This window comes from Sylvia atricapilla, chromosome Z (assembly GCF_009819655.1).
Source record: "Sylvia atricapilla isolate bSylAtr1 chromosome Z, bSylAtr1.pri, whole genome shotgun sequence".
NCBI classification, from domain to species: domain Eukaryota; kingdom Metazoa; phylum Chordata; class Aves; order Passeriformes; family Sylviidae; genus Sylvia; species Sylvia atricapilla.
In genome coordinates this window covers 35,406,814-35,477,761 of record NC_089174.1, presented here as the reverse complement: position 1 = coordinate 35,477,761, position 70,948 = coordinate 35,406,814, and the positions used below count along the sequence as shown (strand labels likewise).

The 70,948-nt window shown below is 43.2% G+C and overlaps 2 protein-coding genes and 1 long non-coding RNA gene across 8 annotated transcripts; 2 read left to right on the top strand and 1 right to left on the bottom strand.

The window, feature by feature from the left end:
- Positions 1–19,283: 19,283 nt before the first annotated feature.
- Positions 19,284–53,704, top strand: UBQLN1 (ubiquilin 1). Of its 6 annotated transcripts, XM_066338838.1 has the most exons (12): positions 19,285–19,476; positions 34,288–34,439; positions 38,338–38,453; positions 39,822–40,084; positions 40,824–40,982; positions 41,595–41,838; positions 42,334–42,476; positions 43,336–43,419; positions 45,722–45,837; positions 46,152–46,320; positions 53,172–53,280; positions 53,521–53,704. In XM_066338838.1, exons 1-12 carry the CDS (start codon positions 19,321–19,323, stop codon positions 53,682–53,684), a joined length of 1,875 nt encoding a protein of 624 aa, XP_066194935.1. In that variant the 5' UTR covers positions 19,285–19,320; the 3' UTR covers positions 53,685–53,704. The 6 variants fall into 6 exon arrangements, with proteins under 6 accessions (XP_066194936.1, XP_066194935.1, XP_066194939.1 ...); XM_066338839.1 differs by lacking the exon at positions 43,336–43,419 and having other exon boundaries at positions 19,284–19,476; XM_066338843.1 differs by lacking the exon at positions 53,172–53,280 and having other exon boundaries at positions 19,287–19,476.
- A 743-nt stretch (positions 53,705–54,447) lies between these two features.
- On the top strand, positions 54,448–55,417 carry LOC136373832 (uncharacterized). Its single transcript, XR_010745749.1, has 2 exons — positions 54,448–54,495; positions 55,084–55,417. It is a non-coding gene; the product is annotated as an uncharacterized lncRNA (long non-coding RNA).
- Positions 55,418–55,926: 509 nt separating this feature from the next.
- IDNK (IDNK gluconokinase) lies at positions 55,927–64,206 on the bottom strand. Its single transcript, XM_066338844.1, has 5 exons — positions 64,133–64,206; positions 63,792–63,822; positions 63,250–63,336; positions 58,813–58,856; positions 55,927–56,892 (listed from the first exon to the last, which is right to left on the bottom strand). Exons 1-5 carry the CDS (start codon positions 64,171–64,173, stop codon positions 56,532–56,534), a joined length of 564 nt encoding a protein of 187 aa, XP_066194941.1. The 5' UTR covers positions 64,174–64,206; the 3' UTR covers positions 55,927–56,531.
- Between the last annotated feature and the right edge of the window lie 6,742 nt (positions 64,207–70,948).

The window sequence follows — 70,948 nt, the reverse complement described above, 5'->3', positions numbered from 1 at the left end:
TCTGCCTGACGTACAGGAGAGAAAAGGAGTGCTGGCTAAGGGGTAGTGGCTGAGGCCCTAAGGGCGGGTCACCAGGCTACCTGTGGAGCATTCCGAGCACTGGCGGGGGTAGTGCCCAAACCCTAAGAAGAGGGTCCCTGGGGCTACTTACGAATGTTCAAAAAGTGAGTGAGAATTAAAATTTGAGTTGCCCGTCTTTAGATTTGTGTGTGTGTAGGGGCACCTTAAGGAAGTTTAGTTAAAACAAGGCCAGATAATTTTACTTTGTGTTGCCCTGAAGTAAAGTTTCCGTTAGGGTAAGAGCACCATAGTTTTTATTTGAAACCCAGTGAAAATGGGGGTGTACGTAAGTAAGCTGGTGCCAGTTGAGGAGAAAAGAGAAAAAAAGATAAGAAATATTCCACCAGACAGTCCACCAGGACAAATGTTGGAACTATGGGAAGTTGATGAAGCCATTAAAAGCTTGGACAGAGTCAAGATGATCCATTATTGCATAGAGGCTTGGCCTAACCTAGATTTACCTGAAAAATGGCCATGGCGTGGAACTAGAGACCCCTGAATGTGTTCACAATTAACTCAATACTTTAAAGCCCGAGGAGATTCAAATACTCTATGCTGCCTGTTGGCAGAAACAAGTAGTCAAAAATGAGACAGCAAAAATATGTAAGCTACAGCAAGGGAAACAAAGGAATGAAAAGCAGAAGGGGAACCAAGAGGAAGCTAGCCATAATTAGGACCCCTTAGAACATTTGCCTCCTCCTCCAGTTTATCCTGAAGTACCACAAACTATCCCTACTAATCCTCCAACCTCACCTGAAAATCATATCCCACCTTCCCAAACTGTGATCCCTGTTCCTTCGCTAGCTTGCCCCCCTCCAGCTTATAACCCCTCTTACCCTCTGCCATTTCCTAACACTGGTCTGGCCTCCTCTCCTTCACCATCCACAATCCCTGCACCTCCTCATAGCAGGGAGCTGGGTCTGGCACCTAACAATGCATCCTGCCAGGCAATAAAAAACCCAGAAGGAGCTTACAGTAACACCAGGTTAAAAACCAAACTCTTTCCCCTAAGGGAGGTCCCGATGGGTGGGGCTATTGGAGGAATAGGGTTTGTCAATGCACCTTTAACAGCGTCAGAAGTCAGAAGTTTTAAGAAAGAGCTGGGGAATCTAGTTGAAAACCCAGTGGGAATTGCCAACCAGATTGACCAGTTTTTGGGCCCAAATATTTATACATGGGGGGAACTAAACTCCATCCTAAATATACTCTTCAATCCAGACGAAGTTCAGCTGGTTAGGACAGCGGGGATGCACATCTGGGAAAGAGAAAACCGAATGGGCCCTCCCGGTGACCAGAAGTTGCCAGTAGCTGACCCAGGGTGGGACTCAAACAGAGGAGAAGGGAGGAGAAATATGGAAGATTATAGAAACCTAATAATAAGAGGCATTAAAGAATCAGTTCCCCAGAGTAGTAACACCAAATTAGCCTTTGACAGAGCCCAAGAGAAAGATGAAACCCCAGCAGCCTGGCTGAGCAGGCTCAGACAAAATTTCCAGTAATATTCTAGTTTGGATCCAGATAGCCCAGAGGGACAGATATTATTAAAATTGCAGTTTGTCACAAAATCCTGGCCGGATATCAGGAGAAAACTTGAAAAGATGGAAGAATGGCAAAACCGAGAAATAAATGAGTTATTAAGGGAAGCCCTAAGAGTAAACCTTAGGAGGGAAGAAGAAAAAACAAAGGCAAAAACCAGGATTATGGTAGCCGTGGCCAGGGAGAGTGTAACGGATCTCAAGGAGGATACAAAGGGTGAAGGAAACACAAAATCTTTACCAGGAAAGGGAAGAGGAAAGAAACCACCACCTTGGGGTACTCCTCAGAAACGAGGAGGGACCCGAGCCTGTTATTATTGTGGAGAAATAGGACATTTTAAGAAACATTGCAGAAAAGTATCATTTGATGAGGCTGTCATGAGAGAGCAGGAGACATTAAAAAAATTATTGAAGGGAGAAGTCAAGGAGGATTAGGGGTGTCATGGGCTCTATGCGTTAGGGGACCCCATGAAACATCAGGAAGGGCCCATAGTAAATTTTGAAGTAGGTCCCCAACATGAAAAGTTTGAATTTTTAGTAGATACTGGTGCAGATAAATCATGTATCAACCAACTTCCAGTTGGAATTGCGATTGGAAGAAAAACATCTGAGGTCCTAGGAGCAGAAGGGGAGCCTTTCAGAGCTTCAGTTATAGAAAATGTGGAAATTACAGGAAATTCCAGAAGATGTGTCACTGATTTAATATATCTACCCAAAGTAGACAATAACCTGCTGGGAAGAGGCCTGCAAGTTCAGTTGGGAGTAGGGATTCTTCCTAGAGAAGGAAGAATGGTGGTACAAATGATGAGGCTGACTATTGGAGACTTGAGAGAAATCAAGCCAGAAGTCTGGGCCGAGGAGGGAAAATATGGATATTTAGATATCCCGCCTGTTGGAGTCCAGGACATCCCCTTGGATGGCCTAGGACCTGAGGAAAGGAGTTTGAGCCCTGGACAGGGGGGTGTGGAGACGGTCCAGGGGGCTCGGAGACCTTGGCACAGAGCCCAGGAAGACACCGGGTTTGATTTTAATCCATGGAAAAAGCTTTCAACATTGCAGAAGTAATTACAAACCTCCAGGATGTGAAAATTGTAATTTAGCACAGTAGATGATGTAGAATTTAATAGTTTTAGAATTTTTAGAATAGAATTAAATGGGGACAAGATGGTGGAATTTGGGTGGTACCTTATGTACTTCTCCTTCTTCCTCGTCCTCCATTTTTTGGGGTGGTGATGGCATAAAGTAATTAGAGTGGATTGGATTGAAGTAGAATGTCACTTCTGGTGTGGGCACTGGGCATTGGCACAAAATAGTAAATAACTAGTACGTAATTATCTGTATGTATGTTAGGGGACATCCCATCCCATCCCATAGGCAATATCCTATCTCTCTAGAAGAAAAAAAAGGACTAGCCCCAATTGTAACACATCTACTAACAGAAGGAATATTGGAACCTTGTATGTCACCTCACAACACCCCTATTCTGGCTGTAAAAAAGGCAGAAAATAAGTTTAGATTAGTGCAAGACCTAAGAGAAGTAAACAAAAAGACAATTACCAGGCACCCGGTGGTACAAAACCCCTACTCGCTCCTGAGCAGGATCCCTAGAGAACATTCCTAGTTTACTGTAGTAGATCTAAAAGATGCTTTTTGGGCCTGTCCTCTGGCAGAGGGAAGGCGAGATTGGTTTGCTTTTGAGTGGGAGTGCCCTGAAAGTAAGAGAAAGCAGCAACTGAGATAGACTCACCTTCCTCAAGGATTCACTGAAAGCCCAAACCTCTTTGGGCAAGCCCTAGAAGAGTTACTAAGACAGTTTATCCCTAAAAACAATATGCAAATCCTGCAGTATGTAGATGACCTCCTAGTATCAGGGAGAAAGCAGGATGAAGTAAGAAGAACCAGTATTGATCTCCTAAATTTCCTAGGGGAAAAGGGCCTCAAGGTGTCAAAGAACAAACTGCAGTTTGTAGAATCACAAGTCACCTACCTCGGACACCTCATTGGGGAAGGGTGTAAGAAATTAAGCCTGAAAGAATCTCAGGTATACTCACAATCCCAGCTCCAACCACAAAAAGAGATATAAGAAAATTATTAGGACTATTTGGTTATTGCAAGTTGTGGATAGAGAAATATTCCCAAAGTGTTAAATTTTTATATGAGAAATTAGTCCAACCTGAACCTATGAAATGGACCGATACAGATGAAAAACAGTTGAGAGACCTAAAGACTAAATTATCCTCAGCCCCTGTCCTGAGTCTCCCAGACCTTAAGAAAAGGTTTGACCTATTCATCAACACCGAAGGGGGAATAGCTTATGGGGTATTAACCCAAGAATGAGGAGGACACAAAAAGCCTGTCGCATATCTTTCCAAACATCTGGATCCAGTTGCAAGAGGGTGGCCGGCTTGCCTCCAGGCTGTAGCAGCCACAGCTGTTCTTGTGGAGGAAGCACAAAAACTGACACTGCAGAGAAAAATCATTGCACACACACCCCATGATCTCAGGACAGTGTTGAGCCAAAAGGCTCAACAATGGCTGACTGACTCTAGAATTTTAAAATATGAAGTGATTTTAACCGGCACCAGTGATTTGGAGCTAACCACATCAAAAAGTCTAAATCCTGCCCAGTTCCTCTCAGGGGAACCCACACCAAACTTAGAGCACAATTGCCTGGAAATCATAGATTTACAAACAAAAGTAAGAGAGGATCTTGAAGATACACCTCTACCATATGGGAGGGTGCTATTTATTGATGGATCATCTAGGGTGACAGAAGGAAAAAGGATATCAGACTATGCAATAGTCGAAGGTACAAAAAGAGACAATTTGAAGGTTTTAGAAAAAGAAAAACTACCCCCAAACTGGTCTGCCCAGTTGTGGTGGTGTGTTTTGGGTTATGTATGTTTTCATTACTTGAAGTTATTTATAATGGTTTGTTCCATGTACCCCTTTGGTTATTCCCCGCTTGGTTTACCCCAGTCACTGTTTTCTGTCAATCCTTTGTTATGTAACCCAGGGGCCCTGCCTGTCACCTCGAGGCCTCTCCTTACCTCTGGAAAGTTCTAGGGGGAGCCTCGAGTGATAGGACAGGATTCCTGATTTCCCCTCCTACCCCACCTTGGTTTGTTCCCCTGTGTGTCTATTGTGTCTTGAGCCACGCCTGAGTTACCTCTGATTGGACCCACACAGAACCCATCCCTCTGTACCACCCCCGGGATAAAAGCTATTGCACAAAGGGTGACTCGGAGTCTGTCGAGGCAGACGCCCTGGGCAAATAAACCCAGTTTGGTTGACCCTCGACAGTGTCCCCTCTTTCTCTCTCGCGCCATCACTGCCTCCAGCCAAGGGCCAGCCAGGACCCACAGGATCTCTAAGGTGACCTGGTCACTGGAGAGTACCTTTCCTGCTGCGGTGTCAGGGTTAGCCAGGGCAGGAACAGCCGCGACAACGCAACAGCTGGCGCCCATCACGTGGAGCCCTCTTGAGGCCGCTGACCACGAGGCAGTAGCGTGGTGACCGACGCGGTTGGCCCGAGGACATCTCCGGACCCCGTGGATTGCATCCCTGGACCGCTGGAATTTATTCCTGCGGAGCTGCAGGGGCTTTCGGCACGCCACGCACCTACCAGTCGTAGCAGCCCTTCGTGGGTGCGCTCCTGGTAGGAGGGGAAGGTAGCTTCTCCTGCACCCGGAGAAGTCTTCCCCAGGCGGAGAGAACCAACACCGCCGGCTTTGAAGATCCCATCCCGGAGCGGTAAGTGGTCAGCCCCTGACGGGGCGCACTTGGGAAGGCTTCGAGCCTGGAGGCTTTACGCCTCATCTGGGAAAGCAGCTCCGTTTGAGCCTGCTTTGGACTGCGCAGTCCCGGGGGGGGGGAAAGGTTGTTTCTGCCCTCTCCCGAGAAAAAACTCTGGGAAAATTTGTGTTCGTTTTAGTTTGATACTTGCTTTTGATTTTATGGGTCAGTAGCCTTTCCAGCAAGTGGCTGGTTTGTGGTTTTGCTGCTGACTCTCTTTTTGTTTGTGCGCGGCACCCCGGGGGTGTGGATTTCTGGGTGTCCCCTCCGGTTTTAAGTGTGTCTTGGGGCGCTGGTTTTTGATTTTAATTTTTCGTTGTCCGGTTGTGTTGGTGAGCGGTGAAATTACATCGAGCCATAATGGGTGCCAGGCTCTCCACCGCCCAGAAAGAGGTTTTTTATACAGTTTCTGGTGTTTTGTCTGTTTCTAATGTTAAATTCTCGAAGGGTGAGCTGAAGCGGTTTGTCAGACGGCTTTTCCTCCACTTCCCGCAGACATCTCCTGAGATTGTCACTGAAGTCCAATATTGGGACTCAGTGATTGAAAAATTTGATCAATTGGCGCGATCGGGAGATGTTCAAATTGTAAAAATGATGTTTTGGCCGACGCAGATCCGATCTGCGCTTTTGGGGATTAAGGGAGTGGAGAAAAGGCAGCCCTCTCGAGAGAGTGTTGTTTCCCCCAGTTCAGTTTCTTCTCACCCCAGTCCCAAATCCCTCTACCCCAAAGCAGGTATTCTTAAGGGAGCGGCAGGAAGGCAGAAGCCTTCTCCCGCCAACCCTGGCTCCCCTAGAATACCGGAGTCCCCCCGCTCGGGTAGTCTTGGCCGGACTGCTCGGGATTCCTGCGGCAGCCCTGGCCAGGCTGCTCAGGATTTTTCCCTTCCCCGTTCTTTCCCCAGTGAAAAAACCCGTGTTCGGTTCAGTTTGGCGGGGGGGGAGATGCCGCAAAATGGCGGCGACCGCATGGCGCGGTCGTACTCTTTGCCTGGTTCGCGTAATGGCGGCGACCACATGGCACGGTCATCCTCCTTGCATTCTTTTCCCGCCTTTACCCCTTCTCCTTCCCAGAACCCCTTTCGTTCCCCGACTAACCCCTTCCTTTCCGGAACCCCTCCCTCTCCCCGAGCTCCTCCTCCTTGGCAGTCTCCTCCCTCGCGCTCCTCCCATAGACCTGCCCCTCGGGTGACATCATCAGGGTGTCAGACCACTCCCCCTGAGTGCCCGAGGCCACGCCCACCTCCTGGTTCCCACGCTCCCCCTCCCAGTTCCCACGCCCTCTCTTCCGGTTCCCACGGTTGGAGCTCGGACGAGGATGAGCCGGAACTGGAAGGCCCGGGCCAGGACTTAATCCCTTCGCTTGCTCCGGTTACATACCGGCGGTCAAGAGGAGGGAATAGTACCACTCCATCCTGGCAACCGTTGTCGCCAAAGGTAGTACAGGATCTGTGCAAGGCCCTCAAAGAATACGGGCGGGATAGTCCGTATTTTAGAGGAGTGTTAAATGCCCAATTGACCGGGAGTGTAGTAGTCCCATACGACCTAAAGTACCTTTTCCGGTCTCTCTTGAACGCTACAGAGTATAAGGTTTGGGAGAGATCGTGGAAGCGTATTTTACAGGACTCCCTCCTGAGTCTGTTACAAGATCCTACTACAGCGACAGATGAGAAAGGGCTCGACCTCACCCTTAACCACCTAAGCGGTGAGGGCCGGTGGGCAGATGCGAGGGTGCAGGCTTCTGACATCCCACCCCCCGTCCTAGAACAAGTCACAGAGGCCGCGGAAAGGGCATTTTTAAAAATGCAGCCTGCGGGTCCCCTCCCGCATCATTCAAAGATTTTTCAGGGTCCATCTGAGCCGTTTATTCACTTTGTCGAGCGTCTCACCAAGGCTGTCGAAGTCCAGGTTCGGCGAGAGGCGACTCGAGAGGAGGTGTTGGAGCAGTTGGCATTCGCGAATGCCAACGAGAAGTGCAAAGCTGCAATCCTTACATTGCCGCTGCATCCTCCTCCTACACTAGAAGATATGCTCGAGGTCTGCGAGCAAAGAGTTCCGCTCATTGGGCCCTCAGGAGATCAACGGAAGGGGAGACCTCCTGCTGCTGCTGCCGCTGTTGCTAATGATGCCCGACCATCGACTGTTCCGCCGGCTACCCGCACCCCGGCTCAGAGGAAGCGCTCCTTTCGGGGAGCCGCTGATAGGCCTTGTGCATTGTGCGGGAAAGGGGGACATTGGTGTCAGCAATGCCCCTTAAAGAAAGAATTTGACCAGTTCAGGGACGGGAAGGGAAAGGGGGGGGGTTGTAGCTGCCCGACAAGGCTTCAAAAAAAACTAGAGGGAGAGCGCGGGACCACCCAGCGCGATGACAAAAATCGGGTGGCCCGAGCTAAAAAGGGGGGGGGAAGGGACAAATCCTCTGGACTGACTGACACACATGACACTAAACTGACTTTTTCCACAGATCCTCTTCAGGATCCACCGGACCGGACAGCACGCCTGATCTTGCCTCCCCCATCGGTCACACTGACAACTGACTCCCGGTACGAGCCGTTTCGCCTGAGTCTCGTTGAGCCGCTCCACCTTCGAAATCGCGATTGGCACACTGCTGTAGTGGCCAAAGAACGAGGTACGTGGCATCGTATCGAGGGAAAGTTTGTCGTCGTTGGGGACTGTAAATACACACCTCAGGAGATAGAGGTTGCTCCGGGGTTGATAACATCTGACCCTGAGCGATTTGTCCTTTGGCTGCACTGTCTAAACCCACCAACCTTCCTTCCCAAGGGGCAAGTCATTGCCCAGGTAATTCCAGCTGACACAGACGCCACCCCGCAGGTGAACGCGGTAAGGGCGATTGGGAAGGACAAACCTAAAGAGACATGTAAACTCACGGTGGGTGGGGAGACCACCACGGTAGAAGGTCTCCTAGACACTGGGGCAGATGTGACGATTATACCACAAAAGATGTGGCCATCACATTGGGCTTTGCAAAGCGTGGCTGGACACGTTAAAGGTGTAGGGGGCATGCAATTGGCCAGACAATCAAAGAGCGTGGTACAAATTGAGGGGCCGAAAGGACAATTGGCTACCCTTCGTCCTTTCGTTTTAGACTATGAGGCACCCCTGTGGGGAAGAGACCTGATGGCCCAGTGGGGGGTCAAAATTGACATACCCGACCCTCCAAAGGATTTTTGGGCGGCGGTCACTGAGAAGCGCCCCATCCAAAAACTGAATTGGAAAACGAATGACCCAGTATGGGTGGAACAGTGGCCGCTATCAAAACAGAAATTAAAGGCGCTCAATGAGCTCGTGGAGGAGCAGCTAAAGAAGGGCAACATCGAGGAAACCACGTCTCCATGGAACTCCCCGGTGTTTTGCATTCAGAAATCAGATAAGACCAGGTGGCGCCTCCTCCACGACCTCCGAAAAATTAATGAATGCATTGAGGATATGGGTTCTCTTCAACCAGGAATGCCCTCCCCAACCATGCTCCCCCGAAATTGGAATTTGGCTGTCATTGATATTAAAGATTGTTTCTTTCAGATTCCTCTGCACCCTGATGATGCCCCACGCTTTGCCTTCTCGGTTCCTACCATCAACCGGGAGGCCCCTCGGAAGAGGTACCATTGGAAAGTTTTGCCACAGGGCATGAAGAACAGCCCAGTCATATGCCAGTGGTATGTCTCTTCCCTGCTGTCCCCAGTCCGTGCAGCCGCACACGAGACCATTATTCATCACTATATGGATGATGTGCTCGTGTGCGCCCCAACTGACGACCTGTTGACCCACGCACTTGACCTGACAGTGACTGCACTGGTTGATGCAGGGTTCGAGCTGCAGGAGTCAAAAATTCAGAAGATGCCGCCCTGGAGGTACTTAGGGCTTGAAATCGGTAAGCGGACCATTGTTCCGCAAAAATTGGCTATTAAAACCAATATTGCGACTCTTGCGGATGTCCATCAACTGTGTGGAGCTTTGAACTGGGTGAGGCCTTGGCTGGGTCTATCCACCGAAGACCTAGCCCCTCTTTTCAATTTATTGAAAGGGGGAGAGGGGCTGAGTTCCCCTAGGTCACTCACCCCAGAGGCAAAGAAAGCCCTGGAAAGGGTCCAAACAGCAATGTCCACAAGACAGGCCAGCAGGTGTGACCCTGACCTGCCATTTAAATTCATCATTTTAGGACAGTTGCCACACCTCCACGGGGTGATATTTCAATGGGACGGGAAAGTTGCCACCATTCCCAAAAGGGACCGAGGCGGAGAAGATCCTCTTTTGATTATAGAGTGGGTCTTTCTCAGCCACCAGAGGTCCAAGAGAATGACACGGCCGCAGGAGCTGATGGCAGATCTAATCCGGAAAGCCAGAGTCCGGCTTAGAGAACTGGCTGGTTGCGACTTTGAATGCATTCACGTACCGATTAGGCTAAAATCGGGCCAAATTACAAAAGCAATGCTGGAACACCTGCTTCAGGAAAATGAAGCGCTGCAGTTCGCGCTGGATAATTACTCGGGACAAATTTCTATCCATCGGCCTGCCCATAAAATTTTTAATCAGGACGCTCAATTTAAATTGGCACTGGAAAGCGTTCAGAGCAAAAGGCCTCTTGATGCCTTGACCATTTTTACAGACGCGTCCGGGAGGTCCCATAAGTCAGTGATGACTTGGAAAGACCCTAAAACTCAGCAGTGGGAAACAGATGTTGCTGAGGTAGAGGGATCACCTCAAGTTGCTGAGTTGGCTGCAGTTGTCAGGGCTTTCGAGAGGTTCTCTGAACCATTCAATTTAGTAACTGATTCGGCCTATGTCGCTGGAGTAGTGTCCAGAGCAGAAAAGTCTATTCTGCAGGAGGTGTCCAACATCGTGCTGTTCGAGTTGCTCTCGAAATTAGTTAAGCTGATTTCCCACCGAGAGCACTCATTTTACGTGATGCATACCAGGTCGCACACGGATCTGCCAGGGTTCATTGCAGAGGGAAACAGGAGAGCTGATGCTCTTGCTGCTCCTGCTGAAATGGCCCCACTGCCGAATATTTTCGAGCAAGCCAAGATCAGTCACCAGCTCTTCCACCAGAATGCGCCAGGTCTGGTCCGGCGTTTCCACCTTACTCGGGATCAGGCCAAGGCGATCGTGGCCGGATGTCCCAATTGTCAGCAACATGCCCTCCCCACCATGAGTGCGGGAGTGAATCCCCGGGGACTTAACAGCTGCGAGGTGTGGCAGACAGACGTCACACACTTCCCTCAGTTTGGGAAGCAGAAGTATGTGCACGTCTCAGTGGACACCTTCTCAGGAGCTGTCTATGCCTCTGCCCACACAGGGGAGAAATCTGCAGATGCTATCAAGCATCTAATTCAGGCTTTCTCCTGCCTGGGCATCCCAAAGTCCATAAAAACTGACAATGGCCCTGCGTACAAGTCCAGGGAGTTCTGCAGTTTCCTGCAGCAATGGGGTGTGGAACATAAAACAGGCATCCCCCACTCCCCGACAGGCCAGGTGATCGTGGAAAGGACTCATTCAAATCTGAAGAGAGTCCTGTGTCAACAGCAACAGGTTCTTAAGATCGAGCCTCCCTCGGTACGGCTTGCCCGGGCTTTGTTCACACTAAATTTCTTAAATTGCTCCTTTGAAGCACTTAATCCACCGATTATAAAACATTTCGGGGGGAGCGGACAACTGGCTCTGCGGGAGAGACCGAAGGTCCTTGTGAAGGACCCGGAGACCTTGGGAACGGAGGGACCTCATGACTTAGTCACTTGGGGGCGCGGGTACGCCTGCGTTTCCACGCCTGCCGGTTTGCGGTGGGTCCCCTCCAAGTGGGTGAGGCCCTACGTCCCCAAGGCCTCTGGAAAAAAGGCAAGTCAGGTAACGGTGGCTTCCTGGAGAAGGAAGAAGAAGTCAGTCAGTCCAGAGTGAAGTCCTATCCCCATTTGACTCAGGTGTGGCTCTTTATTTAATTATGTTATACCTTAAGTTTCCTCAGGTTGAGCAATGGAAACAGCCCTGAGGAAGACACCCATGGCAGCCCACCTCCTGAGAGCTGCGACTGTCGCCAGTCTCCTGCTGCTGACCGGATTCTGGGAAACTGGGGTGTCTCCAGATGGGCTGGATCTATTATAAAGACTGGACTTTTGGTTTTATTTATTATAATAATTATTTCTGTGGCGTTTGGACTTATGAAGAGACTTATTTATAGACTACTTTCTGTTTCCACCACACTCCCCAATGCAAATCACCTCACCATCCCTACTGCACCGGAAGAAGAGGTGCCAGAAGGACAAGACGACGAGGAGAACTACATTCCCGAAGAAGAGGGACAGTGGCCGGTTCCTTTCGAGGACTGGCCTACGAACCAGCAATGGTTTGGGGACTTATATCCTGACTCTGAGCATCTAGCCCCTCAGCCACAGTTCTCCTCGTTCTAATAAAAAGAAAAGGGGGAGATGTGGTGGTGTGTTTTGGGTTATGTATGTTTTCATTACTTGAAGTTATTTATAATGGTTTGTTCCATGTACCCCTTTGGTTATTCCCCGCTTGGTTTACCCCAGTCACTGTTTTCTGTCAATCCTTTGTTATGTAACCCAGGGGCCCTGCCTGTCACCTCGAGGCCTCTCCTTACCTCTGGAAAGTTCTAGGGGGAGCCTCGAGTGATAGGACAGGATTCCTGATTTCCCCTCCTACCCCACCTTGGTTTGTTCCCCTGTGTGTCTATTGTGTCTTGAGCCACGCCTGAGTTACCTCTGATTGGACCCACACAGAACCCATCCCTCTGTACCACCCCCGGGATAAAAGCTATTGCACAAAGGGTGACTCGGAGTCTGTCGAGGCAGACGCCCTGGGCAAATAAACCCAGTTTGGTTGACCCTCGACAGTGTCCCCTCTTTCTCTCTCGCGCCATCACTGCCTCCAGCCAAGGGCCAGCCAGGACCCACAGGATCTCTAAGGTGACCTGGTCACTGGAGAGTACCTTTCCTGCTGCGGTGTCAGGGTTAGCCAGGGCAGGAACAGCCGCGACAACGCAACACCCAGTGTTGTGAAGTCTATGCCCTCAAGAGGGGATTAGATTTATTGGAACAAGACCGAGGTACAATCTACACAGACTCGCGATATGCATTTGGAATAGTACACACATTTGGAAAGATCTGGGAAGAAAGAGGTTACCTAAATTCAAAAGGGAAAGATCTGATACATAAAGAATTAATTAAATTGGTATTAGAATCTCTTATGAAGCCCCAAGAAATAGCAATTGTACATGTCAAGGGACATCAAAAAAAAAGGGGACACATTTGAAGGAAGGGGCAACCAAGTAGCTGATCAAGCAGCCAAACTAGCAGCTCAAAAGCTGGGGGAACCAATAAAAATTCTTACCTTGAATGATATACCAGCTGACAAAGTTAGTGAACCAATATATGATAAAAATAAATTAAAAGAAATAAAGAAGTTAAGTTTACACCAAGGGAAGCAAGGAGAATGGCTGACCTCAGATGGAAGGAAATTCCTAAATAAGGCAATAGCTCAAAAAATGCTGGCAGAAATACACAACTTAACTCACTGGGGCACCCAAGGGTTGTGTGATCATTTCCTGAGAGAACACCTATGTGTTGGAGTCTATAACCTGGCTAAAGCAGTTACTGAAGGATGCCTAATTTGTCAGAAAGTAAATCAAAAAGTAATGAAAAAGCCCACACCAGGGGAAGACAAATAGCATTAAGACCCTTTCAAAGTATACAAACAGACTTCACAGAAATGCCTCCAGTACAGGGATATAAGCATCTTTTGGTTATAGTTAATCACTTAATGCATTGGGTGGAAGCCTTCCCTACAAAAAGGGAAACAGCACAAGTAGTAATAAAAATACTATTAGAACACATCATCCCCCGGTATGGACTGGTAAATAATATCGATTCAGACAGAGGCCCCCACTTTGTAGCACAAGTTCTGCATGATGTTGTTAAAGCCTTGGGAATTAGATGGCGGTTACATACGCCCTGGCATCCCCAAAGCTCAGGGAGAGTTGAGAGGATGAATAAAACCCTCAAAAGTGTATTAACTAAATTAATAACAGAAACTGGAATGAATTGGCTAAAATGTCTGCCCCTAGCACTCTTGAGAATCCGAGTCTGACCGAGGTCTGACATAGGGGCTTCCCCATATGAAATGATGTTTGGACTCCCTTTCTTACTAACTCCTTACAGCACTGGAGAGTATTTAGAAGGGGAGGCAGCCACTCAAGAATATATAAAAACAATTGGAAAAACATTGGCTGATCTTAAAAAAAGAGGGTATCTTCCTCAAACCTTCCCCATGGACACAGATGTACACCAAATAAAGCCAGGAGACTGGGTCCTGATTAAATCTTGGAACACCACTCCACTAACCCCCAAATTTGAAGGTCCATTTCAAGTCCTGCTCATAACCCACACTGCAGTGAGAACCTAAGAAAAGGGCTGGACACACATATCCCGAGTAAAAGGACCATTGCCACTTCCCAGTGACTCTGTTACCCCAGCAAGGACTCCCTCCAAATGGACTACCATTAGAGACCCGTACGTACTTAAAATAACCTTCAAGAGACAACCAAAGCCCAATTAGAAACTAAAGAAAACCCATTGTTTAAAAATCTTTCCAAGTTGTTATCAAAAGTTGTCATAAAAAATGTTCTCTGTAAGTTGTTGTTCTAAGTTATCATGAAGTGTTAAATTGTTTTAAAGAGTTGTGATAACAATATCATTACAGATCTCTCATAGGGCACGCCACAGAAAGGCTAATCAAAAAAGAAGTGGGAACACACTGAAAGGAACTCCATAAGGCCAGCTAGATAACTTCCCCAACCCAAGAGGCAAGACCAGGTGAGATCAAGACAGTGGTTCATACTGGACTCTTGGGAGGACTAATCATAGTCCCATTAATGAGCAAACACACTGAAGGAGCATGCTCTAGGAGCTACTATCTCATCTATGATGAGGAGAATCTGCAGTCCCTTATAAGAGTTCACACTCATGTGAATCCCACGTATTTTAATATAACCCAGGTATCCACTTGCCAGAAGGATGAAAAGCAATATTGGATTGCAAGAAACGCTGCAACATTTATGCAGCGCCTAACTGGAGAGTGCCCTATAAGAGAATGGTTTTACCTTAAAAAGTTGGACAATCCAAAGGGAGTTGCAAATTTAATAAAAGAAAAACCACTAATCATAAAAAAGAATGAAATAGATGAGCCCCTCGATAAAAACTTACTTATTGACTTAATGAAAAAAATAGTATTTATTGTAATAAGTACCCTTGCCAGCCTTCTACTCCTTCCCTGCATACTCCCCCGTTTAATTCGAACAATAACTGCAACCGTTCAAGCAAGCCTCAAACCTACTGAAATAAACGTCCCAAGGCCCACAAATATAAGATTAGAAGCCCAAACTGAAGAACTAAGTGAAGCCAAAAGAATATATAACCAGTACCAAAAATTAAGAAAGATATACTCCCATGAATCAGAAACTGCCAATTGATGCGGGCAAAGGCCCAATCAAAAAAATAGAGGGGGGACTAAAATGGATAAACACAGTCTGTGATTTGTTAGGAAAGTTATGCTGTTTAAAATGTTATGCCAGTTGTACCCTGCCTGTTAAGAAAGTTATGCTGTTTCTACCAAAATTTGTACCCTCAAAACCTTATTCCAAGTTGTACACCCCCCCTAAAACCCCGGGTTCCCTTCCCCTTCCGTCGGGCTAGGCTGTCACCATTCCCGCCGGCTCCTCGAACTGCCGGCCCCGCCTAATAGGAAAATCCAAGGACTTCCATGGTGCACTGCTCCAAAACCGAAGTGCAATTGCCGGCAAATGGACCCAAAAGCCGCGACCCAGCACAAAATCCAGATAAAAGGGAGACACTACAACACCGAGAGGACCCTCAGGTACCTAAGGACTGATTCTGCTTCTGCCGCCTCGCCATGACCACAAAGAGACTGAGAAAAGGTGACACCCCTAGACCACACGAGCCCAGTTGAGTTCCTGGGGATTCCCGCGAGGCTGGAACTCCCGACTCTGCGGCGAGAGCAGCAGATTCGACTGGCACCTCCTCAGCGGTGGCCCGAGCGGGAGTGGCAACAGGAGCGAGAACAACGACAGGAGCGGCGACGGTGCAGGCGACCCCTCGAGTTCCCCCTTGAAAGAGCTGACTAATAAAGGCTTTTCAAAGGAGCAGGTCTCCTGGCCCATTTTTAACAGGAGGGACTTCAGGAATGCAGATTTCCGGGCGGCTGCTATTCGTGAGAATTGAAGCTACAAGAGAACTGTTTTCTTATGGAGAAGTTCCCATGACATGAAAAAAGAGACTCCCCTCCCCTAAAAGAACTGATCAAAGACTATTTTAGAAGTGGTCAGCTGACCTAAATCCTAAAGTTTTGTTTCTGTATGTTGTCAGTAGGAAAGAAAATAAGGTTGTGGGAGGAGGAGGAGTGTTTTGAAAGCCTTTCATCTTTTCAATGCCATATTTGAATAGGAGTCTATACTCTTCCCTTTTACATTAAAAATAGATCACTGGTATTTATATTATGCTTTGGTTTGAATATTCAGAAATACAAGGAATGCTGTGTGTTATTTACAGCAGAACTCTGGAGATATTTTCTTTAAGTTTTGCTGTCATTAGACCACCTGAGGCCTCATTTAAATTCAAGACTGTGTCACTAATGTCAGGTAAAACATTAAACAGAATTCAGCCAAACTGGTTCAGAATCTTGCTAATATTCTTAATTTGATTCAACTTGATGTGAGCCATTACTTCCACTTCGATTCAAAATACTTTCTTATCACTGCCTGTCTGTTTTCAGTTTGTTTGTTTGAAGCCAATTTAAATGGCTTTGCATTGGTTACATCAACTCACTGGGAAAAAATACCAAATTGATGCTGTCTAGTCAACACTGGGAATTAAGCTGAACTTCTGCAGTAAACACCAGCAACCGTAGGTGAGGAAAATGAAGTGGCATAAAAATTAGTCTGGTCTGTTTAATACATATGCTGAATTATGTTCTTTAATATTAGCAATTAATAAAAAATGTTGCACAGGTGGTTTTAGAAAGGGGAAATAAAAGCACAGGTGGAAGAAAGTGGGAAAAGGAAAAGCAAGAGGAAAGAAAGAAGTGTTTTTAAAAATGCATCAGGCTAAGAGGATTGATAACTCTAAATTCTTTACTGTATTGTTTTCATTTTCCATGCTCTGTTTATAAGCTTTCTTCTCTGCTATCTGACTGAGAACCCATATGCATGTCATTCTGGTTTAGGGTATGTTCCATCTGGACACTCAGTTCTGGCAAATGAAATCCCATATTCCTACTTTCTGCATCAAAATTAACATGAAGATAAAAACATTCTTTGTTCAAGTTCTCTCCTTGCTTATTTAAGAACTAATAACTTCCAAGTTATTTTCTATAAATTTTTAGTATCCTTGCCATTTATAACAAATATAATTCATATATAAAACAAATTATTATTCCTCTAACTTGTAAACTTCTGCTACCTATATATAACCAGGTAGAAGTTGTGCTACTCTTGTACAAAGTCTACTCGTGTAATGATACATTCAATATGAGCTATATCTGTAAACTGTGAACAGCCTGCGATGAGGAGTATCTCCTTGCTCTTTGATCTGATTTCTGCTTGAAAACACTGCTTGACTGCAGTGCAGAATGTTACTGGATGATGTCCCTCACTCTGCCAGTCAACAGGACAATGTGGCACAGGCTGCAGCAGAAATCAACGCCTTGTAGCATCATAACCAGTGTGCAAAAGAAACGTGTGACCAAAAGAAACGCTTAATACTTGAATATGCCTGGAATCATTCTTATCTGCAACAAAGAGAGGCTCTGGAACAGGCAAAAGCTGGAATTTCTTCAGCCAGTCTTTGGTATTCCTATTTTAAGGTCTTAAATTCATTTAGCAGGTCTTAAATTCTTTTAGTAAAAACATTAAAGAGTTTTGGAGCCTGCCGTGCTATATTGCACTTTTTAAACCAATCTACAAGGACTGTCTGAGAGGTTATCCCAAGAGCAGACTAAACCAGCAAATCATGTCATAATTCAGACTACTGCAGGAAACATCTGTTCTCATCTAAGCAAAAAAGGGCATTCGATTCTACAGTTCAAAGCCACACACGTATTTTACACCAAAACAGGAACAGACACCTTGAATTTCCTGAGAGGCAGGAATATTTGGGGAGAATGTCTAATTTGGTAATGCAAATTTAATTTGTGTTTGTGGGGTCTTTGGTCCAAGTTTGAGGAAGATGTGATTTCCAGCTATGGAATGCTACCTCAGCAATACCTTTAAAGCTGTAAATGTCTAGTATTTATTACTCTTTAGCTGGGGCCAAGTAACTCAAAAACAACAGGTACTGAATTATTTCACTGATGTAAGATCACAAACTATGCCAAGTTAGTTTTCTTTCATCTTCCAACATCAAACCCCTGCATCTCACTACAAGCCTCTGTAACACCACTTAAAGACTGGAGCTCCAGCAAACCACAATTGCACAGCCGGCAGCTGCACTCCCAGATCATACCTGGGAAATGACAATAAATACTAGACTTTCCCATGAATTGTGTCTGCCGGGGCTGGGGGGGTGAGGGGGTGGGGAGGGGGGGTGGTGGTGGTGAAAAGTCCTGGAACAGCCGAGGGGATGTTACAACTGGGTGGTTTATGTCACTCAACAAAATCACGAGCAAAGGCATCAGCAAAAGCAGCTGTGAGTGACCACAAAAAGTGCTGTGACCACTTCCCTGGGGAGCCTGCTCCAGGGCCTGACCAGCGTCTGGACAATAAGCCTTTTCCTAATATCCAGCCTAAACCTCCCTGACACAACTTCAGACCATTTCCTTAGATCCTGTCACAATGAAAGTGTGATAAAGTTTGTTGACAAGGCTTAGTCTTGGACTGTCATTAGTAATGACTTAGCATCACTAATGGTGTACCACTGAACTAAGCATGACTTCAAACTACCTTAACTAAGTGGTTAAAGCACACACAGGAAAACAGGACTAAAATCTAAAATGACACAGAGAAACAGAACTGTTAGGGTTGGAAGAGACCTCTGGAGATCATCATCCAGAGCTAGCCCTCTGGCAAGGCAAGGTCAGCTAGAGCACCTTACACCGGAACGTGTCCACAGGTTTTTAATGTCTCAAGCGAGGGAGAGTCACTGACATTCCCCAGCAGCCTGTGCCACTGCTCTGCCACCCTCATTGTGAAGTTCTTCTCCATCCATGTTGAAGTGGAATTTCCTGTGTTTTAGTTTATGGTCATTGCTCCTGGTACTGTCTCTGGGCACTCCTGAAAGGAGTCTGGAACTGTCCTCTCGGGCACCCACCTTTTGAGACGCTTATGTGTACTGATGAATCCCCTCTCAGTCTTCGCCAGAGTAAACAAGCCCAGCTCCTGCAGTTTCTCCTCATACGAGAGATATTCCAAACGCCAAACTGTCTTGTGACCCCCCGCTGGACCCTCTCCAACAGCTCCCTGCCTCTCTTGTCTCTCTCTTGTACTGAGGAGCCCAGAACTGGACACGGCACCCCAGACGTGTCCTCAGAAAGTGATATGTGTGGAGGCAGGAGACGAGCAAAGGCAAAGGATGTGACAGCCCAAAGCTAAAAGGGCGGCGGGGAGGCTCCGCTTGAGTGACGCGGTCCGGGCCGAGTCCCCGCGGGCACACGCAGCCCCTCGGGGGCGCGCGCGGTGCGGGCCGCGCGCACGGGCGCCGTCCCTTTCTAGTAACTTCCCCGTTGCGCTGCGTCATCACGGCGCGCGGCGGCCGGGCCAGGCCCTTTCCGGTGTAGCGGGCGCGGCGGGAGCGGTCGACCGGAGCCGCCGGCCAGGCCCCCTGTCCTGCCCGCCCCTGTCCTGTCCTGTCCTGTCCCACCCCACCCCACCCCGCCCTGCCCCACCCCGACAATGTCGGACAGAGCGGAGGGGCCCGCGGGGGGCTCTCCGGGTTCCCCCACCCGCGACTCCGCCGGTTCCTCCGAGCCGCGGATCATCAAAGTCACGGTGAAGACTCCCAAGGAGAAGGAGGAGTTCGCAGTTTCCGAGACCAGCAGCATCCGGCAGGTGAGGGGCGGCGGAGCAGGCTGAGGCGGCCGGCGGGGCCACTTTGGGGCCGGGGCCGAGCGGAGCGGCGCCCGGGAGGGGAGCGCCTGGCCGCGACTCCCGCCTCCGGCAGCGCGGGGTCAGGGCCCGTCCCGGTGACAAAGCAGCTTTTCTGCACCAGCACCGATCTCGGCCAAGGAGAGGACTGCTGCCGTCTGGAGCTAGCGGGGGTAGTGGAGAAACGTGCCGCCTCGGACCCTCCTCCCCGACTTCTCTCTCGGTTGCACTGCAGAGGGCCGCCTGGGAAGGCGGACGTAGCTCATTCGTGAAGTTGTTGAGTCATAGAATGGTTTGGGTTGGAATGAGGCATTAAGAAATCTTCCCCTTCCAGCTCCCCTGTCATAGGCAGGGACACCTTCAGCTAGACCAGGTTGCTCAAAGCCCCATCCAACCTGGCTTTGAACATGTCCGTGGATGGGAAATCCACAGCTTCTCTGGGCAGCCTGTTCCAGTGACGCACCACTCCCACAGTAAAGAATTTTTTTGTAATTCTAATCTAAGCCTATTCTGTTTCAGTTTGAAGCTATTGCCCCTTGTCCTGTCAGCACATGTTCTTGCAAACAGTCTTATCTCATCTTTCCTGTAAGTTCCCATCAGGTGCAAGAAGGCCACAATTAGGCCATCCCAAAGCCTTCTCTTTACTAATTTTCTAGCTGTGAGTTGTCCTGTTGATCTGACTGGTTTTGGTGGTAGTTGTCTCACTGGCTGGCTAACATGACTGTAGAAAAATATGCGGTCACTTTTATCTCTGTGTTTCCAGTGGTTGTTTTGATCTAACCCTTTTTGTCTTTAAAAACAGTAAGTAGGCCTTCAACTTGGGGAAGTCATAGCCTTGTACTGTGTAAAATCTGCAGTCTCCTGTACCTAAATGTGCTAGTTATGGATACAGTACTTGGCATGGCAGTACTGTCGGATAACCAAGTTACTAGGGATTTTGTGCCTTCCTGCGAGTCTGAGCCCCAGCTGCCTGTCTCAAACTCGTGACACCTGCTGATTCATTGACACTGTTTCCTGCAAGTCTTCTGGTTTTGTAGAAGGTTTGCTATGCAATTATTGACTACAACTTCATTTATTTAAATTAGAACACAGCAAATCATGGAAAGGATACTATCAAAATGTAAAAGTGCAGAGTCTCCTGCTTGTAAAGGATGTAGACATTTCTATATTCAGAACTTCCTTCATTTTCCCTAGGATTTCTCTTGTTCCCAAGTTTTTTCCTTGAAAGGGTTCTAAATGCAGCAACTTTGTGCTATTCCACAATTTTTGTGTGTCATTGGTATTGCAGACCTCATCAAGAAAAGATTACATGTCTGAAAGCACCACTAATGTTTATATACAGAACTTGACATCATTCCTTAAGTGTGAGCTGAAGGACGCTGTCTGATTAATAGAAGAAGATACAAAAGATGAAGTAAAGGCTCCAAAATTTCAAATGTAGTGCTAGCACTTCAGCTAGACTGTCAGACTTTTGTTTCATCTAGTTGCTGTGAATAGAAAAAATGCTAATATTTCTTCCGTTTTTTTTTTATCCTTACATCTAATCTAGATTCAGTTTGGTTTTATTTTGTTTTTGTTTTGTTGTTGCTTTTTTTTCCTTTTATTTATCAGCATTTGGGCTAGAAGTGTCCCAGACCTTCACTGAGGTTTTCTCCAGATGCCAACGCATTGAATCTACTCTCTTCTCTTGTCTTCTGGCAGCTGCAGTGTTGAGTGCTGTGAGCTACTCTCTCTGCAAGCTTGATCTAGGCATTTCTCCCAAAAGTAAAATGACTGTGTTTGCTGTTTAATGTTGTCCACTGCTTTTCCAGCAGTCTGAGTCTAAAAGGGGTGCTTTTCACTTCTCTGTTCTCCACAGAGCAGCATCAATGCAGTTTTTGTAAAAGTCTTTGCAGTTTCGGGACTTTTGTTTTGTTAGGATATTTCAAAAGACACTCATAAACTGCATCTGACCTCAGGATTGTGTTTGTCCTGAAAAGTAGTCAGCCATTAGTTTGGGACCTTTGAAAATAAAAAACATATTTACTTTAGCTGTAAATTTTGTAATTTGACTTTAACAGGTTTGTTTCAGATTTGAACACTGTTGGAACTGCCAGGTTTTCAAATAAAGAGTGGTCATAAACTGAAATAGTTGTAAAACCTGTCAAGAGTTGGAATTTTTACTGAGAACAGTCATGCATGTTTAGAGAATTAACAGAGGATATTACTTCAGATGTCTTTGTTGTGTACAGAGATCTTAAACTCTAGGTATTGTCTCTTTAGGAACTGTTTTGACTTAATTCCTGAGAAGTAAGATTGCCCTGCTGGGTTGACCATTGGATTGAAGTCCCAGGCAGTGTAACAGCACTAAAAAATGCACTGTCCCTGTAGTGTGACTGATATTGGCCTTTTCTCTTAAACTGCAAAAGTGAGCTGTTGATTAGCATCAACAGTAGATGTAATGTTTCTAGAGCCGTATGGAGGCGTGGGGTTTTTTTCCAGTTAGAATTTATTGTCCTGGTTTAGGGCAATTTTGGGAGGAAACCTCTGAATGGGGTTCCTCTGGGGAGCAAACCCAAACGGCCCCTCCCCCCAGCCGGTCCGGGGAAAAATAGTTTCCTCAGAGAAAAGTGAAAAAACTATATATTTAACAAACAAAATGCCCACGAGCATGAGGAATGAAAAAAATGAAACAATAAAACCTCTCGCTGCTCCAAAGAGAGATGGCAAAACTGAGGAAGTTCTCGCCAGAAGTTAGCTCGGCTCTCTCTCAGTCTTTTATCAATCTCAGTCTCTCTGGTGCTAGAAAATGCCAAGGTCCAGGCCCCGGTGGGCCATGGATGCCAGATCCCAGTCCTTCTCTGAGTTTTCAGTCCAGAGCAGACTTAAACAGTCCTGAGAAAAAGGAAAAAAAAAAAAAAACCAGTCCAGGAAGCTTCTTTGCCTCAGCTAGCTAAACTAACTAAAAGGGGAAAACACCTCTCCCGGTCACTGTCTGAGTATCCGACAAACACACAGTCCCGAGGAAGAAGGGAAAAAAAAAAGGAATGTGGAGGAGTGAACACTTTTCAAAACAAACTGTGCACGTTTTCTTGCCTGCTTCACCCTCAGAACCACTCTTAAAGGTACAGAACACAACCTACAGCACACACAGAACAGACGACTGGGGATACAGAATCATCATAGTTATCCCAGGATATACCTGAATCTTAAATACCAGACAACATCTCTTCAAATGCCTCTGGGATCAGCAAGTGGTTTGTACAGTTGAGATAGGTGGGCCAGCAACTTGCAGGCTGAAACCCACCCCCTCGAAAAACACACAAAAAACCCCCGCAAAAAACCAAAGCAAAACAAAAAAATATCCCTCAGTATATTTCTGTAGCCATCATTAGAACTGAAAGAATTGATTTGTTTATTTCTTCACAGTCATTTCAGAATACTGCTAGAAGAGGAATCTAGATTTTCTAGGAAAATATTTCACATCATCAGGGCCAAATAGGGCTAAAAATTATATTTTATATTGATGTAAACTAGGTCTGCAAATTTTCTATCTGGATTTTTTCCTGTATTGGAAGACTTCAGCAGAATAGATTTGTTACTTTGATCTTGTGTTGTATAGCCAGAACAGTGAGTATGCAGGTTGGTATTGAAAATAAACTAAGTACAAAGCCGCTCTGGGGGGTCAGTTGATTGCGACTGCTGTCCATCTGTCTTTTATTCTCTGAAAACTATTTAATTGTGCTGAGCACAGTTTGGCACAGTGTTAGGACAAGGACCAAATATTTGCACTCATGACTGGGTATGATACTGGTCTTGCTCAAAGCAGAGACTTAATGAATACATGATTGGTAAAAGATAAGTAACTATAAACTTTTCACTTTAACTGAGCCAGACAGTGCTGATACTCTGGCTCACTGAAACTGTTTGTCTCTTGTCCTCCTGTGTTTTTTCCCTTTGGTTCATTTTCTGAGTTCGTGGCAATTTTCTGAGTCTTGGCAACTTCTTGCTTAGCAGAGTTGTCTTAATGTGTTTTGGTAAAGCTTGTGTACAAAGAAGTAGTGTACTCATTTTAGGAGCGACTCATGCCTTCATGTCTTAGTCAGTGACTTGAACTGTCTGAGTGTTGAGGTGCTGGAACTGGTTAAATGGAAAAACAGGTTTTTTACCTTCATCATTTAGAATGAGGGGGTTTTAGGAGAGTTTAAGCTTGCTGATGCTTCTTGGAGCTATTTTAGTGCTCTTTGTTGACATTTGAAGTATCCGTGAGTTTATTATAACTGGTCCAGAGTTACTGTCTATGGGTGTGTAGCACACATACAGGATACTGAGTAGTGAGCAGTAACGCTCTGAAATAGAGTAACATGGTTAGCTGTGTGTTGTTAACTGCTGGGCAAACAAACAGTGGATACAGTAAATCTGTGCTAGTAATTCCAGAAACTTGAAGTTCTTGCACAGAATGATTGTCAGTCCTTTGATTATATGAGAATTTCAGAGTAATGCCCATCAGGAAGAGTTAGTGAAATTGAGTTCAGTTCCACAGAAAACAGATTAGATCCTTTTGCAGGTTTAGGGTTTTTTTCCCCCAATTTTTATTTAGCTTCAACCTTTAAACAGAATATCTCTTCAGTATGGATCACAGTTTTCAGTAGCAGCATATTTAATAGCTTCTAGTGTGTTTTTTAAAGCAGGTGAACACAAATGTGCTTTCTGCACTAGACTAAACTACAGATAAAACCCATAAGCTACTTAATTTTAAGTGTAAATGTATCTACTGTGTTGAGACTGATTTTTGTCAACTGGAGAGCTTCTACATTTTTTGATTAAATTTCAACACAGTTCATGGTTGAATTTCAAATCCATAAATCCAGAGTTCCATTTTTTGTGTCTGGTTCTTGCTATCCCAAATTGGTAGTCTGCTTTGTAAAGATCGCACAGGTGTAAATGCTACATTGTTAAAGCTTTGGTTAACTTGGTAGTGGAGCATCTTTCCTGGCTTCCATATGCTTTTGATATTTGATGTAATGTTTTACTTTTTAAGAAACTTTACTTTATAAGAGCAATTCTTTTAACATGATCCAATCCTCTTTTGCTGTTTTTCTGTAATTCAAGGGTTACTGAATGGTACAAACAAAATAGGTTGAAACTATATAATGGTTCATCCCAGTCTGTTCTTTCTTTCCAGGACTGTGATTCAGGTTTCTGTTGTTTTTCAGGTGTCTCAAAGCACTTTAATACATGAAGCATTTAGTGTTAGGTTTGCGTTGTCTGGTGTCTCAGTGCGTTGGGACACATCTGTGTGATTCTTTATGGAGTCTGCCTCAGGATATACTGATCATACGTATTTCTTAACCTGGGTTTTTTTCTTCCCTCATTTTGTGATATCAAAATTGTTTCAGAGCAATAGTAGGTGGTTATTTGATAGAAGAACTTTCAGAAGTAGAAGTGTATTGCCTTTCCTGACCATTGGCTTGGTTAGATGTAACTCAGAGGTATCAGTTATCTGACCATAGTACTCAACAGCTGTTTTCTGATAAATGACTGGCAGACAGAGTAAAATAAAAAAAAACTTTTTAAGTAGTAGTGTGAAGTATCTTTTGTGTAGATACTTTTCTGAATGAAAGTAAGGCATTAATTTTTTTAAAAAAATTAAAATGTTGTCTATGTCAGATAGGGTCTCACATTTGTCCTGTGAACTTGTTTTGCTAGGATACTTCACCCTTGGTGTCGGGGGTGTCACACAGTTTTAAAAAATTGCCCTGTATACACTTCAGAATTGCCAACAGCACAGAAAACCTTAATGAATAATTAGCTGTGGTAGAGATGTCATGTAAAGATTTTTAAAACCAATCAGTATTTCAATCTAGTGAGTATAAACCTTGTATCTGTAAATAGGGTCATTGTCTGGGAGTAAAGTTAGGGTAAAATCTTAAGAATTTGGATTATATGGTGACATGGTGTTCCAGTTTTGACTGGGATAGAGTTAATTTTCTTCTTAGTAGTTGATATGGTGCTGTTTTTTGTATTAAGTGTGAGAATATCTTGGTAACACAGTGATTTTGGCTCTTGCTAAACAGTGCTGTTGTTTTTTAGGAATGTTGCTCCCTTATCACTGACCCCACTGAGACTTTCCAAACCACACTGCCACTCTTTCTCTCTGCCACATTTTCCCCTCCTCCTCTCCCCTGAGCCCATGCTTTATTTGTTAAATAATGTTGAAAGTTGTATAAATTAGTTAAGCATTGTATAATACAGCTGAGAGTTTTCAAGATGAAAATAACAGTGAAAGAGAGGAGTTGAAGCATTTCCTATTTTTACACAGCACAAAAACGTCAATGGGTTGAGTTGAATCTTAATGTCCTGTAACTTACACTTTCTCTTTTCACTCTTAAGTTATCAGTCAACCCAAGGCCTGCTGGAGAGGAGAGTTGGAAGCACAAAAGGCCAAGATCACAGGTTGAGATAAGACAAATTTACTGGAAAAAGCAATGAGATAAGAAAACAAATATTAACAGCAACAATACTAATGACAGAGGGTGCAAGAAAATCAATGATTCATACGGAAAAAACTCCCTTGATAACAGACATTACCAGACATCACCCTCCACTATGTTTTCTTGACCAGAAGGAACCCCTTCTCCCTGGAAGAGATTCCATTTCCCTAGTTGCAGTCAATGACAGGAGGTGGTATAGAATAACGTCTGGTTACTGGCCATGTCCCCTCCTGGCTACTGCAAAAATGAACCCTGTCTCTGGCCTGAGCCAGGACTGTGCTTATTGTAAATGGAGTTTTCGGTTTGTGTTGCTTTGCCAGTGATCTGGTACATAATGATCAGAGAGAGAATAGATTACCAAGTGCTTTTGTGGAGAAGCATTGCTTCACCAAACAAATGCTTGGAGAAGTGCAGTGGCTTGCTGAAGGATCCATGGAAGGAGTAGAAATGGCTAGAACTTGAGTCATGAGCCCTTTACACTACTATGTGCTGATGCAGTTTACACTTTATGGGCTGCTAACTTTTTGAGCTCATCAAGAATCTGACTTTGTGTTTTGAAATGCAGGCAGTTTGTGAGTCTGATTGGGTTGCAGACATTTGAGGAAATAATTTTGTTGTGAAACTAGCATGAGTCATTGGCAAAGCCACCGTAAGATAGTAACTCTGTTGAAACATGAAAGATAGCGTACTCTTACATAGAAATGTTATTTTGTGTGTTCTTTCTAGCTATGCTTTATCTGTTGTGGCCCAAAAGTGCTTGTATTTCCGCTTGAAATGATAAATTCTTGTCTTCATTCTGTATAGTGTCATTGAATTGTGCAATGAAACCCTGTTTTACTGGCTCATTTTTAGTTGGTTGTGAGATGACCAGGTCATGATTCATCACAAAAGGAAACCACAGCTATCAGCTGTGGCCATGAGTGTTTGGTTCTTTACTTCTTGGGTCAAGGTGACCTTTAACCATTAATTCTGTTGTATAAAAGCTGGAACTCGTCAAAGTGTGCTTCTGAGGCTGCTCAGTGTGGGTGTAAGACTGGAGCTCAGTCAATGTGCTTAACTGTGTATGTTGTTAGGAAAGACAGTTGAAAGTTTAAATATTATGGATGTGTTTTGAAACAGCAGTGCTGAACAAGGTAGTGCTGTTTCAAAATCTTTCTTTGTAGTAGAACTATTTGAAGGACTGCTGGGAATGAAAACTGCAGTTCAGCCTTCTATGTACAGATGTTTACTTCCATGAAGTAAACTTTGAACACTACTGTGTTCAAAACAGAGTTTCATGTGGGGAGAGTTAGCAACCATTTTTTTTTTTTACAGTCATCTAGATGAAGGGTGAGAGAATTTGGAAAAGTATTTTTTTATTTGTTTGATTTCTTCTTTTTATTACTTTTTCACAACACTTTGTCTTCTGAGTAGATAGTAAGATTATTACATTGCTGGTTTTGTAAAATGAGGCAACAGAAGCTTTTGAATCATTATATGGTGACAATATCTCAAAGGAGAGTTTGAATGTTAATACATTTAGTTTGCCTGGAATAACTCTTTACCAGGTTCTTCCAAGGCCACGTTGTCAGACGTTGATAGATTAATGTTTGAATTATGGATCTGCTCTGCAAAGTGACAGTGCAAAACAATATCTGCTTTAGTCAGCTATTCTACTTCACGTGTATTCAGATATTTGTTTTGTTTGATAACAGATGTTTACTTTGACTGGCTTGGGTACCAGTATGCATTTGTTCAGCTCTAGACATCAACATTTTATGGTGTCCATCCATACCCTGCAAAAACCTTCAGAGGCTATCAAGTTGAGCAGGTGTAGTAAAAGTCCTAACTTGCTTCACAGAGAGTTGAGTTTTGTTTCCATGTGTTTTAACATAGAACAAAAAAAAAAGACAAATTTGTTAATGGTGATTATTTTAAAGTTGCTATGAAGATAAGGGTATTTGGCATGGATTGTAGTGGTTTGAGTGTCTTTTCTGCTCTGAGATAGGATTAGGAGAAAAGCAAAGTGTCATGGTTTCACATTCGCCAAATTTTGTTTATCAACTGGGAGATAGGACTTTGGGAGAAAAAGGCAAAACAGGCACAAGTTAAAAGTAAAAACAGATAGATTTTATTAATATACGCTAAAGAAAAAAATGATACATTCAAACACCTTCCCCTTGCCCCCCCCTCCAAACTGTTCACTTTTCCACTCACCACAGAGAGAAAACCATGATTTTCAGTCAGTTGCCACCATTTAAACACGATCCTACATCACCTTGGGAGGGGAGCCTCTCTAGGGTTATGGAGAACAAGAAAAGGTCTGGTGGCTTTGGAGGCCACAGATCTGCAACCGCACGGAATTTTTGCAGATTCTGTGCAGTCTCACCCATAGAACAGTTTTCCACGCTGTTCATGGGCTTTCACATGTTTGGGGTATCATTTTAAGAATGCTTTTCCAGTACAAAACAGGGATTCTCTTCCATCTCTAAATTCACTTCTATCTCGAAAGAAATAGAAACCTCCTTGTTCTTTCCCAGGAGCCAGGGACATATTCTAATCAAAATTCTCAATTAAAACCCATGTATATCATTACACACAACCCTTTGGGTAGAACTTGCATTCCCCCAAGCAGCATTAGGATATTACAAAAACAGTCCATTTCCCCATAATTCACATCTAGAGAAGTCCGGTCAGAAATGTCCACTTCCTCCATCTCATCTTCCAATAATCTTCCTCAGTTCTTTCACAGACTTTGTCTCATTTACTGTCTCTATGCATTTCAAATCACTCTGTCTCCATTCCGTGGAGGAGGGAAAAGGGTTAAAGACTTTGCCCACAGTTTTTTTTCTCTCCAGCTGACTCTCAGAACTTCAAGGCTGCAGGTGATGAGTGGGGAGGAAGGGAGAGAGAGAGAGCGCATGCTCAGGAACGCTGATGGACGAAAACCTCCTCCACCCCTGGTCAGATCTAAAGTGACTCAAACCTGGATCAGCTCCCTGGAGCTCCAGAGAAAAGTTCTTAAAAGTCTCTCCTCCTTCGGACCAGCGGCTCTGGCAACCAAGGCCCAGAGCACGGCCACCGTGGTCCTGGTGCAGGGCCAGACTCTGGTCTGCAGTCCTCCTCCTCTCCCCATCGGCAGAGCCGGGAGGGGACAGAGGGGACACGGCCAGCCTCACCCACTGTCCCACAGGCAGGGCCCATCCCGAGGCCTGGCAGGCCTGGCCCCGGGGGGCCCAGACTGAGCCCCAATTGACGAGATGGTGTTACCTTCTCACCGACCAGAAAAAGAAAAGGCAAAAGTCACCAGAACTTGTGATTCAAGACTGTGTTTCCAGAGGCATAGAAACACTCCCATTCATCAGCCAAACTGTCAATTACTATTCATGCTAGAACTTCCTTGTGAAAGGAAAACAAAACTTTTTGCATCCATGCTAAACCACCACACAAAGCAAGCTCAAACTTAAAGGCTGTAAAGATGGGTTTATTAACTCACACAGAAAGAAGAAAATGAGACTCAAAATGAAACTTTCAAAACACTCCTCCTCCCCCCCCACAAATGTTCACTTTCCCACAAAAAAATGTAAAGAGACAAAACTCAGAACTCTTAGTCAGTTACCACCCATAAAATACTCTCTCATCAGTTCATTTGGAGAGAGAAGTCTCTTTAGTTTGCCATGGGATTTCTCTACTGACAACACAGAACAGCTCTCTTGTGGGTCCTAGCTGCTCACAAAAAACAGCCACCCAGGAACCTGCTTTCTCCCATTGGCAGCTTTCCCGAGCTGCATATGGGTCATGGACTTAACTGAAGTGTCATTTTAAAATGGACAGTTCAAACGCAAAGGATTTTCTTCATCTCTTGGAGCAGAGATCTCTTTTCACTTCTTCACTGGTGCAGAGGGCTTCTTATCTCATCTCTCTCTGTTCAAACTTCTCATGGGATCACAGGATCACAGCTGCTTAATTCAGTATTCACTCAGTCAGTTACAGATTTGCTCAATCCACCTCCCCAGTCCATACTGTCCACAATTTAAAGGAATATTCTACCATGTTACAGTCTGTTACCATGGCTCACAGAAGACTTTCAGCCTAAAATGCCAAGGCATCTTCTCTATCTCCTCATCATTTAAGATACAACTTCTCTTTAACTGACCCTGGTATCATCACAGTGTCTCTTTAAATGTCTCCCACTCTGACATTTTCTTGCACTCTAGAGGGGATCAATCTTCTGCAAGTTTCATCTGGGCAAAGAAGGCGTTAGTATCTTCCCCGGGGCCTGCGGTGGTCGCATGATCTCTGCCGGGCAGCAGCCGCTGGGATGTCAAAGGCACGGGGCTGGGGGAAGAAAACTCACGTCAAGGGATCTTTGAGCGGCCTGACTGGGGGATGCCTCCTGCCCACCCCTTGGCAACAATCAGGATGTGCCCAGCCCAGTTGGGCCGTAGCTGCTGTGGGGAGTCCGGGTTGGCTGGATGTTAACAGCCATGGCTTCCCCTTCCCTGCTGGCAGCCCGGCCAGGCCCTGCCAGGGCTATGGCAGCGGCAGAGCCCGAGGGCACAGCCAGGCCAGACTGGGGCTGTGGCAATGGCAGAGCCCGGGGGCCGGTTGTTACCTGCTCCTCTGGCTGGAAAGAAAAGGGCGGCTCGGACATAGTCTCAGCTTTAGATGTGTATTCACAAAGTTGCATCCGGCTTCCTCAGTGGCCATATAATATGTCAGTATCTAAAAACTGACCTCTGATAGGTCCCTGTCCTTTCCACAGGAAATTAACAGGTCTCTACAGGGTTACAGGGAACTGTTTCTTCTTTAGCTAAAAACCAAGCTGTGTTAACCCATGGCAAGTATAAACAAGAAGTGCTGATACGCTGCTAAAAAGCCAATGTGTGTTCTTAATATGAAAAACTATATTGCTCCTGTATTTCAAAGCCAAAAAAAAGGTTTATGTAAACAAGTTAACTTGAGGTAAAATGATAGTTTGGGCAAAGTGCTTCAACAAAATGAGCTTTGGATTTGTGCTAATTCATGTCAAATCTACAAGTTGCCATGCTTTGACAAGAATGTAATCTTGAATCAACTTACTCTGGTTAAGAATGCTTTTTACTTTTCTCCCTAGGAAAACCAAGCCTCTGTCTAGACATTAGTCCAGTGTTTTAGTCTGATTCCCACTGTGTTTCTCTCCACATAGTTTTCTCTTAATCATGTAAAAAATTGACATGATTTTACAGTATATTTACTGTAGTCAGTTACTAGAGGAGTACAATGAACTAGCTTCCATGAATATACGATGTGTCAAATGTGTTGAATTGAAACGTTATTTTCACAACTTTGAGTCCTTTCCTACGCTCAGATATGACTGAACACCTTTGTAATACCACAAGGCATAGTATTATTACAATGAAGTAAAACTTGTATTTTAGAACAATAAAGCAAATGAGCTGACATTGTTGGTTGGATTATTACATGATAATTAAAAGGATGAGTCACCGCAGTAGGAGAATTGGACAGGAAAGCTCATAATTTTCAGCTAATGATGCTGAACTCCTTCTGCTTTTGGTTTTCCCAGTGGACAAAGTATTTTAACTGTAATTTACTGATGCTGTTATTTAGTTATGTTGTGCAAACAGAAGATGTAACCAACACCAAAATTATTTTTTTGTAACTGCCTGAATATGCATTAATTTCCATCATCATAATCTGTCATGGTTTAAACCCAGCCAGGAATTATAATGCAACTGCTTCATCACTTCTTCTCTTGCCTAGTGAAATGGGGAAGATAATCAGAACAAAAAGAAGTAAAACTCATGGATTGATAAAAGAGCAGTTTAATATTTAAAACAACAACAACAGTAATAATAACAACAACAATAATAGTAATGATTGAGAGGAAGAGAGGAATAAAATCCAGGAGAAACAGATGATACACAGTACAGTAGCTCAGCACCCACTGTCTGATACCCAGCCTGTTCCCTTCACTGGCAAGTGCTGCAGCCATGCTATGCTAGTTGGTGAAAGCAAGGATTGGAAGAATGAGGAGCCATCATCCTCTGTAGAAGATCGGGTTCAAGACCCATGGGATCTGATGAGATACATCCATGGGCCCTGAGGGAACTGAGCGATGGAGTAGCTAAGGCACTAGCCATTGTGTTTGTGAAATTGTGGTAGTTCCCCATGGAAATTCCCACAGACTGAAAACGTCTAAACAGAACATCCATATGTTTTTGGGAAGGGAAAGTGGGAAGACCCAGGGAATTACAGGCTTGTCAGTTTTGCTTCAGTGTCTGGTAGGATGATGGAGCAGAACCTCCTGGAAATTATGCTAAGGAACATGGAAGGTAAAGAGAAGATTGACAGTCAACCCAGCTTCATGAAGGACAAATCTGATGGTTGCCTGTGGTGGGGTTGCAGTGATGGTGGATGAGGGAAAAGTGAGTGACATCATCTACGTACACATATATAGAGTGTTTGACGCTGTCACATGACATGTCTCTAAACTGGAGAGACATGGCTTTGACAAATGGACTACTCAGTGAATAATGAATTTAAAGGGTTGCAGTGAACAGCTCATTGTCCAAGTGGAGACCAGTGATGTGTGGTGACCTTAGGGATCAGTACAGGGACAAGCACTGTTTAACATCTTTGTCAGTAACATATACAGTGGATTGAGTGCCCCCTAACAACCTGTGCCAGTCAGTGTGGTGTGAAGGAGATGCTAGAGGGAAGGGATGCCATCCTTGACAGTCTTGAAGGGTGGGCTCATGTGGACTTCATGAAGTTCAACAAGGCCAAATGCAAGGTCTTACACTTGATTTGGGGCAATCCCAAATACACATATGGGCAGGGTGGAGTGAGAGCAGCCCTGAGGAGAATTTGGGGGTGCTGGTGGATGAGAGGCTGGACATCACTGAGCAATGTGTTCTCACAGCCGAGAAAGTTGATTGTATCCCAGGCTGCAGCCAAAAGCAGCGTGTCCAGCAGGGCGAACAAGGGGGATTCTGTCCCTCTGCACTGTTCTGATGAGACTGCACCTGGAGTGCTGCACCCAGTTCTGAAGACTACAGTGCAGGAGGACATGGACCTGTTGGAGTGAGCCAAGAGAAGGCCACCAAGATGATGAGAGGGCTGGAGCACATGTCCTGTAAAGACAGGCTGAGAGACTTTTGTTCATCCTGGAGAAGAGAAGGCTCCAGGAAGACCTCAGAGCAGCCTTTCAGTGGCCAGTAGAGACCTACATGGAAGATGGTGAGGGACTTCTTAAGGAGCATGGAGTGATGATATGAGGGTGATGACTTTACCCCCTTTCATATTAGGAAGAAATTGTTTACTGTGGGGACACTGGTACAGGTTGCCCAGAGAATCTGTGAATGCCCTATTTCAGGAAGTGTTCAAAGCTAGATGGAGCTTTGAGTAACCTGGTCTAGTGACAGGTGTCCCTGCCCTAGGCAGAGGAGTTAGAACTAGATGATCTTTGCATTCCTTTTCAACAATGTTTTTAGGATTCTGTTTTCCATGTGTGTAGATGATTCTGCCTCAGGGAAAAAAAAAAAAAAAAAAAGAAAAAAAAAAGTGTATGAAGCTAATCTGTTATTTAAGGTGGTTTTGACAGTTAACACTTAGCAAGCAGCCTCTTCTGTACAAGGTCTTGTCTGGTAATAATTTCCCAATGAAATGAAAAATGTATTCACTGTGCCCTGGGCTGCAGATGCATTTCATGTAGCTGTATCATGCATTGAATCAGAAAGCAGAGCCACTGCTGTGTGGAAAGGAATGATGGTTTTGACACATGAATGGAGGAGGGCAGCAAAAGTACATCTAAGGAGAGAGTAAACTCAGTTCCAGCAAAAGTCCAGATAGATTTGTCCTCTTTGTGACATTGCATCATCAGTCCTTCAGCAATGGATGACTTCAGTGGTGTGGACATTGGTATACATGTATTTGCTAGTATATAATTATATGCATACTCTACCATGTGTATACATGTGGGTATGTTTAAGTATCGTATATACTAATATGTATATCATGGCTGCATGCCTGATTAGAGTCATAGTAATCCTCACAAGAAATTTTCTTGTCACAACTCATATAACTAATGATCGAGATGTGAAATTCTTCTGATTTTCTTTTCTGAATGACAAAGAAATATTTCCCATCTTCCTATAGGCAAAAAGGAGCTCAGGTAACAGAAGTATTTCTAGTTTGTGAAATACAGAAAATGCAGTACAAGTGAGGTAAAATAGCAGATGTAAAAATCAGATTTCTTAAATTATTTTTTATAGTTCAGTATTTAATTACATAAATGTATAATACTATTATTTTTGTTTAGTTCAAGGAAGAAATCTCTAAGCGTTTCAAGTCCCACATTGATCAGCTTGTGTTGATATTCGCTGGAAAAATTTTAAAAGATCAAGATACTTTGACTCAGCATGGAATTCATGATGGACTCACTGTTCACCTGGTTATCAAAACACAAAACAGGTAACCTTGATAACAAGTGATCTTCTGTTTAACTCAGGAGAAGTAGAAGTACTCTGCATTATTAATAACTTCCTGTTGGGCAAAACTAGATTTGACTAAATCACCTTAATCAGTTCCTTAGTTACTGCTGCTGCAGGACAACAGTGAAAGTATGAAATTACTTTCATATTCTTTCAAATATACTTTCATACTTTTGTACTTTCAAATTATACTGTTTTTTTTTGTTTATCTTGGATCTTAATTTGGTTTGTCTTTCTAAATACATGTGGGATTGTTTTTTGTGGGGTCTTTTTTTGTTTGTTTGTTTTTGTGGGGTTTTTTTCCTCTTTTTTTGTTATATTACTTTTCTTTTAGTTCTGGCTGTGTTTTGACTTCATAGTTGTTAGATATAATCTCTTACTGTCCATTAATATATGTTATGCAGATTTTCTTTTCACACATGAAAAGTATTAATCTTTTCTTTCTTTTTTATTCTCTGCAGTGGTTTTCTTTCCTTGTTTTACCGACACCTTTACCGATACCTTTACGTGAGTAAAGGATCTGTTTTGGTAAAACAAGAAAGGAAGTTTTTTAGGAACTGCCTTAGTGTAGTGAATTTATCTGTCTAAAGAAACTTTAGATTTCAAGGTGGTTTGGGATTTTTTTTTTCTGTTTTGTTTTGGTTTTGGTGTTTTGTTTTGCTTGTTTCTTAGTTGTTTGGGTGGGGTTTTTTTGTGTGTGTGTGTGCGTGTGTGTGGGTTTTTTTGGGGGGTGGGTTGGTTTTTTTGTTGTTTTGGGTTTTTTTTTCCTGTGGTGAAAAAGCATTAGAGTGACAGTTAGAAAGTTGTATCAGTTAGCTGGGCTGTGTGTGTACTTCCTGTGAAGTGCTCAAAAGTCCTTCTAACAAGTAGAGTAATAGACTTCTCAAAAGCAGTTTGCTATGTTCATTCTTTTAGAGTGAAAGTGGTTTTACTCCTCTTCTATTTAGGTTTTTTCTGTCTGTGGTGAGGATCCCCTCTGATGTGAAAATGTCAGATGTTGAAGGAAAGAGCATGGAGTGTAGGAGAGAACAGAAATAGGCTTTCCCTTTCAAGGGCCTACCAAGATGCAGACGCTGGCTAGTAACATTAGCAGTAAATACAAATTCTTGTTGAAATTAGTAGCATTAGCATTATATGTAGGTACCTTTTGAAACTGATACTGTCAGTTTCAAAAGGTACCTACATTCATGCCTTGGGAGGATTATATTCTCTGTCCTGGACTCAGAATACATGTTAGTACTGTCAGTGGTCTCCCTTTTCTGGCCTGTGCCTCCTCCACCTGAAATTTAGGCTGATACAAGCCATGCCAGTCTTGAATACAGTATTAGGTAATACTGCAATTCTTTGCCTTGTGCATCTGAGTGAGTATTCTGCTGTTGCTATATTTTTGCTGCTTTTTTTGCCTGCTGTCTTGAGTGTAGCAGAGAGGCATCGCGAACAGCATTAGCAGGATACTTTTGACTTGCACAGTCTTCAGAGGGTTTGTGTTTGCACCTACTGTAGCTGTACTGAAATACCATATACATACTGAAATAACACTGCCAGTCTCTTGGACCTTCTTGCACTTTGCTTCTGAGCAGAGGAACCATCAGGAACACAAATGTCAAAAGTGTGGCTTTTGGGGAATTTTCAGTGTTCCTGCATCTGTCTTACCAGCATTGCACTCCATGTCTTCATTTGTGCCTGCTTTTTTTTGAATCATTTTACAAGAGTGTATTTCCACTATCTGCAGAATGTTTTAATTATGTCTGAGAAAACAATTGAATGAAGAACTACAGATCCCTTGCATGTACCTGTGCTGTCTTCAAATGATGCATTAAAATTTTCACCAGCTAGCTTTGCTTGAATAAGCTAAAAACCTGCTGGAGAGAATGAAGATCACCTCTGAGAAAGTATAGCATTATCTTGAAATATCTCAGTCGTATTCTTGCTAAAATATCTAAATTTTACCCACGTCTCAAAAGACAAGATTTAGACACTGCTTTGGTGGCCTGGAGGCTGCTGATTTTTGGCCATGAGTATCAAGATTAATTTGTTCGCAGCTACCTTACCCTATGCTATTTACTTTTCTGTTGACTGTTGCTGTTACTGTTGCTGCTATGTATCTAAATAAGTAAAAGTTCATTTCCAAAACCAGATCTGAAGGTGATCTTTTCCCTTCTAAGCTATGTTACATGTATAATTTCAGAATAGGAATCCTCATATCTCAAAGCCAATCCTTGTTAAAAAAAAAAAAGATTGCTTTTTTTACTGTGCTACATTTTCCAGAATGTTCAGTCTTTCAGTGAAATTTTGTGGCTATCTTCTGCACTGTCAGAGTAGCAGTGAGTGATTAGCAATGGGCAATGAAGATACATTGAATTTCAGAATGGAGTTCTAGGTCAACAAGTATCATTTGTTCACAAGTGCTGGGAGGAAACATAATGGCAAAATGGGTATAAAAGAGGATGTGCACTTGGCAAGAATAAGGCTGAAAGGCTGGAGGCTTGACACTCACATGAACAATTATCTTCAGCAAATGTGCCTTAGTTTGCATGGGAGCACTACTGGACTTCAAGTTTAAGTGTTATCTGCTTTTCTGTCACATATATGAGGACCTTTCATGTCTATTACATGAAGCAGCTTAGTTGCTTCTCAAAATAGTTTCTCAGTTGAAAATACAAATAGAATTTTATGCTTATTATTTTTCTTTTGCTTATGAAGGAAAGATGTATGGGTTTTCTAGATGAAAGAAAACCAAATATCTCTAGCAGGAGAATCATAGTCAGTGTACAGTCTATAATCTTATTCACATTACAGCTGCTTGGTTAATTGTAGTCATCTTATGTTCAAAGTTTGCAGTTGCTGATAATGAAGTTAAAGAACTTGTAAAAACCTCAGGAGAATCTCTGGATTTTACACCTTTCTGATTTTTCTCCATGGTTGATTTTTTTTCTGATGTTTGTTTGAGTTGAGCAAGAGCAGACTTATGTTATAGGAGAAAGGTCCTCCAAGTTGAACTGAAGTATGAAGTCTATTGTACTTCAATTGTACTGTCAAATTCTCATATCATTTTGTGAAGTCTGAATTCAGAGTTTTGAAAGTTATTTTATTCTGTACTACTGTAAATACAGGCATTTATTGATTGTTGAACCACAGTGGAGAATTGATCTGGATTTCAAACTAGTCTCTTTTCTTTAGAACAGAGAGGCCAGGTAAGTTTTATTCAAGCTCAGTTCCTTGATATCTTTTACTGCATGGCAACATCTATCTTTCTGCCTGCAGTAGAAGGGTGTGGTGAGTATACAGCCTGAGTAGCCTTTAGTGCCTGTGCGAAATTTTGCTGGCTTTAGCTTCATGTGATTTCATGATCAGCCTGTCCTTGAAGTCTTAAAGGTTATTGAGAGTCTGAGATTTGTCTTCTAATAAAATATGACATTAACTGAATTTCACATTCAATAAAGCATCCTATTAGAGATGTGGCATGAAATAAATTTTACATTAAATTTTTCAGGCTTTATTTCTTCAAGGTGTGGGCATGTTATCAGTAGCATGCAAGTATAGTGAAATAAGACATGGATCCTTAAAGCAAGGTAAGGACAGAGAGAACAATTCATTGGCAGGCATCACAGGCTAGGATGAGAAGGTGGTATTGGCTGCAGTGATACCTGTCTGGTTTTTTGCTATTTGAAATTACTGTTCTGAAAAGCTGATGACATGACAGGTATCTGAGAAAGATTTATTACAGGAAGCAATCTGGGAATAACTGGGTTTTGACCAACAACCAAAATGTAATTTAAATTCTCAAGTATAATACTATAGCTGCATTTAATGGCAGTAGTTAAAATAACTTGGTACTTTAAAATTTGTTTATCAAAGTTTTAAAATTGCCTTTTTAGGTCACAAGACCACCCAGCTCAGCAGGCAAACATCACTGGAAGTACTGCTACCACATCAACGTCAAGCAGTAGCACCTCAACACCTGCACCAGCAAATAGTAACCCCTTTGGCTTGGGTAAGAATATTTGTTAGGTAGCATGGTGGGTATCTCCTCTTGAATTCAGGTAATTGTCCCCAAAGCTTTATTACAATGTAGACAGAACTTGGCAAACAAAACCCTAACAAGCACATCAGCCAAAAAAGTGATTACAGATAGAAACCGAATTTGCTGTGGGTTTCTGATCCGTCAGTTACCAGAGGAGAGTTGTTTTGTTAGTTTTATATAGAATCAGAAAATAGTTTGGGTTGGGATACCTTTAAAGGTGATCTAGTCCAACCTCTGTGCAATTAGCTGGGACATCTTTAACTAGGTAAAGTTTCTCAGAGCCCCATACAACCTGACCTCGACTGTTTCCAGAGATGGGGCATCCATCAGTTCCCTGGATAAACTGTGCCAGTGTTTCACCACAAACTTTGGATTTGTACAGTTTCACCCTTCAGTGGTAGGGTGCTACAGAAGTTATATTTTGGCACTATGGACATTCCTTCCAGTGTACTGTACTTCTTAAAAGTACATCTGAATTCCTGTTACCTGAATACAGATAAATCATAGACGTTTGGATCTGTAACATGAAGGCAAGATCTGCAATAAAATCAACAAAGTTGCTGCTAGTCTTACAATTAAGTATTTCTCAGGTTTCAAGTCTGATAGTATTAGTCTTAACTTCGATGAATGAAGAGGCTACAGTTTATTGACTTAAAAGTTTTAACCTATTTCCATAGTTGCGATGGGGTCTTGTTTCATTCTTTTTTGCCCTTTTTTTGCATTTAGGAGTGGGGAAGAGGTAGAATTGGAAAAGCGAATTACAGTAAGCAGATGATTTCCTAAGTTTAAATGGTTCTTCAGTCTTTCTAGTACCTTCTGAAATTTTTTATTTAGATTCAGCAAAGCACAAAAATTCAAAACATACTTAGCTCTTGGTGCATTACTGCCAAGAGGAACACAGGATCTGCTTTTAATTAGAACAGGAAATATTACTCCTATTGAGAGTTCTCTCTTAGTTATAGTCTAACCAAGAGGACAGATAATTGATTATTACAAATGAGATTTTTAAGTGTTTCTGAAGGGGGTGGGACATGGACCTAAGGCCCCCAAACTCAAATATTTCTTTTTATCTTGGCTTTGGAAAATGAGAAGAAAAGTTGTTAGAATTATAACAAATTTTATTTAAGAGTAAACTTTGTTGGATCTTTAGTTATGTGTCTTATTATTTAAGGAAGCAAACTCTTAGTGAGTAACTTCTGAACAGCTTTGCAAAAGACGGGACTTCTCATTTGTTTTTGTTATTTTGAAGTGTGAGATATGTTCAAGTATTTTGTATTTAGAAAGAATCTGGATGTGATTGGAAGTATAGTCAGTCACATTTTTTTCATCCTCTTAAAGGTGGCCTTGGAGGTTTGGCAGGCCTGAGTAGCCTGGGCTTAAACACTTCAAACTTCTCTGAGTTGCAAAGTCAGATGCAACGACAACTTATGTCCAACCCGGAAATGATGGTTCAGATAATGGAGAATCCATTTGTTCAGAGTATGCTTTCAAATCCCGACCTGATGAGGCAGTTAATTATGGCTAATCCTCAAATGCAGCAACTGATACAGAGAAATCCAGAAATCAGTCACATGCTGAATAATCCAGATATAATGAGACAGGTATGTGGAAAGATCTATTAGTTCATGACTTGTGATTCTGCTGTTAATGTAAACAACAGAGCAGGAATGGGACATGCTTTGTGGAGTGTGTAAACATTCTTGAAGTATTTAGTCTTATTCAAAATCCATAAAAGGTTGCCATAGGCAACCTTTCTCTTTGTTAATGTCCAAAATGTCTCGTTTCTTAATGTCCAAAATAGACTGGTGTTGGGGTGTTATTTCAAAAAATCTGCAACATAGTTTCTGAAACTTTAAATACTGTGTAGCCATGTCTTCTGAAGCTAGAACTAGATGTGGCTGTCTGCCCTTGAAACCTGTTGTCTAGCCAGCAATTTTACCGTAAGTAGTAATTCTCCAAAATATTGCATAATTTCATTGTGTCTCACTGTGGGTACTTATAAATACTTCATAAATTAAAAGATAAATAAGATATATTTGTGTGGCAAAATGTATCAAACCCCAAAGAGATTGATAGATGCTTTTGAAATTATATGTATTTATTTTAAATTTTATACTACAGTCTGCCTGCTGTAGTGATGTTAGAAATAGTAAGAATTATAGTAGAATGCTGGCCAAATACGGAATTGTATTGATTCACATTGAGCTGGCAGGTTGATTCAGCTTTAATCATAATTTTAAACTGGGTTAGACAGGGATAACTGAGATATTGCCAAATGCTGACGTTTTCACTTTAGAATGGATTTCTTATTAATACAGATTAAACGTTCCACTTCTCTAGACACTAGAACTTGCTAGAAACCCTGCAATGATGCAGGAAATGATGCGAAACCAGGACCGAGCCTTGAGCAACCTTGAAAGTATACCAGGGGGATATAATGCCTTGCGGCGTATGTACACAGACATTCAGGAGCCAATACTGAATGCAGCACAGGAACAGGTGAGAAAAGATTACAAATAACACAGAAAGTAAATATTTTTTTTTCTAATAAAAGAATTTAAGTAATTTAAATTTCCAATTTATATTCTACTTGACAAAACAATTCTTAAAACTCGAAATGGCTACATAGCCTTTTACTCTTGAGAGGAAAGAGCTTTAAAAATCCTGTGTTCTTCTGAGTCTGAAGAAATACAGCTATCACTTTGTGTGATTGAGAAGCTATTTTAAAGTTAATAGATTTGTTTGTTACTTAATTTTAAATTTGTTTAATTTATTGCCTTAAGCTTTGGAGGTCCAGTAAAAATCTTTTTAAGGGTTTTAGTGACTTTTGACTGAAGGTGAGCAGAATAAAAGACTTTAAAATCAGAAACCAGTATGCAAGACACAATTTTACTGTGATCAAAATACAGTGCAGTAGCAACACTACTTCCAAAAAGAAATGTGATTTAATTTTTTGGTGGGTCCTAGTATCTCTCAGTGTTAGTGTCTTTTCACAGTATTTACATTTAATTACTGTAGAATGGTGAGTATAACTGATTAGAAGCCATAAATATTTATTTTCGTGTATGATTTAGAAATTTGTAGGTGATAAGTGTTTGCTTTCCTTTGTAGTTTGGAGGTAACCCATTTGCTTCTTTAGTAAGCAATGCATCAGCAGGAGGGGACAATCAGCCATCTCGTACAGAAAACAGAGATCCTTTGCCAAATCCATGGGCTCCTCAGTCCAGCTCACAGACTTCCACAACAAATACGAGCACTAGTGGTGAGAGCAGTGGCAGCAGTAATGCTGAAAATAGCACTTCTGGCACTACGGGACAGAGCTCAACTGGGCCGAATCTGGGACCTGGGCTTGGAGGTGTGTTTGTTACTGCAACTGTATGTATTTGCACATACTTGCAAACTTGCTGAAATGATTTTTTCATTAGGAAGAGGGTTTTTGATTTAGTTTTTATTGCTGTTTACTTATGTAGAACATTTTACTTTCATCAAAGTCCTCTGAAGGAAAATAGGAAAAAAAAAAGTATGAAAGATAGTCTTAGTGATAATAATACTTGTATGCTGCCTTAAAATAACAAAGGTAACCAATCTGTAGATGAATTGCAGTGTTTTTTCTGTTCTAAAGCAAATGGGAAAACAGCTAATAATGTGAATAGTTGATGGGAGTGGGTGTTGGGTACAATGTCTGTCTTAAATTCTAGAGTGTATGTGTCTGTAAGCAGAACCACACTGACGTAGATTTCAGGGTCTTAAACTAATGAAAACCAAGTGGTTATAGTCTGGGTTTAGATAGTCTGCTTTCTCTGATGGTAGTCAGGATGTTTACTAAAGTGCTCTTTAACTTTTCTTTAAGCTGGTATGTTCAATACACCAGGAATGCAGAGCTTATTACAGCAGATAACAGAAAACCCACAACTTATGCAGAATATGTTGTCTGCACCCTACATGAGAAGCATGATGCAATCATTAAGCCAGAATCCTGATCTTGCAGTACAGGTAAATTGCATTTGGTATAGTAATATATTGTGTGTATTAAAGTAAAAAATATCAAAATACAAAACCTAAAAGCTCAGCAGTTGCCTTTGGCAAATGGGCCAGTTTTTAATGTTAATTCCTAACTCACTGAAATTATTACTTACTTATTTTCAACAATTTTTTTGCAGTGAGTTTCTTCAATTTGTAGTTGGATATCATGCCTGACATGCTTCTAAAATAACCTGTGGGGTTGTGTATGTTTTGTACAGCCCTAAAATTGTGATCCAGCATTATAAACAGACAAAACAAGTGCTTTGGTTATAAATTAAGGCAGAGCTAACAGTAAATAAATACCCCCACTAGTCTGGGAGAAGTGAAGGGAGAGGACTTGGTGCCATATCTAGATATTACTCTGATCATGGTTCTGAATGGTGTTGTAGAAGTGCTTTCAGTTTTTATTTAAAGTGGTAATATTGAAAGTCAAATTCTGAACTGAGATTGAAAAAATATTATCTCTTCTGTGTTAAATACTCACTTGGTAATATCCTTGACTTCAGGTGATACTTACAGCAAAGCTATTACTTAGATTTGTAGTGGAGGCTGAACAGAAAAGGGTTTTCTTGTAATACTTGGCAAGACTGCCTCATTTGTATCTGGAAATCCATTCACTTACAAGAAAAAACCCAATGAAGTAAAAGCAAAACAAACAAACAAACAAACAAAAGACAAACACCCCCAGAAAGTTTTGGCCAAAGGAGTAGATGATTATTATTCTGTGAGGTAATTTTCATAGACTATTACTGTATTATCAGTAGTTGCTTTTAAACCTCCAGTGGTTTTTACTGCTTGATCTTTGAAATTAAGTATTTTTGTTCTATAGATGATGTTGAATAATCCTTTATTTGTTGGAAATCCTCAACTTCAGGAACAAATGAGACAACAACTTCCAACTTTCCTTCAGCAAGTAAGATGAGATACTAGCTCTTAATAAAGCTCTTCAAGTCAATGAGCAGTGTTTTTAGTAAACTGGTGCCTGTCTTTGATTTGGTTAATAGCTACATGCTTTAATATATTCTCATTAGTTTTAAATACTAACTTAGATTGTCCCTTGATAATATTCTTGGTAATGTCTCCATCTCTTTCAAAAATTAAACTTGACTGTTATCTCTGACTAGCACAACTACTAAGATTGGTTCTTGCTTCTTTGCTTAGAAGGAACAAATGCTCTTACTGCACACCAGCCAGAAAACACCTGTTTGTGACAAGATTTTTTTCACAAATTAAAAAGAATAGTAGTTTTTACATTACTAGTTAAAGTTTCAGTGTGCTTTTCTCATGCCTCTTCAAAACTGCCATAAATAACTGGAAAAGAGGTCTTAGAGCATGTCTTGAAAGACCCAAGTCATTAACTAATTTAAAAGAAGTGGGTTTTGGTGTTAGTTGGTGTTAGTTGCCATAGTGTTAGTAGTACTGTGTTCCCTAAATAAAAGCAAGGTATTTGTAGGAATTGAAAACCTCATCCACTGCATGAGTTCTGTAATTACAGAATTGCAAATCAATGTAAATATGCATTGCCAAGATTTGACTGCACACAGGAGATTTTATGGATAAAATAATGAGTACATACGTGAATTACAGTATCATGTTTAGTGTTCAGAAGGTACTGTTCATATTGTTTGAACCACATCAATGGCTGTGGTGTTTAGTATTGCCAATGCTTTGTAATGACTCAGTAGTGTCTGAGGAGCTAGTACCACATTTATGTTTTGAAATCTGTGAGTGATTGGTAATTTATGAAGGCACAGTAAGAATCATACCTGTTTCCTTTGTGTATCTCCTGTTATTATCACCTTGGAATTTATCTGCACAAATAATTCTCTGTTGTATTCACTGTCTAAAGTTAGATGATTAACAGCATTAGCAGGTGAGGTGTGGAGAAATATCTGGATATTCTCAGACTTTTGGTAATAGTTCAACTTGTGTTTTCTTGCTTATCTACTTGTATTTATATTATTGGATTGGGAGACAGAAACCATGGAATCTGCATAATGGAAGGCATTTTTTGCAATTAAGGGCAATTGCCCAGCAGAACTAGGGAAGAACAGTTCCTACTGCAATTGATAACATTAACAGAGATGAGATCCATGTCACCTAAGTGCTCTAAGAATTGTTGGGCCACCATTTATTTAAGACAGCTTCAAATATCAGACAGTAAGTCATGATTTAAATATTTTCATAAAGTAGTTGCAGCAGCTTTCTTTGGAGACCCTAAAATGTTTAGTCATCTACTATACATTTAGTTATTTTTTGACTTTTAGCTATCATGAAGATGAAAGTCCAAGAGATGAATGGAGAATATAAATTGCTCTTCTGAAGTCTCTTTAGGCACTCAGATCAAATTCTTTGTGTCCTGTTCTGCAGTTCTGCTCTGCACTAGAGGAAGTTTCACCTTAATCTGTGATTTCTGCATGAATCAAATGTTGTTTTTCAGCAAAAGTAATCTGGTCTTGTTGCCAGGGGAAAGCTGCTAAGATTAGTAAGCCTATCTGCTCTTTGGTCTGAACATTACTTTTCACTTACCTGTTGCATCTCTATGCAAAGGTGAGCATAAGCCACTAGTTTTGAGTTTGTGTCTAAAACAATGAGGGTTTTGGATGTTTTGTTTCAGAAATGAAAAGGATTTGCCTTCTAAATTATTTGATGATGTGAAAGCCAATTTGTAATTGAAGTCACAGTTGACTGAGAACCCTTGAATATTACACATTTGCTTGCTGGTATATTTTGCAGTGTGTTCGTTTAGATTTCTTCAGGCTGTAAGAGCACTACTGATAAGATGATGTGTACAGTCAGTCACAATCAAATTGCTGTGATCTGAAATTAGCTAGTAAAAAGGAACTTAGTACTTTTTCTTAGATACTTACTGGTCAGGTTTCATCATGTTCAGCATTGTTGCTTAGTAGTATGATATGACTAATTCTAGAATAATGTACTAACACAGTCCTGTGGCCTTGAAAGGTTGAGATCTATAATGAAAAATACTTCTCCTTGTATAATTCTCATTTGAAAGGCTTTTCTGCATCTAGAGAGTTCATTGATTACCTTCTATGGAGTTTTCTCACAGAAAAAAAAATAATGAAGATTTCCTGTAATATTAAACTACAAATTCAAAAGCCAGGTTCTGAAATTATATCAGATCCTGTAAGACATATAGCAAGACTACCTTGGAGTATCTACATATAATGAAGAGGTTTTTTTCCTTCTCTTAGATGCAGAATCCTGACACGTTATCAGCCATGTCAAACCCCAGAGCAATGCAGGCTCTGCTACAGATTCAGCAGGGCTTACAGACGTTAGCAGCAGAAGCACCAGGCCTTATACCAGGGTAAGAATTGTTCTTACAAATTTGGACAGGAAGTCTTCCCTTGTGTTGTTCATTCTTTTTACATTTAGAGATTTATACAGTTTTTATTAAAGATTCATCCTCTTGCTTATTTTAGTTTAACTATAGTAGTTTTAGAATCTGTCACGTTTGAGTGCTGTGCAATTCTAAACAGTGGTAACTCTGGTCTTTACCTCAGTACTTTACTCAAATTGTTATCCTGTCTTTGACAGAATTTGTACTCACTAACTAATGAGAAGAGACGAACTAGAGTTTATTATTCAAGTGGTGTATTTCTTTTTCTGTAATTTATACAGATTTAATCCTGGTTTGGGTGGAGTGGGAAGCAGCGGAGTTCCAACAACATCCACCACATCTAGTTCTGTTTCCACTGAAAATACAAGTCCAGCTTCAGGAACTGCTGAATCTGGTCACCAGCAGTTTGTCCACCAGATGTTGCAGGCACTCGCTGGTGCAAATGCACAGGTAAAGTACAGCATTAAATTCTAGATATTTTTACTCCCATTCTTAATTGTAAAACACTGGAAAGAAGACAGATAGTAGAGGGGAAAGCCCACTGGATGATTCTGGTCAAAGGTCAGTAGAGGAGGCTTTAGAAGCGCTATTGCAGCTGTGCAGGAAATGGTGGAAAATCATTGTCCGTCCTGATTAGAAACATGCCTCTGAGGGCATACAGTTGAGAAAGTTCAAAATTTTGCCATGAATTTGTGTAAACAGGATCTTTCTATAAAGCACAGCTAACAGTTTGCCTTAGATTCAGGCTTTCTACAGTCAGGATTTTGGTAATTTTAGTTAACAAATACTTGGGAGTGTTACAGAAGAGGTGATCTTTATGTTGAGGAAGAATAAAGCCTGTGATGTTCAAGACTGCTGACCACATAATCTTTGCTGTTCCACATTGCTAGGTTGAACTTTGTTTCGTTTTTAAAAAGCCAGCTATATGCATATCTTTGAGAAACTGTTCCTGGGACACACATGTACCAAATTTAATTTGAATCCCCCTTTCAAAGAGTTAGTTTTTCTTGGAGTTCAGGAATGTTATATAAGTGTAGATAATTCAGTGGTGCTGACTTGCTAAAAAAAATTCTTCAACTGCTAATTGAATTTGTCTGAATATATTTTTTGGAACTTGAAAAAGGTGTAGTCAAAAATTAGAAAAGACAGAAAAAACATACACCTATGTTTAAATTGTGTATTTTGCTACATATGTATTATGCTTTTATAGCTTGAAATTTTGTTCTTAGCAGTTACAAAATCCAGAAGTTCGATTTCAGCAACAACTGGAACAGCTGAGTGCAATGGGCTTTCTGAACCGTGAAGCAAATTTACAAGCACTAATAGCAACAGGAGGAGACATCAATGCAGCTATTGAAAGGCTGCTTGGCTCTCAGCCTTCATAGCAGTATTTCTTTACCTTGAAAAAATGTAATTTATTTTTGATAATAGCTCTTTAATCTTTCAGATGTCTTTATTTCATTCTGACTCTTGGGATTGTCTTGTTATAACTAAAACCAGTCTGATGCATTTGAAGGTGGAATGCAGTAGTTTCCTTGAGACAGTGGGAATCAATGTATTTTCACTTTTGAGTGCATCAGTTCTTTTGTTCAGCATTATTTGTGACTTTTTGGAAACCACGTCAGCTTTCACAGTTGGATGAACTAGTTTTGTCTGACCTACAAATGGCCAATTTATTTACTACTTAAACTATATGCTTCAGTAGTAATTTATGTAGATTACACTTAATAAGGAAACAAATTACCTGAAGCTGTGGATACCAATACTGCTTATTGTGATTTTGGCATGTTTTTTTTTCTTGACTAGCAAAATGCTGGAAGATTTATACCACTTGAGTAATCTACCATCTTTTGCTTTAATTTGTATAAACACAATATATACAACAGACACAGCTCATTTCCAGAGATTTACACAATACAACAGAGTGAAATCACAAGTAATGAAAAAACAAACAAAACAAAAAAGTCAAAACCAACAACACAGCCCATCAAAAAAACAGCCAAAAAAAAAACCCCAACAAAACAATGAAACAAAAAAAAAACCCCAAAACAAAAACAGGAAAAAAAGTCACAGGACTTTAATTTGGTGTGGAATTGCCCAGGATCTTTGCTAACTATCTGAGAGAAAATGCTTAAGCAACTTCAGTTAAAATATACTAGAATTACTGGTTCTGTTTTCTCTTTACGTTTAACTGTACAGAAACTTGCATTATAACATTATCTCAATATTTCAGATTAACTGTAAATTACTTTTGTCATTGTCCAAATCAAAGAGCCACGGCCTTGTGCTCTGGAATTGCTTCTACAGCTATTTGGCTTGTTCCACTGAGAGTTTAACATGTATTCTGATTTGTAATTGGAAAAATTACCTCTATTCATGGACATGTGATACTCTAATTACTTTTGACCACCAAGTAAAAAATACTGTATAGCTTTTAAGTTTCTCTTGGTAGTTATCTCTCTTGTGCACAGGTAATAAATGAATTTAAAAAATCTTTATGCATCTTGTTTCAATGTGTTTGCAGTTGATCATTATCAAAAAATCAAGATGACAGGCCATCTTGAGAGCATTTGAATGAGCTCAAGCTCTGGCAATACTTACCAGCTCTGTGCTAAAAGCACAACTCTGCAGTGTGATGCAGAGGGAGGAGGTTAAGAAATGGATGATGTTAAAGACTTCTAGCTTAGATGAAGTGGAGATAGCAGAACAAAAATTGAAATTAATCTGCTTTTTATTGCTCTTTATTTTCAGTTTAATGGACTTGTGCACCTTCAGGTTCCTTCAGTGTTCTTGAACTTGATCTTCTGCTTTGGGCAGTTCTTCATTTCTGTACTCACCTTCTGCAGCTTGGGCAGTGTGGCTGAAGCACTTGCAACTGAAGGGAACAAACTGGGTATCAGTCAGTGGGTGCTGAGCCACTGTACTGTGCATAATTTGTTTCTCATGGGTTTTGCTCCTCTCTCTCATTATACTAATAATAACAGCAACAACAATAATTTCACCTCTCTTGCTGTTTAAACAATTTCTCTGCATTACTTTCAGGCTACTTTTCCCTCTTTCCATGCTCTGTAAGCTACCTCTTTGTGTTTTAAATTTGTCCAAGGGCTTATTATCCATCCACACTGCCCTCCTGACATTCTTTTCTAATTTCCTCTTTGTTGGGATGCATTAATCTTGAGCCATGAGGAAATAATCCTTAAATGTCATCCAGTCCTCTACACTCAGGACTCTGTCCAATCGTTTTCTACCAAGGAGATCCTCAAGAGGCCAAATTCAGCTCCCCTGAAGTCCAGCATAGTCACCTTGCTTCTCACTCTCCTCCTTGCCCCAAGAGTCTCAGTCTCCACTGTTTCAGGGTCACTGCAGCCCAGCCTGCCCTTGGGCTCCACATTCCCCACCAGCTCCTTATTGCTAAGAAGATCCAGCCTAGTACCTCTCCTCTTGGCTTCTTTATCAGGAGAGGGCAGTTGTCATCAGCGAACCTCCTGGAATACACATGGTCTACTGTCCTGAGACTCCAACAGGTTGTCACAACTCAGGAATGTGTGTGATGTTTCTTGTAAATCCTCGTCTGTCTCAACAAGGTCCACATGTCTATAGAGTAGCCTTAACTCCAGCAATTAGCCCAGTATTTAGCTGTAAAAGTGTTGGCTAACAAGCTCTTCAACTTCTACAACAAACTTTCAAACTAGCTCCCAAATCTCACAATGAGCTTCAGATGTTCAGTAAGTGGTAGATTATAATTGCTGGGATAAAACAGAAGAAAATACATGGAAAAGAGAAAGAAAAAAGTCCTTAGATCCTGCATTGGTCCTGCTGCTGTGGATGGTCTGGATCTGGAGCTGACAGAGAATGCTAGGGCCCAATCCCCTTCCTTCCATGGTTTACCATGGTATATGCCTCTCATGTAAAATAGATTTCTTTTGTGCCATTCTTGCTGTATTGTTCACATGTGTGCAATCAGTTATTTCGAGCCCCCCGGGAAATGAGGGAGACAGTGGACTGTGGTGTCCTGGAGCTCCTTTTAGTGAGATGTTTGGAACACCCTCACTTGTTTGGACGCTTCTCTTGACACAGATACACTAAGCATGAGTCTGAAAGCAGACTTGGAAGCTTAACGATTTAGGAAGGAAAAGGAAGTTGGCTCAAAACAGCACTGACTCCCCCACCTCCACCTCTGTAGGTGCAGTCCAATCCAATCAACACTTTCCTCCTGCAACAGTTGGAATGTTTGAGTCAGAACATACCTAAGGTGCTTATGCTTGGTCCTCCAAATGGCTGTTGTGGTGGTCAGAATCTTCCATGAGGACCAGGGCTTGTGAACGTGAGGCTTTTCCTCTCTGTGGAGGGCTTCATTGGCTCGGTCGGTCTTCCTGGTCAGATGGCCTGTAGCAGGCCTCCACTACAAAGTTATCTGTGCTTGCCCTCTCTTTAATCCTCACCCATAAGCTCTAAGTTAGCTCCTTGTCCATTCCAAGTGGAACTCCATGCACTCTAGATGGTCACTGACAGAGGTTGACACCTTTTCCTCATCTCCCCTTCCTGTTCTTCTTGAAGAGACTGTATCCTTCCATTCCAACACTCCAGTCATAGGAGTTGCCACCATGTTTCCATGATGCCAGTAAGATCATAGACCTGCAGGCATGCATATGTCTCTACTTTATTCCCTGTGCTAGATGTGTTTGCATAGAGGCATTTAAGTTGGGCCCCCCAGTGAAAATTGCTTTCTCTCTGGAGTGGCTGGAATCCCTTTGTCCTGCCCTCCAAGTGTTCTCCTGCTGACCTGCAATCCCTCTTCAGACTCTGAGTGTCTTGCTGGCTCACACACCTAACTGATATAAATAGGATGGCAAGTAATCTCACTCCTTATCACTATTAAATAGGATGATACCTCCCTCCTCCCAATCATAAATTGTTTAAAGCTGTATCAATGACTCCTGCTAACCGTTGACCAAAGACCCTCTTTTGAGAGAAGTGATGCTTCTGATCCCATCTGATATGACCAAGAATGGTGCTAGCAGTCTTAGTTATCCCACTGTCAAACAACCCAAAATTTTGGCAGTGATGTTAGCCTCAGAGCCACATGTTAATAAATGTGGCAGTTTCTTTCAATCACTACCTGCACATGAAAGAATGGAGGAAAAAATAACCTGATTGCCTCACCAACTTCGAGGTCCAAAGGCCTCAAAGTCCCTTTTGATGGCCTTTAGACTGACTACACGTTGTGACTTCATCACCACTTTCGTGGAGGATCAGCAGTGGATAGAAGTCTGAGCATTGTACCAGGCTGAGAAATTTCTAGGTGACATCCTTAACATTGACCCCAGGAATGCAGCAAACTTCTTGACGGGAATCTTCTTCCAGGATATTGGACCTTCCACTCCCCTTAGAAGGGAACCATCTACCACTACAACTATTATTTTCTTCCTCATGTAACTGATCTTGTTAGCAGCTGTAGGCCTGTCTGGCCTTGATAACAGCTCTGGTGGAGAGGGACCTTCCTTATCTGTAATTATTGTATAGAGGCACCTAATGGGAGGGTGAGATAGGCAAGGAGGTGTCTTGCCTGTTAGTCTCAAGGAGGACTTGCCTCTGTTCATTATTTCATTCTGACCTTCAGGCAGAGGAAGATTACAAGACCCTCTGATAAGAAAGGACAGAGAGCAAGTAGTTTCTGTAGAATAATCTCTACTATTTTACAGTTATTTTCATACTGTCTATTAGCTCTCCAAAGAAATTAATTCGACTTAAGTGTGCCTTACTGGGACCTTGAGTTAAAAAAAGTTAAGACACCCTCATCATTCAATAGGCAGATCTTTTTGAGAATACAGTCCATGACATGACATCTAAAAAGTCTGTCAACTGGGAGGGCAAGGGTGATGTGGGTAAGAGAACAGTTTTTGCCAAGACACTAAATGAATGAATCAACAAATACTTTCTTGAGTCGTCATTCAGTTCACCCTTTTTAAGCATTTCAACTGCATGTTATGAACTAAAAGACAATACATTTGAAGTAAAATTTCATTGCAATTCAGCAAGAGATGAAGTTTGACCTAAATTCTATACTAAGCCTTCAGCTAAGCTTACTTCTTGAAGTAGAATCAATATTAATCAGTCATTATTGTCAACTAAACTAGCTTTCTCATAAGTAGAGGTAAAAACACTGAGCTGTTTTTTAATAGAAGTTTTAGTTTTGTCAGAAAATATAGCAAGCAGAAAAAGCTTTATAGATAGGATAGACTTCTTGTTTTATCTTTAATGATGAAAGAAAACACACACTGGTTTAGGATTGTATTACAGTGTTTCTACTTGTTCATCCCTTCCCACTTCTACCCCTTTAGAATTCTCTCTTCAGAGTTATCATCTACCTCTTCTTTTAGATGAGCACTTAGATGACTTGTATTTGAAATCTGCAGCTTGCATTTTGGACCAGAAGGGCATGTGTGTGTGCCTGAAGGTTGTCTCTTCATTTTCCTGCTTTCTTCTTTTCCTCTACTGTGGACCAAGTGACCTGACAAGATTGTCTGCAAAACTGCTTTGCCTGATCATCAAACTCCTGCTAGAAAAAGTGAAGCCAAAACAAAAAAATCTAGAAGTTATGATAACCTAAACTGACAAATATAATTTAAAATACTTAAAATGGTGCATTTACTATTGGGAATATGATTGCAAGATGGCTAGTTTTGTAAAGGATGTAGTCTGCCTAATTCTCTTCTTGGTTCAGTGACTACATGTACTGAGTTGACACTGGCTGCATGCCAGGCACCCACCAGAACCACTCTGTCCCCTCCCTCTGCAGCTGGACTGAGGAGAGAAAATATAAAAAATGGTTCATGGGTTGAGGTAAGGACTGGAAGAGACTGATCAAAAACCATCATGGGAAAAGCAGGCTGGAATTAGAGATATTAGCTAAATTTATTAGTAACAAAATCAGAGCAGGATTATGAGGACCTTAAAAACACCTTTCACCTACTCCCTCCCTCCTTCCTAGCTCTACCTCCTACGCCCCATCAGTGCAAGGAGACAGCGAATGGAGGTTATGGTCAGTTCATGACAAGCTTTTTCTGCTGCTTCTTAGGGAGAGGAGATGTTCCCCTGCTCCTACCATGGGAGATAATTCTCCATGAGCTTCTCCAGCATCTCACTCTATCTCATGGGCAACAAAACTTTTCCACAAACTGCTGCAACCTGCGTCACTGTTCATGGGGTGCAGTCCTTCAAGGACATGCTGCTCCAGCATGGGACCTGCTTACAGGTCCCATCTTACAGGAAACCTGCTTCAGCATGGGCTTTCTCCACAGGTGTGCATGTCCCTGCCAGGACCCTGCTCCAGCAAAGGTTTCCCATGGGGTGACAGCCTCCTCTCAGGCATTCACCTCCTTCAGTGTGATGCTCCTCCACAAGATGCAGGTGGGTCTCTGCATCTCCATGGACCTCCATGGGCTGCATTGGCTTCACCATGGTTTGCACCATAGGCTGCAGGGGAATCTCGGTTCTTGAGCCTGGAACACCTCCTCCCTCTCCTTCTGCACTGATGTCGTTGTCTGCAGAGTTGTTGCTCTCATGTGTTCTCACCCTGTAGTTTTCTGGCTGCAGTTACAGCTGTGCAATCATGGGTATTTTTCCCCATTCTTAAATCTGTTATCACAGGAGTGTTACCACCGTTTCTGACTGTCCCAGCCTTGGCCAGTGGCACGTCTGTTTGGGAGCCAGCTGGGATTGGTTCTACAGGACATGGAGGAAGCTTCCAGCAGCTTCTCACAGAAGCCACCCCTGTAGCTGCACCTCTGCCATACCACAGCCTGGCATTATAAAATAAATATTATTAATTAAATCTCCCTCCCACGTATCAGTTTATGGTTGTGGTGGCAGGCAGCTAGTCTGTTCCTTTGCCTGTATAGATAACATTTCATTTTTATTTCCTCATTTTAGCACTGAAAAAAGCTTATGCTGTAGTATTTACACAGCATGTTACTAACTGTGCTTAGCACAAATTTGTGAGGATGTATAGTGCATGTACCTTGCACAGATAATTTATGTTTTGAGACAGAGAAAGCAATTTCTAACTCCAGGTGTTTCCTCCTCAGTTTTTGCTGCATTTGCTAAATACATTTCAAAATACACACAGAGCACTTGTGTCCAGATAAGCTGGACATTAATAGCCTGCCTGAATATGACATCCCTAGAATAGTGGTGTTAGTTTAAAAACAACAAAACCAAAAACTCTAACAACAAAAAAAACCAGATGAAACCAAAATCAAGTAAATGAAATTTTGTAGGATTGTGTTTCAGCAGGGATGGTTCTGCTGCCTTTTTCTTCCACTGCACATGTGCACAACTTGATTAAAATGTGAGAGTAGTTTTACGTGGTTAGCATTGGGATAATTCACATCTTAATCTATTAATTTGTAATGCACAGAATGTAAGTGAATAGAAGTAATGCTTTGTTGTCTTTCAGAATAGCAGGGAACAGACAACTGATTAGGTCAACAACAACCTTCTTTGCAGTATCTTTTAAGTAAAAGCAAAATGCAAATATATTAAAAGGGTAAGGAAATGAAATATTTCCAACATAGAAGCAAAGACTGAGAAATACCCTGACCTAATTTGAAGCATGAACTGCCTGTAAGTACAAACATAGTACTTTGTTTAGTAGCCTTCCAAAATCCAAGCTGTTTACATAAAACTCTCTGAAAGATAACTTCTTTTAACTGTTGAGTACAGTTTTGTTTTGGTGAAGTCACTTCGTGACTTATAAATGCAGACAAGTAGATTATGTAGAAAATCAGTCTGGCTGCCTCAGAACTCACACTTAAACATGTCCCTTTTAAAAAAAAATTATTTAAAGGTCTTACTGTATCTGTGTGTGACAGGATGCAGCTGCTGTAGAGTGTCCTGGTCTTGCTTTATTGTGTGTGAGAGAAGTAAGCATAAATCTGTATCTAATAATGGGTATATTAGTCAACTGTTTGTAAAATGGTGTATTGGAAAAGATGAAGACCTCATTAACAGCAGGCATGCCACAAGAGGGTGCTGTGTCTGTGATTTTCACAGCTGCAAAATTTGTACTGGTCTGATAAGTCAATTGGTCTGAAATGGGTCTCTGAAATTTGAGGGTATTAAGAAGCATACAGACATCCCTATCCTTTGCACTTAACTTTGCCTCTACGTCTTAAACTTGTACCCTGCCTCTTGGAACAAACAGGCTCTGAGGTGAGACCACCCTCTAGTGTACAGCAACAAACTAAAACTCGTTAACTGCCTGGTATTCTCTTCAGGTCGCAAATAAACAGGAAAACACCATTTCTGGGTAGGTTAATGCCTGAAATCCCAATTCTGTCTCTAAAAATTGCTGCTTTCTAAGATAATGCCCATTTATTGCACTAATTTAAGCACAGTAGTTTGTCTAGTAAACCACGCAGCCCTTACTATTTTCACACATAGGGGGAACCATGACTAATGTTTTTCAACTTACTCAGGTAAAAAGTACACTAAAGATGCTTTCAAATATGAGATATTCTTCCACAGGAGTTCATCCATCATCCCAGGAATTAAAAAAAAAAAAAAAAATTGCATGACACACTAAAAATAATCCATGTGTGACAGCATATTCAGATGTCTATTCATACAAGACTCAAATCTTCCTCGCAGAAGCTATGTGAAATTTTCATAACATTAAGCTGAAAAGGCATCTCTTGTATAACACGACATGAAGTACTTTTTGAAAAACACCTTAGTGATTGAAAAGGACTTTAACCTTAAATTCTGTGAGCTAGGTGACTGATTTGGTATGTGGAATTTTCTTCTTGTCTTCATCAAAAAGGATGAGTAAAGTATGTATTAGGAAAAGTTTGATAAAAAGCTTTAAAGCAATTGCATTGACATGCACTGAGGTACCCACCAGCACTGGGAAGTGAAGAAGGAGGTCCAACTGCAAAAGAGTGAAGTTTTCAAAAGGAAGGAAATTTCTATCAACCTTGCATTCAGTACCTTAAATCACTGGTTGATTCACACTCAACTGCGATTTGTACATGAAAGCTCTAAGTTCAGAGCCAGTATGATGCCGCTTATGCTTTATTTTTAAAGCTATCCATTCAATTAAATTTTGTATATTGCATCACCACCACCACTACCATTTTTTTCCTCACAATTACCAATAAGATCAGAAAAGTTCTCATGAAGTCATCAGTGCTCTGGTGAGGTCACGAGGATACAAACACAGAAGTTATAACTTGATGAAAATCCAGCAGTGAGACAGGGTAGTGTCATGTATGGAACTTCATCATGCTTGTTCCTGCCTCTTCTAGGAAAATTACATTATTTTTAACAAAGCTGTGAATTATTTAATCTTATAATAGCAGATGTGCCCATCTGAATGTCTGACAGAGTAAATATTAAAATTAAGAAAATACATTATTCTGTGTGACCCTTACCAGGATTTTCAAAAGCAGGCTCTTACTAAAATGAGAATTTTCACTTCATAGAATGAATGGCTTAAAAAGTTTCCAGTTCTTGCAAATTACATCCTATATGTCTTTTACAGAGACATGATAAAACCAAGTAGTAAACCAGCTCTTAAAGACAAGCTGGTTTAATAATTAAAATCCTGTCTCATAGCCTTGCTATCCTTCAGGGAATTTCCCTATGTGTCACTCAGAAAATTACTCCAGCAAAGCCTCACCCTGAAGAATGGCACTCTCAATCTCCAGCACTATTTCTGGGAGAGATTTTTCTAGACTGACAGTAATGAAGTTTTCTGGTGCACTAGGTGGCTCTAGAGTATCAAACTGAGACTTGAGAAGTTCGAGTGGCATAAAATGACCTCTCCGTTTCTCCAGGCGGCCAGCAATGATGTCCATAGGTCCATCCAAATGAACAAAGAGGATCTTCAGTGCTGGGTTTTCTCCTGGGTGCTCTGGCTGGTTGCTCTCAATTGCAGATGCTCCACTAATTAACACACGCCTGTACATTTTCTTCAGTGCAGAACAGGCCAGAACTGTATCTTGTCTACATGTGTCTTCTCTATCAAAAAAACCCAAACAAACCAAACGCTAAAACTTTTACGTACCTATGTGTGGTGTAACAAAAATGGCTTGTTAGTTCTGCTGAACAAGGTAGACAAGCCCTAGCTCCTCAAGAAGGACAGCCATTGGAGTAGTGGCATTTTGATGGTGGTATTTGAGTAATTTTGACAGGATTTTGAAACCAAATTTCTAGTCCAGTTAAAGATGTGATTTGAAAGTGAGGTCAAGCTAGCCAATCTTCTGGTAAAATCTCAGTTCTAGGGACCTTGTCTATTAGCCACCACTCTTTCATAAATTAAATTCAATTCTAGCACAAGGAAATGTCAAGATCATTTCCTTAATTGCTGAGAACAGGAACAGTTCTAAATATCAACAGAAACACCTATGCATTGTCTATAAAAGTACTGTAGTATTCTCTCTAAAGGTAAGTGGCTGATAAACAGTACAGACCACTCTTCTTAAATACACAATATTTTCAACACCTGTTGTCACTGTCTCAGATTTAACTGTAATTTGTGTTGCCTGCAACTCATTGGCAGCATTGCATTTATGCTCACTTCATTAAACAAGATTGAACAAGAGATTGCAAGTCAGTGAATGCTTTGCACATGTATTTTCTGCTGATAAGGTTTCTCAGAATAAAGCATTTAACTCTGGGTGTGTCTGTCCCACCAAAAAGCAAATCCAGAATTAGTTATCTCTATGAAGAATGAATAAAATTCCTGCCTAAGAAAATATATTCTGTAATAAAATCAGGTATAAATCTATTTAAAAAATCATTCAGTAGTCATCAGATTTTGGCTCAAAGAGAAGTAAGAACTTCTAATACCATTATCACCTAGGTAAGTCAGTTACAGCCTCAGCTACTAATAAGTACTAATAATTAAACATTGGCATTAAGCTCTTTTAAAATATAGATGATTTTGTAAAGCTTCCAGAGCTACACAGTGGCATTGAGCTATCACATAACATAAAGCAATGGATCCAGCAGATCAATCCTGCCAGATTTCTCAAAGAATTAACCCATGCTCCAATGAGGTATGCTCATCTAATGTGCACAAGCCTGTCTATAAACAGTACCTGCCTTCCCAACTTTTTTCTTGTTTGGGACATACTCCAGTCCCTTCAGCAGTGTTAGATGCTCTCCAGTATGTCCATGCCTCTCTTATAATGAGGAGCTGAGAACTGACACAGCAGTTCAGGTGCAGCCTCACTAGTGCAAAAGGAGAAGGGAAGGATCACCTCCTTTGACCTCCTGGCAATACTTGGTCTAATTTAGCCAGGATTCAGGATTTTGCTGGCCTGCCTTGTCAGAAAAGCACATTGCTGGCATATGTCCAACTGGGGCTGTCCACCACAGCTCCCTCGGGCCCTTTTCTGCTGCTTCCCAGCTGAGTGCCCCTCAGTGTCTCTACCAGTGCCTGGGGTTGTTCCATCCCAGGGGCAGGATTTTGCCTTTTTAAAAGGTTCCTACCAATCTGTTTCAAGGTCCCTCTGCATCAGTTACTCCTCCCATTCTGGTGTCAGCTGTAAATTAGCAGAGGACACTCAAGCAAAAAAACAGTGGCAAACAGACTTGACGCTGTATCTTATTCAAAATAACAGTATTTTATCCTACTATTGTCATTGGTGTATTTTGTGGGTATGTTCTTTGTAAGTAGCTAATGTCAGGCTTATTAATAAACTGGATCCTTGAAATTTTTTTTACACAGATAGTAGAAAAACAACCATCATTGGCAACAATTTCCCACTTTATTTCTCAGGGATTAGCTCTCCATCAGCAACTACTATGACAGTTTAGATTAGTAAAGATAGAATGACTTTACTACCTGCAGAATTTCTTTACACTATCACTTACATTTCTGCTTTGCAATGCACTGTCTTTAGCTAAAACTTTTAAAAGTAGATATTCTCTTACCTCCTTAGTGAGTCATGCAATGTGCAAAGCCAAGGAATCCTGTCCTAGAAAGAAAACAGGTTAGTTAAAATTCTTCAGAAATTAATTTGAAAAATTGCTACTAGCATCTCAGATATTTTACTAGAGATAAAAATTAGCATTAAATTGTACAGCAAGTTCAGTTTTGAATCTCTTTCTTCCTATATAGATTTGCTACCTTTGCCTGTGAAGGCTAATAATAAGTGCTCGGTACATTATGAATAAGATACTTCTAGTGAAATTGTACTTTTTATGTTACAGGTCCCTACAAGTGTATGAGATGGAAGTAATATGTAAGCAAGTGTAGCATGCACCTTGTAAACCACTGAAGGACAGTCAGCTTATCTCTTCTATTATACTATTCAAATGTACAGCTAGAGTTGTTACTTCTTTTCTCTGATAGAGTGATATACACACACCCCATCCCCATTTTGGATCCAAGCTGAAGCTTTCAGAAACAGATCTAAATTTAGTTATCTGAAATAATTATATTTATGTCAGTAGCACTCAGAAATAAGTGTAACAACAATCACAATTTCTAAAACTTCTGCCCATTACTTAGGCAAACACAAGTGATTGATCAGATGCTTACTCAATTGGAAATTTGAAGCTGCCACAAACTTCAGTCATACCTAATGAGCATTAAACTGCTTCCATTTAATCTTTCAATGCTGTTACTGCTGGGTGAGCACAATAAATAATAACATGGACAAATAAATGTAACATTTTTTTGTTGCTGTCACTATACACTAACTTCTCCTTGACAATCAAGAAGGCCCTCACAATTTTGCACCTCTCATTTTTCAGAAGAGATGCTTTCCTCTTCCTGAGCACCATGCACCAATGGTTTGGTCATTTAAGTGTACAGTGCTGTTACAGACAATATACAGGCTTCCAACCAATAGTGAAAGATCTGAGTTTTTAACCAGAATCTAGAATATTTTTTCAGTCTAAATTGGCTAAGGACATCTTCCAAAAGATTTGAGGGACTGAAAAAAGCAAAGTGGAAGCCTTCGGGAAAAAAAAAAAAAAAAGATAGGAGCTTTGCAAAATTTTTCAATTACAGCTAAATTCTTAAAGTCTATTTCAAAAGATTTCATTACTTCATCTTGCCCTGTTTCTAAGCTCCATATGCTTTTAGACTGATTCCATATGTTCACCAGGATTGTTTAGTTTATATTCTTTGTTTAAAAGTCTTTATCTAAATTCATAAGTGTATGTTTCTCTAGAAGTAGTGGACATCAGCTTTTTTCATTCTTCCTGTACTAATTAGGAATTGTATTAAGAATTATTTAATTCTTCTGTACAGAAAAAGTGACTTTAACTGTAAAATCACTGTCCTAATTGATGGCAAATGGAGAAATCCTTTTTTTTTCAAGCTGTACCATTAAGCTATTAGCACTTCAAGCATTGCTGGCCTATCAAGGGATGGGCTTGTCCTGCTCTGCTCTGCACTGGGATAGCCTCGTCTTGAGTTCTGTGTGCAGTTTTGGGAAACACAGTATAAGAATAATATAAATATTAGAGAGCATCCAAAGGAGGGCCTTGAGGATGCTGAGGGGCCTTGAGGGGAAGTTGTATGAGGAGTGGCTGAAGTTATTTCTGATCAGCCTGGGGAAGAGGAGATTGAGGACAGACCTCATTGCAGTTACAGCTTCCTCATGAGAGGAAGAGGAGGGACAGGCACTGATCTCTTTTCTGTGGTGACCAGTGACGAGACCTGAGGGAATGGCCTGAAGCTGTGTCAGGGGAGGTTTAAGTTGGATATTAGAAAAGGGCCCTGTCCCAGAGGGCGGTTGAGCACTGGAACAGACTCCTCAGGAACATGGTAACAGCACCAGCCTGACAGAGTTCCAAAGCATTTGGTCAGAGCTCTCAGGTACATGCTGCAATTCAGAATCATAGAATCATTAGGCTTTGAAAAGACTTTCAAGATCATCAAGTCCAACCTTTGACTGAATACCACCCTGCTAATTCAACCATAGCATTAAGTGTCTTCTTTTTTTAAACACTTCGAGGGATGGTGACTCCACGACTTTTCTGAGCAGCCAGTTCAAATGCTTAGCTACTCTTTTAGGGATGACATTTTTCCCAATATTCACCTTGAACCACCCCTGGCACAACCTGCAGCCATTTCCCCTTGTTCTACTCCTTGTGAGAAGAAGCTGGCTTCCATCTCACCACAACCTCCCTTCTGGTAATTGTAGAGAGTGATAAGGTCTCACCTGAGCCTCTGTTTCTCCAGGGTAAAAACACCCCCAGCTCCCTCAGCCACTACTCACAGGACTTGTGTTCCAGACTCTTCACCAGCCTTGTTGCCCTTCTCTGGACTGACTCCAGCATTTCAATGTTCTTCCTGAATTAAGGGGCCCAGAACTGAACACAGGACTCGAGGTGCGGCTCACCAATGTGAGGTACAGGTTGAGGGCCTTTGTGAGGGTTTTGCTGGCCACACTATTGCTAATAGAGGCCAGGATGCCATTGGCCTTCTTCACTGGCCACACACCCGAGTGTGCTGGCTCATGTTCATCTCCTGCCAACCAGCCCCTCAAGGCCCTTTTCTGCTGGACAGCTTTCTAGTCTCTCTGCCCCAAGCCTACCAGGCAGGACTACCAGGCAGGACTACCCCGGGGCTGTTGTGACCCAAGGGATGTGGCACTTCACCTTGTTGCAACTTTAGATGATTTGCCTCAGCATGTTGATCCAGCCTGTCTGGATCCCTCTGCAGAGAGCCTTCCCAGCTTACAGCATGTTAACACTTCCATCCAAACTGGTGTCACCGCAGACTTACTGAATGCAGTCAATCCCCTCCATGCCCATGTTAACCAGGATTGGCCGTGAAGCTGATCCCTGGGGAAACCCACCATTGACTGATCATCAGCTGTAGCTCCATTCACCAACACCCTCTAGGCCTGACCACCCAGCCAGTTTTTAACTAGAGAACAGTGCAGTCATCCTGGACATGGGAAGTCAGTTTCTCAAGGATGATGCTTTGGGAAATGGCATCAAAGACTTTACTAAAGTCCAGGCAGACTATACTGCCAGCCTTTCCAACATCCACTAGTTCACCTGGATATAGAAGGAGGTGAAGTTACCTTTCCCAAACCCCTGCTGGCTGGGCCTGATGCACTGCTCATCCTGCACGTGCCATGTGATGTACTCAATCTGTTCCATAACCTTCCCTGACAGAGGCCAGACTTACAAATATTCAGCTCCCTAAATCCTTCTTCCAACCTTTCCAGTAGATGGGCCATATTTGGACAACCTCCGGTGATCTAAGACCTCCCAAGTTAACCAGAAGTGGTGATAAATTATGAAAAATTATTTGAGAGAAGGGTAACAAATTTTTGGAGTTTCCTTGTCACGATCACACGATGGATTCTGTGGACCATGTGGGTTCCTTCCAACTCAGGATATTTTAAGATTCTATGATTCTAATCCAAAACTGCAACTCTGTGTAGACTGTATAGGGGGGAGGTTTCTCACAATTCTGATCAGCAGCATACCACTTTGTGAGCTGAAAAACATTTGGTAACTGAAGTGAATAAAATTAAGGGACTCCTAGTTGTTCAAGTGTTGGAAGTTTGGTTACTGTTACTTGTTACTGTTGAGTGCACTGGTATCCATAGCAACTTGCATGCCCCTTACCTTCCCTCAAAAGTTTGTATCCCAAACCCCAGTTTCTTACCCCTTGTATTGTACACCCCTTGCCCTCTGCTGCTCCTCCCACCTGCCCTCTGCCTGCTCCACTTCCTGCGTGCTCCACTTCCTGTTCCCTGCCAGTGCCCGGCCTGCCCATCAAACTGCTGTTGCCACCCTTATGGAAAACCCAAGGACTCCCATGAAGCTCCGCTCCAAGAGGAAGTGGAGTTGCTGGCAAAATGGTCCAAAAGCTGCAACCCAATACAAAATCCAAATAAAGGAAAGACACTACAGTACTGAGACGACCCTCAGCTACTGGAGGACTGATTCTGCCGCCTCGCCATGACCAAAGAAGAACTGAGCAAAGGTGACAACCCTAGACCAGACGAGCCAAACTGAGTTCTAGAGAACACCCGTGAGGGGGAGCTCCCGGCCTTGCAGCGGCTCTGCAGTAACGAGGGCAGTGGCAGGACCGACTGGGACCTCCTCCTCGGTGGAGCAGCAGGGGCGTAGGCCATCCCTCGAGCTTTCCCTTTTTAAATAAAGGCATTTAAGGAGTTAATATCATCTCCTGCCCTGGTCATTTCTAACAGTAACTACTTTTTTTATGAAGAATCCTTTTTGACACAAGAAGCCTCCTTCACCTTACCAAATGCAGACCCGTGTTTACAGTCAGACTAATCTACATAGTAACTGCAATCTACTTCACGAAGATGTGCATGAAGTTACAGAGATAAATGTGTGGACAACAGTTTTTTCAGGGCTTATTCAAGGTACCTCATCATTTAGTGGTATCCCTTTTTCCATTTTCTTCTTATTCTCTAGAGGATGATAATCATCTGCATCGTAGAATTTCCATCCCAACTGTGAAAAAAATAAATTAATTATGGATCATTCAGTTAGATCAAGTGAGGTAACAAAGACTTCAGAATTTACAAAGACGACACCTAAGAAATACAGGCTTATTGCACCACAGTATGAATCACCGTTTATAGCACGATGATTATCAAAAAAACCCAAAACAAAACAAAACAAAAAAACCTCAACAAACAAACAAACAAAAACTAAAACCACAAAAAAAAAAAAAAAACAAAAACAAAACAAAAAAAAAAAACCCAAAACCCAAAAACACTAGGGCAGCTTGGTAGCAGCAACAGCTGCTGCATCCCAGCACTGAGCCGAAATCGGCGCAGGCGACACCGTGCCAGCCAAATCCGGCTCGGGGGACCAGCAGCGAAGGCGAAGGCCGTGGGCCGGCGCAGGGACGTGCCTGCCCTCTCCGGCACGCCTCCGAGGCGGCGGCTCCCACACGCTCCTACCTTTTCTGCCAGCCGCGACCCGACCGTGGTCCTGCGGGAAAGCACAAAGGTCGGGTTACGCACGCACGCCCGCAGCGCCGAGCCCCCGGCGGCGCCGAGCCCCCGGCGGCGCCGAGCCCCCGGCGGCGCCGAGCCCCCGGCGGCGCCGAGCCCCCGGCGGCGCCGAGCCCCCGGCGGCGCCGAGCCCCCGGCGGCGCCGAGCCCCCGGCGGCGCCGAGCCCCCGGCGGCGCCGAGCCCCCGGCGGCGCCGAGCCCCCGGCGGCGCCGAGCCCCCGGCGGCGCCGAGCCCCCGGCAGCGCCGCCGCTGCTCCGCCCCCGCCCGCCCCTCGCCTGGTACCTACTTCCCTGAGCCGCTGACGCCCATCACTACCACGACTACCATGGCGGCCCGGCGCGCTCTGCCTGTGCCCCTTTGCCCTCCTGCGCCCCCGCCCCGGCCCGCCCTCGGCCTTTGCTGCGGAGGCGGTGCGGTGCGGTGCGGGCCCGCCCCAGCGCGGCCGTGAGGGGAGCAGCAGCAGCCGCTCCTCCGGCCCCGCCGCCGCCCCGCGGGGCTCCCCGGGACACCCGTGCCGTGTCCGCTCCCCTGCTATGGGAACCCGGGACACCCGTATCGTGTCCCCCGCTCTCTATAACCGCAGTCGCTGTTTGTGCTGAAGCTCCCTGGTCTTCTCCCGAACCTTCTTTGTCTCCGGCATTTCAGTCTGGGCGGGCGTTTCCCTTCGAGCGGCTCCTAGAGCGCATTCACCGTTTGCAGCTTCAGCAACATACACAAATTTAATAAAAACGATTGCCTCAGTGCTGACGATAAGTTCCGTTTTACAGAGAGAACGTTGCTTGCTGATAGTAGCCAGTGGACAATACTGAATTCACAGTCGTACGCAGTTGTCCAGAATCAGCCCATCTTCATTTACTCACAGCGACCCAGAATCCCATTGCTCTCACAGCTGGCGATTTCTCCTCAGTAGTCGTGCTCGTAGATGGGAAACAAAAGAAGCTTCTGCGTGCTAAGTCATGGCCTATCCCTCACACTCCTCTCTTTCCACAGAGCGAAGAGTCAATCGCACTGTCTCCACTGTCTGTCTCTCCTGCTGGAGAAGAAGTCGAAGAAGAGCAAAATGAGGAACGTGGCCGCAGGCTTCCAGCTGTGGCCATGCCATATCCCCATTTTGCGGAGACAGTAAGTGCCAGTTCTGGGGGGTGCTGTGTTTAGTGCAAGGCAGAAGTGCAAGTTCCTGCCCAGCCAGCACTTGCTGCTGCTGCTGCTGGCTGAGGATGCTGAGTGCTGCAGTCCTGCCAGGAGCTAGTGTTTCTCCCCAGCCACTGACAGCGGGAAAATGGGCTTTGCTCGGCCATGTTGGGGCACCAGAGGGCTGGTGCTGAGCGTGGGCATCTGCCAGATGGGCTCAGTGGAGCCGAGGCTGGGCTCAGTGAAGCTCTGTGTCTTGGCTTCCGCAGCGCTATGGCCAAGGGCGCACGGGGTGGTGGTGGAGGGCACAAGGTTTTGTTTGTTTGTTTGTTTTCCCACTTGAGATGCCTGTGTTTGGCTTGTGGAACGGTGCCGCAGTACTCTCCAATCGTTTTCACTTGAACAGAGTCTTTTGGCCCAGCTGTCTTTTGGCTTCTGAGCAGCTGCAAGGAGATGATTGTGTTGTCCATGAAGCTGTGGGGACCACTGTTGTCCCGTGGGGCAAAAGAAAGCGATGGTGCGCTTCTGAATCCTTCTTGTGAGGCCGGACCCCAGAAGCAGCAAGTTTCTGTTGCTCCATTTGGTGGTGAAGTGTAAGCTTTGTAAAATGCACTGGAGCTTGGAGCGGGCGTGGAGCTGATGGTCGTTGCCTGTTATCTTGTGTTGCTAAGAGCGGGAAGGGCATGTGTAAATCCTGGATGCTGTATGTAAAGTCAAATGTGCACCTGTGAGCTTGGGGAGCTCCGTGGGACCAAAGGAGGCTGGGGTGGCGATCAAGAGCAGCAGACCGTGAGCTCAGGTGGCCGAGAAGGCTAAGGGCATCCTGGCCTGTGTCAGCAATAGGGGAACAGCAGGAGCAGGGCGGTGACCGTCCCCCTGTGCTGGGCATTGCTGCAAGCACAGCTGGAGGGCTGTGTCCGGTTGTGGGCCCCTGGGAACCACATGGTCATGCAGGGGTTGGAGCGTGTCCAGAGAAAGACAAGGGAGCTGGGGAAGGGTGTGGAGGACAAGCCCAGGGAGGAGGTGCTGAGGCAGCTTTAGGCAGAAACAGTGGACGGTCATGAGGCACCTTCAGGCCAAATTCCAGAAATGCCTACAGGACGGTGCCCAGCACAAGGGCTGATTCCCTGGCCAACACACACTGACTGCATCCAAGTGCTTCAGCCACTGCACTAGGAGACACTTTCATCTTTTGCCTTGTTGCTTGCTTGCTTGCTTGGGTGTGCTAGGTGCAGAAGCACTGCTGATTTTCCCTTTGCCCAGCGAGCTAAGGTGAAGCACTCCCCCACAGCCCCCCGGAGCTAGCTCTGTTTCTTGGGAGGCTTTGGGGGAAATGCTTCGAGGGGACCAGAGCAAAAGATTCCAAAAGAGGCTCTTACCCCCAGGGTTGATCCAAGATGTTTATTCCATACGGGGAGGCGAAGGCAGGAGGGCCAAGAGGCAAGGGCCCAGAGGGTAGGAGGCAGGGGCCCCAGGAGGCAAGAGAACGAGAAGAGGAAGAGCAGGACCTTATCAAGGCTCCTGCCAGGGGGGATGGCTGGAACTCAGCCAATTAGGTCCAGAAAGGAAGGAAGGATCAAACTATAGGGTTGCAAGCTCCAGGGGCCCTGGGAAAAACCCATTCCCCAGAGAAATACAATTCCCCCTTTTTTGTTTAACAAAGTTACAAGAAAAGCATTAGGTTCATTTTGACTTGGAATGCTGATTTCCCCACCACTCACAACTGGTGGGAAAGTCAGACTGCTTTAGGTTTGTCAACTCTATGTGGTTGACTTCTGAGGTAGAAGGTATGAGACTATTGATAGCTTTGAAAATCAAACAACGTAGGATCCCGAACGCTATGGTTACAAGGAAGAAAATAACAAGAAACAACAAAATGGTTTTAACTATAGAAATCCACCACCCTGTGAATCCCCAACCCTTGAACAGTTCCTTGACCCAATCTTCAGATTCTTGTTTCACTTGTCACTAACAAGATGACAGCTTGGATGGGGTTCATCACACGGTTGAGTGGGAGGTAGGTTTTCTCTAAAAGGGAAAAACAGACATTTTAAAACACGGTAGAAGTTTCTGTTTCTGCCAGAAGGAGTCCACACCTAGGAAGATTCTTTTTCCTCCATCCGGCAGCGTCTTCTCTTTGAGGCAACGGCTACTTGCCTGTCATCCCCTTCTGCTAGAGCTGGATTTTTGGGGACAAAAGGTTTCACCCACTTCTGAGGAATCCACCGAGGGCCTGAGGGAGTAGCCACACATGCATAGCCACGACCCCAGGTCACGAGCTCATAGGGACCTTTGGTTTCCCAAGTTTCAGGATCCCTAATCAAGACTGGTGGACGCTGAGACAATTTGAATTGATTGCCACTGTTAAAATGACGTACCATGGGTGGACTCATATTTTCAAATGAACAGTTCAGAAAATTGATAGTAAACATGGCTTTGCAGAGCTTCTGCTGCGGAGACATCCACGCAGTTGAACTGCTCTGTCTAGCCAAGACTTGCTTGAGCATCTGGTGTGCACGCTCAACCACAGCTTGACCTGTGGGGGAGTGAGGGATGCCAGTCTTATGTTTCACTCCCCACTGCTGGACAAACTCCAGGAACTCCTTGGACACATACGCTGGGCCGTTACCAGTTTTGATTTCTTTTGGGATTCCCAATACTGAAAAAGCTTGCACTAGGTGCTGCTTGGCATGCACAGACTTTTCCCCTGCATGGGCAGAGGCATAAACTGCGCCTGAATATGTGTCAATGCTTACATGAACATACTTGAGGCGACCAAAACTAGGAATGTGTGTGATGTCTGTCTGCCACACTTCACAACTGCCAAGGCCCCGGGGGTTAACCCCAGATGGCATGGCTTGGAGCTGGCAGTTGGGACAGGTGGCCACAATGGCTCGAGCCTGACTCCGTGTTAGCTGGAACTGACGGATCAGACCTGGCACATTTTGATGGTATTGTTGGTGACTCAGCTTTGCCTGTTGGAAGACATCAGGGAGACGTGCTTTTTCAACTGGTGCAGCAAGGGAGTCTGCCTGACGATTCCCTTCTGCAATTCCACCTGGCAAATCAGTGTGTGACCTCACATGCATCACATAGAATGGATGCTCTCGATGAGAGACTAAATGAATTAGCCTCGAAAGCAATCTGAAGAGATGTTCATTCTCGATTTCTTTGAGCACAGCCTGTTCCGCTCTGGACACTACCCCCGCTACGTATGCAGAGTCCGTTACCAAGTTAATTGGTTCTGAGAACTTCTCAAAAGCTCTTACCACTGCAGCCAGTTCAGCCACTTGGGGGGATCCCTCCACAAACTCAACATCAGCTTCCCAATGCTGAGTCTGTGGATTTCTCCAAGTCATCACCGACTTGTGGGAAGCCCCAGAAGCATCTGTGAACACTGTGAGAGCCTTGAGTGGTCTCCGACTCCTTATCTCACAAGGAATGAGGTGGAATTCCTCGTTGAACAACTTGTGAGATGGGGCATGGACTGATATTTGTCCTCTGTAGCTGTCCAGAGATAATTGGAGACTGGCATTGCTCTGGAGCAAATGCTCAAACATCTCTTTGGTCAATCTCTCAGGAGAGTTCCTTCCCTCCTTAGAAAGTTTGACTGGAAGGTGAATACATGTAAAGTCACAACCAGCCAGTTCACACAATCTCACCCTGGCCTTCCGAATCAGCTGAGCTATCAATTCTTGTGGCTTAGTGATGGTCTTGGATCTTTGGTGAGAGAGGAAGACCCACTCTATGATCAAGAATGAATCTCTCTGCCCCTCGATCCATTGGAAAATCAAACCATGCAAATGTGGCAGCTTTCCTAGAGCAATGAAATGGAAAGGCACATTTGGCTCACACCGATGAGCCTGCCTCTCTGACAAGGCCTTCTGTACCTTTTCGATCGCCGTCTTTGCCTCTGGGGTCAGTTCCCTGGGAGAAACCAGCTCCCTCTCCCCCTTCAATAAATTGAAGAGGGGGGCTAAATCCTCATTCGTGAGGCCTAGCCAGGGTCTTACCCAATTCAAAGACCCACACAAGGAGTGGAGATCTGCTAGGGTTTTGGGATTGCACTCAATTTCCAATTTCTGTGGAACAATGGTCCTCGCACTGATTTCCAGACCCAGGTACTTCCAAGGTGGCATCCTTTGAACTTTGTCTTCCTGCAATTGAAATCCAGCAGAGGTTAAAACCTTAACCACTAGGTCAAGTGTGTGTTGGAGTATTATGTTATTAGGGCAGCACAGTAATATGTCGTCCATGTAGTGAAGGATGATGGCATCCTTTCTCTTGGCACGTACCGAAGATAGCAATGAGGCTACGTACTGTTGGCATATGAAAGGACTCACTTTAAGGCCTTGGGGCAAAACTCTCCAGTGATAGTGCTTCATTGGGGCTTCTCGATTGATGGTGGGAACCGAGAATGCAAACCGTGGGGCATCTTCGGGGTGCAGTGGAATTTGGAAGAAACAGTCCTTGATATCTAGGACAGCCAATTGCCAATCTCGAGGGAGCATTGATGGAGTGGGCATCCCTGGTTGGAGTGGTCCCATGTCCTCTACAATTTTGTTTATTTCCCGGAGATCATGGAGCAACCTCCACTTGTCCTTCCCCGGTTTCTTTACTACATAGGCTGGGGAATTCCAAGGGCTTGTTGTCTCTTCTAGGTGTTCTTGAGCCAATTGTTCTTCGACGAGCTCCTCAAGCGCCTTGAGCTTCTCTTTACTCAATGGCCACTGTGCTACCCATTTTGGGGTATTATCCAGCCACGTTAACTTTTGGGTAGGGCGCTTCACAGTGGCTATTTGCAAAAATCCTGAGGAGTCTTAGGAATGACCAATTGGACTCCCCACTGGGACATGGTGTCTCTCCCCCACAGGGGGGCCTTATATTCTGCAACAAATGGGCAGACGCTGGCCAATTTTCCATCAGGTCCCTCAATTTGCACGATGTTTTTTGAAATTTTTGCCAATGTGATTCCACCTATGCCCTGAAGTTTGCCCGCTACAGGTTGCAATTCCCAATGTGATGGCCACATGGTTTTAGGTATAATCGTGATGTCCGCGCCCGTGTCCAGGACCCCTTCCACATGGAGGCGGTCTGGCCCACAGGCTAGGTTGCGTGCCATACAGGGTTTATTCTCTCCCACCACCTCAGCCCAGTAGACTTCTGGTGATTTTCCATCTGCTGTGATCTCTGCTGGAACAGGAATGGCCTGAGCAAGAATTTGCCCCTCTACTAGGTAAAATGGTGGGTGCATGCAGCATGCCAACAGCATAAGGCTTGTTATCTCTCCCTTAATGGTCATGGGAGCTACCTCAATCTCCAAAGGTGTGTGTGCTGTGTCCCCAATAACAAAATACTCACTGTCCAGTCCCTTGTGGTAAACCGTCAGATCCTGTGGGATGTTTGACAGGTCCACTGTAATGACTGTCCAATCAGTAGACCTGAAATGAAAACCTTTGGCAGTCAAGAGCCTGAATTGGCCTCGCGGCTGCCAAACCTTGTTAATTGAACATTTGACATTTTTATTTTTCTGCACCCCCACACCGTGTGTCCCGTCCTCCCCCTTTTTTGTTAAGAGAGAGGCATTTGCCAGTGTGGGTCCCGCTATATTTATATCTTTGCGCGTATTTTTATCAACAGCGGGTACGCCCTGCAAGCTCAGTTTTTTTGTTTGTTGAACTTCTTCTGTTTCTGGTTTTGTGGGCAGGCTCTGGCGAAGTGTCCTGGCTTTTTGCAACGGAGGCAGGTGATGTGCTGCAGCTGGTCTGGTGACATTGGTTGCCTCCTTGGTCCTGGTACCGCAGCTGCCGCATGCTGTGGGTGTGCCAGTCCTGGATTCCTTTCAGGTGCACTGAACAATTCTGCTTTCCTGGTACAGGCTTCAATCATATGTGCAAGACTAGGCGATGGGTCGAGGGGAAGGCTAAGAATAATTCTACGACAGGTCTCATTAGCATTCCTCTGAGCCATC

Excerpts from the sequence above, each read along its gene's own strand:
- UBQLN1 (XM_066338838.1), top strand. The coding sequence starts at position 19,321 with ATGTCGGACAGAGCGGAGGGGCCCGCGGGGGGCTCTCCGGGTTCCCCC. Across the intron at positions 45,838-46,151 it reads GCACCAGGCCTTATACCAGG|ATTTAATCCTGGTTTGGGTG; the intron begins GTAAGAATTGTT and ends TAATTTATACAG. Across the intron at positions 53,281-53,520 it reads TGCTCCTCCACAAGATGCAG|GAGTGTTACCACCGTTTCTG; the intron begins GTGGGTCTCTGC and ends CTGTTATCACAG.
- IDNK (XM_066338844.1), bottom strand. The coding sequence starts at position 64,173 with ATGGTAGTCGTGGTAGTGATGGGCGTCAGCGGCTCAGGGAA. Across the intron at positions 63,823-64,132 it reads GGCGTCAGCGGCTCAGGGAA|GACCACGGTCGGGTCGCGGC; the intron begins GTAGGTACCAGG and ends GCTTTCCCGCAG. Across the intron at positions 58,857-63,249 it reads GGATACCACTAAATGATGAG|GACAGGATTCCTTGGCTTTG; the intron begins GTACCTTGAATA and ends TTTTCTTTCTAG.